Source organism: Elgaria multicarinata, chromosome 1 (assembly GCF_023053635.1).
Source record: "Elgaria multicarinata webbii isolate HBS135686 ecotype San Diego chromosome 1, rElgMul1.1.pri, whole genome shotgun sequence".
Taxonomy (NCBI): domain Eukaryota; kingdom Metazoa; phylum Chordata; class Lepidosauria; order Squamata; family Anguidae; genus Elgaria; species Elgaria multicarinata.
Window position 1 is genome coordinate 123,057,329 of NC_086171.1, and position 60,065 is coordinate 123,117,393.

At 43.7% G+C, this 60,065-nt stretch overlaps 1 protein-coding gene across 1 annotated transcript; it reads right to left on the reverse strand.

Annotated features, from left to right (window-relative positions):
* Positions 1-484: 484 nt before the first annotated feature.
* On the reverse strand, positions 485-35,717 carry ALG14 (ALG14 UDP-N-acetylglucosaminyltransferase subunit). Its single transcript, XM_063136128.1, has 4 exons — positions 35,576-35,717; positions 33,045-33,196; positions 27,142-27,264; positions 485-5,638 (listed from the first exon to the last, which is right to left on the reverse strand). The coding sequence occupies exons 1-4, from the start codon at positions 35,715-35,717 to the stop codon at positions 5,408-5,410; spliced, it is 648 nt and encodes a 215-aa protein (XP_062992198.1). The 3' UTR covers positions 485-5,407.
* Between the last annotated feature and the right edge of the window lie 24,348 nt (positions 35,718-60,065).

The window sequence follows — 60,065 nt, forward strand, 5'->3', positions numbered from 1 at the left end:
TTCGATCTTCTATGTGCTCCATCACTGAGTTATGGGAATCCTTGTGCATGTAAGCAAATGGGGTGGGAGGCATCTTTTAAGCTGCAAAATAAATTAAGTGACACAAGTCCTAAAAGGAACACATAATGAATGTTCCCAAGGAACTAAAGGAGTCTTAGTCATAACAGACAGTATACCATCTTCCCTTATTTATCAAAACAATATGCAGCTCTGCACAAAAGTACTGATAACATAACCCCCGTTCGAGTTACTAGGCCAAAAGCTAGCACACATAAGTAGTTGCAAGGGTCAGATTATTCTCAAGGATATTAAGTGCTCACCCACACACATTGCACGGAATTCCTCCCAAGAAAGAACTTTTAGCTGTCATGCAGAGTTCACTGAATGTAGAGTCTCATTAAATATGTTTCTGAGACATATTGTAAAAGAAACAGCTTTGCTGCTGCTAAACCAGCACAAACAGTTCTTTTGCAGTTACTTCGGATTATCTGAAATAGAATAAACTTTATTGCATATTAGCCGCATGGGCCATTCGCAAACAGATGAGACAATAACATACCCGCCGCGTCCAACAGATACCACAAAGTAATCAGAAAATAGTGGTAGCCGAAATCAATATTCCAGCGATTCCAGTGTCAGAACCCCAACAAAAGGAAAATCCAATACAAAAAGTACACTTTTCTTCAAATGGCTCTGTACAAATGGACCCTTTGATAGAGAGGATAACACCTGATTGTCCCTACTGACAAAATAAAGCTGGCCGAACCCCAATAAATTGTGCCTCTTGGAATATCTCAGGATGGGCCAACAAAAAAAAACGATCCCACCTTCAGTAGCTACCTCAGATCCTTTGATATAATACTCCAACAAGAGACTTGGTGTGTTGGGGATATTTGCCTGAGCAATTATAAAACTTATCTGATATTTATTTCCCAGCGAATACAGGGACAAAGATTTACTGGAAACGAAAAGAAAAGAAAAATGAACCAGACAAACCCTCACAATGAGGCAAACTGAGGTCTATTAGCTCAACTTGGTTGGGAATATTTTATTGATGAGACGAGTCTTACAGATTCTGTTTGCACAGAATTTTGTTGTTTTGTTTAATCCAGGAAAAATATTGAGAGATGATATTCTACATTTTAGGATCAGACTTAGACCAGGAGAGATCTTATTTCAAATCTGAGATTTTAATACTCAGCCATTAGGATCAGTGGGTGTCTTTGGGATAGTTACTCTGTCTCAGGCTAACCTACCTCACAGGGTTGTTGTGAAGTTAAATGGCAATGGGTGGGGGAGCAGAACCATGCCCGCTAGTTTGAGAATCTTGGAGGAAGGGTGGGATAAACATTTGGTATTATCTTAAAATTGTTGGTATATAGTAAGGTGCCTATCATTCTGCACTAAATCCAAAAATTCTTTGACCTGTTACCAGAATAACATTGAGTTTGTTCACACTTTCTTGGGAATCATTTCCATTTAATCCCCCAAATGCTTACTTCTATATAGACACAGGATTGGGCAGCGTGTTACATAAATTAGATTCTGTGCACTCTCTTGTTGGTTATTGCTGCCTTACTCAAAACATAAAATCACACCCTAAATCAAGGCTGCAGAACCTGAGACTTAGGGTCAAACTGGCCCTACTGAGGTTTCAAGACAGCTCTCTGGGGTTCCGCAGGAGGACCCACCACTCCCCCATTCCCACCTCTTTCCCCTATTCTAAAAAACAGAAATGGGATTTTTCCCCCATTCCAAAAAAACTGAAATTAAACTCCTATGGCTTAGTTACTGGCAATAAGAGCTTTCAGCTAAAAGATGCTGTTTTGGGGTATTGTGGTTCCAGCCCTTTTGCATTTGGCTGGAATAATACCCCCTCCTCAAGAGCTTCTTTGAAATGGAATTCAGCGGTCAGGCTGAGAGATGTTCAATGCGTGCCCTGCCCTAAATCTAAGCATCTTAATTTGGAAGCAAGCCCCATTGATTCAAATTGCACGTGCTTGCAAGTAAGTGTGTTTAGGATTACAGCTTGTTTGTTATGGACTGGATGGCTGGCATAATCCGGAGAAAAGGGAATAAGAATCACAGGATACTGGTAAACAATGAATGATGCTTAGCATGTAAAACACCCATTTCTTACATGCTCTAAGTATTTCACATTCATTATCTTAGTAATCCTTACAACCACCCAATAAGGTAGGACATTACACCTAGATTACAGGTGCTGGGGCCGAGCAAGTGGCTTGTCTAACAATACTGAATTATTTTATGGCTGAAGTGACATTTGAGTCAAAGACTTTCTAGTGTATGGATTTCTCTCCTAGCACTACACGCTACATTAGGAACGCTTGGAAAGATGACACAATTGGCTCCTAGAGGATTTTTAGCTGTTCATCGAAACTGCCTCGCTCCTTCTCTATGTGGCCCAGAAATGTATTATTATTATTATTATTATTATTATTATTATTATTATTATTATTATTATTAGCCCAAGTCCTCAGAAGTCTGTGCCAAGCCAAATGCTGTGATTTATGGCGTCATCACAGCTATGCCGATTTCCAGTTTCTCTGCTGAAATGAAAACTGAGCTGTTCAGAAAATCTGAACCAGATCCTCATGGGATATTAAACATACTTTTCAACCAAAGAAAGGATTGCCTTCTGCTAATGTTCCTTCCCTTGGCAACCTTGTACCAAAATTCAGCAACATCTCTTCTAGAAAAGCAAAAACCCAAACCAAATTTATTTGCCCCATTCAGCAAACTGTGGGCACTGCCAGCTCTAGGAAACTCTACGCCCTCTAAAACAAATGATTGAAACTTTCACAATTGTGATAGAAAGTAAAAGCTATCAGTCTCTTGTAGCTTAACTTCCTTGTGTTAGATTTATGCATCACATACATAGACCATTGACACTTTTCTATTCCTTTCTCCGATGTGTGTATTTCTCCAGCCAAAATGTGTTCATCAATATAACTGTGCATGCAGATGGCAGATGTGTTTATACTGCTTTATACACTGAACAATGTATAGGATTAGGATTTGCCAGATGAACTCAAAGGGCTACAACAGATGTGTGAAATTCAGTCTCCCACCTAATCTATTTGCTAATAGGGTTTGATATTAAATGCCATTTCCCATTTAAGGGGAGAGGGAGCTTCAAGATTAACTAAACATGTCTTGAACTTTTAAACACAAAAAACCTAAATACACAAAACCCAAGTTCACTAAGAAAAGTGTATTTTTTGGTCTCATTTCTTCCCACTTTACTTTTGGCATTGTTAATGTTCATTTAAGCGTTCACACATGGGATTGCAAAGTGTGCTAGAGGATCTCACCACTTTCTAATGACAGTTTGTTCTCTGAAACGGAATACAGTTTAAAAAAAGATTTAATGCTCAACATGGAAAAATCTGTCTCTCTCGTGTACAAATGCTGCATCTGTTTGTGACATCCGCTACCTCTCTATTTATCTTAACAATTAAACACAAAGCTTTGGAAAGTGAACTCTAGTTCACAGGGCCAGCTCTGACAGGCCAAACGGAAAAAGGATACTGGATGTAATGCTTTGGGGTTTTGGAAAGGCTGCAGAGTGAAAACTGTCATAAAGCCAAGTTAGTATGGCGGTTTACTAACTTAAAATGCTTAAAATGTTCACCAGGGATTTCACTGCTTGCATACAGGAAACAGGGATTGTTGTATCAGAGCAAAAACTTGTTTCTTACAATATAGGGGCATGACTAAGCATCCTCTCTGGGCTGCTATGGCACCCTAGTGGCCTTTCAAGTGAGACTGCAGGACCCCAACATGCAACGTAGCCCTTCTATGGAAGAGGGGCGATGGGTCAGGGAGAGCCTGTGTACAAGTAAATACAGCCCAGAGTACTGGTTATTTGGTCCACACAGCAGAAGGGCAGAAGTGGCTGTGGAAGGTAACATCTGACAAAGGCCAGCATCTTCCCAGTGGAATTTCTCCATGTATTTACTTATTACACTTCGGGTGGGCAGAAGGTAGATCTCCAGACGTTTTAGACTTCAACTCCCAGAAACCCCTCCTAACATGGCCAATTGTCAGGGATGCTGGGCATTGAAATCCAAACCATCAAAAGATCTACTTTGTGCCCACTCAATTTCCCTGTCCTTAGCTGTTAGAGAGACGGGTGAACAATTTGTATCATTAGGAAAGGGGCTGTGGGAAGGCGCAAGCTCTAATTCCCTGATTCCAGGGTGGTACTTTAGGTATAGGTCCACATCAAATATGTAAGCCTCATTTCCGTCTTTGAACTGAATGTTACCTTTGAACAGAGAGAGAGAGAGAGAGAGAGAGAGAGAGAGAGAGAGAGAGAGAGAGAGAGAGAGAGAGAGAGAGAGAGATAAGGCACGTGTGAGAAAGAGAGCACAGGAAGGAAAAAGGAAAGCCAAAATAATAAAAGAAAAAAAGAAAAGAAATAACTGCTGATGGCTCAGATCAGACATGTCAACACAGTGTGAAAACTCCACAACAGTTGAGTTTTCAAGAGGTACTCCCCACACAACATATTCTAACTCCACTGTTGTGTGACTGTGGGCTACTGTGGAGTTGAGTAAAATTCACTGTGACGTTTGATTGACAGTTCCTCCATCCTCTCTCTTCCCCTGGTCCTCCTGATGGTGTCCTATCAGCCGTTGCTGGAAAAACAAATCCCGGCAGTTCTCCTAGAGGCTCTCTCGCTCCTTTCGCTGCTCTTGCTAGGGAACTCTGTAGCCAGTGGGAAAAGTCAACACAACACAACGAAAAACTCTATGGAGCCCTCCACACAATATGTAACACAACAGTTGTGCAGGAACTCTCCTCTGTGCAGCATGGATATTCAGTGTGGGGTGGAGTTTTCCCGCCAGACATCACATTTCTCAACGGTGGTGTAAAAACTCCATTGTGGAGTTCTAAAACCACCTTTGAGAAACATGTTGTCTGAACTGAGCCAGTGTCTCATAGAAGCTTGGCAGAGGGACATGTCTTTTGATGATTTTACTTATGCTCGTCTGTACTGCGTCATGTACTTTGATGGAGTAATAACGATCCGATTTCACACTCACTGATATTCCTTTCCCCATGCCATATTTCTCAGTTTACTTATTCCCTGTCCCATTAGAAAAGGTCTCTACTCATGGGAAGAGGATCAAGGGGAAGGGTCTAGGGAAGCAAAACGAGACAAGGGAGGTATGGCAGGTTCCTGATGGAATGGGGAACGGAACACAAGCTTTGCAATCTTGGGTGGGACAAAGGTACATCCCATTTTATTTAGGAATCCCCTACTGAGTCTTGCTCAATTTGTGCAAACTTGTGAACCAGGAACTGCTGCTGGAAAGAAATTCAAAGACCTTCAAAGTTTGGAGGCGGTTCTAGCACCAGTTGACTTTGTCCTCTGTTGTCACACTATTCGTCCAAGATAAAGAGACTTGGGATATTTTTCTTTCAGAGCAGGCCACTGAACGATGAAGTAATCTGAAAAGCGGTAAAGAATCTTCCCAGACAGGGACAGGTTTTCCACTCGGCAGATGCTCTCGACATACACAATAGTTACTCTCTTTAGTCCCAACATCCTGAGTAGAAGGGAAGATACACATATGGGTACACATGTGCCTGGGCCATTACACAGCACCTAGAGAGAGAGAGAGAGAGAGAGAGAGAGAGAGAGAGAGAGAGAAAGTTGAATGGGAAATTATTTTTAAGAATAAAAGTAACCATTAATAGTGAGTATATAGATAAGCACCATTAGTTATATAGGACAATGAAAACAACAGTGTAAGGCTTTCTCCATCTGCTGCAGCTCCATGAAGCAGGGAGTGGACCCCTGCTCCTCCCAACTGCCCCATGATCAGGGAAGGAAAAAGGAAGTAAACTTTCACCATCACCATCTCTTCAAATAGTGGGTTTTTTAAAGGTTTTAAATTATATATATCTCCCCTCCCTATTCCTTGTTTCTTGTGTGTGATGTCTTCAATTTAGATTGTAAGCCACAGGGCAGGGACTGCCAAGCTCCTTATCTTTGTAAGCCACTCTGGGAGCCTTTTTGGCTAAAGGGCGGGGTAGAAATGCTAAAATAAATAAATAATGCAGATCTGATTGATAACAAAATTAAGCGTGTATTGAAAAGTCAAAAGCTTTCCTCCCTTTCCGCCTCTCCCTTTATTGACTCTGTTGCTGTCAACATTTGGATTGAGGAGTCTTTGGTGCAAGGAATGTTTTTTGATGATTTCATTCTGTAAAGTGATGAAGGTATGAAGTTGTCTTATAGCGAGTCAGATCATAGGTTAGACAGTGACTGACAGCAGATATCCAGGAGGAGTTCTTTCCAACCCCTGCTATCAGAAATCTATTTATTTATTTATTGCATTTCTATACCGCCCAATAGCTGAAGCTCTCTGGGTGGTTTACAAAATTAAGACAATTCAAGTATAAAACAACAGTATAAAACCATAATATAAAATACAATATAAAAGCTCAACCAGATAAAAACAGCAGCAACGCAAAAATACAAATTTAAAATACAAATTTAAAACACCAAGTTAAAATTAATTTATAGACTGTTAAAATACTGAGAAAATAAAAAGGTCTTCACCTGGCGTCTAAAAGAATATAATGTAGGTGCCAAGAGAACCTCCTTAGGGAGCTCATTCCACAGCTGGGGTGCCACAGCAGAGAAGGCCCTCCTCCTGGTAGCCACCTGCCTCACTTCCTTTGGCAGGGGCTCATGGAGAAGGACCCCTGAGGATGACCTCAGAGGATGACCCCTGAGGCAGGTACATATGGGAGGAGGCATTCCTTCAGATAGCGTGGCCCCAAGCCGTTTAGGGAATTTATCTAGGGAAGAGGGGATTGAATCTGAGAATAACTGAGCTATGGTCTCTATAGAATGGCACTATGTGTAAGTGTGCATACACACATGCATGTGGATACTCTTGGAGAATTTGTAGGGGGCAGGATGAATTGGGGAAGGAAGGGGGGGACAATGGGTTCTCGATTCCTTTTCCACTGATCCCGTTTCCTCACCCTGGCAACAATCTCAATTCCACCTCCCCTTGTGATCCCCCATTCAGCAGCAAAGCGGCAAACACATCTCGTGGCTGAAATGATCAGGGGACAGAACTGGGCAGTTCAAAGCCAAATTACTCTTGCAAGCCTTGTGAGATAACGGGGTAGTCCATGGCCCTTTCTACACCTAAGGATTATCCCAGGAAAATGGAGGGATTGTCCCTGCCCGCTCCTGGGATCCCCTGTGTGTCATTTGCACGCAGACGGATGATCCCTGGAAAAAAAGCAGGTGTAGGAATGGCCCAACTCTCCAGGAAAAGGATCTGAAGGGAGAGGATTGACTTAAAGATTGGCTTGGAGATGCATACTACAGGATTAGGACTTTTAACCTATTAAGCGGCATAGAAGCATTCTAATAAATAATGCATAAAGGAAGGCATAGTGGTCAAAAGTACCGTCCTCCTTCTTTGCTGAAAGGTTCACAAGGAGAGGTGAAATTGGAAATTCAGAATGGGGAAAGAGACAGAGGCAAGTAATTCTTTTCCTCATATATGAAAAAGTAGCTGGTGGGGGGAGGCTGTGGAACTGGTGCCCGGGGGCGGTGGGGGGGGCGGGGGCGGTAGGAGAATACACTGTTACTAATCAATGACTAGATGCATGTTTAGACTGAAAAAAGTGGCTGGCTGAGGAATGCTGGGAGTTGTAGATTTTTTCTGTCTAAAACTATTAAGCATTTTAGAAAGTAAAAAATCAACATGGCCGTGTCTGCAGGCTTACAATCTATTTGCAAAAAATCATGATGTCATGACGGATGGCAAGTGTTACCAAACACAATGGGGGTAGGGGTGGGGGTTGTGTGACAAGGGAAATGCAGGAATGTCATTTCCACTGGTTGCCCCATTTCCCCTAACATGTAGTTCTGTCCTACGTGTTGGATATTTGATGATGTTTCATGCTGTTTTTTTTTAAAAAAAATATTATTGCTATAGAAATAGGAAATGAAATGTGTGACTTCATAGGAGCCTAGCAAGCTTGAGGTTCTGAGAAAATTGTCAGGCAAGAGCAGAGAAAAGGGATAATGTGCTCTGGGACTATCCAAGATTTCTGTGGGGAGAAAAGGAATTGAGATTGTGGTTAGCATGAGTCATCCATGAATTTATTATAATTGGACTTCAGAGAACTATTTTCGTAGGCCATGATGGAGATGAAGAGCTAATAAGAAAAAGAAACAGTGGTAGTTTCTTTTTATGAGCACCCCTCCCCCTACCTCCATCTTGACTTGCCCATTGAAATAAATGGGAACTGGTTTCTCCTTAAGGACAGAAAACTACTTTGAAATTTCCAGTACTAATTAAAGAGAGAATTATCTCAAAAATGATGCATTGGCAGAACGTAACGTGCCTTTTACCCTTCCCACATCACGTTTTCATTTGGGTACAACTTACCACTGAATGACTTTCCATGTGGGTAATTCACAAGGTTTGGAGCTGACAATCTATTCCAGGAAGCGTAACTGGCAGCCTGTGGGCCAAATCCGGCCCTGTGAAGCATAACCAGTATTCCCCGCCCACTGCTGCCAGCCAAAAGGAAAAACAATGTATGGAAGAAGCAGTCGCTGTAGCTATTAGTTTTGCCAGAAAATCACTAGCTTTTTCAAAACATTCCTCCAATAAATACTAGGGGCTGACCAGAGCACTAGTCTTTTAATTAGGTCTGCCACCTTTAATCGATTAGCCTTTTTAAAAAACACACTTTAAAAATCAACTGAAAATTGGGCAAAACATTTTAAATATATAAACTCATAAAAATTGCAGATAGCCAAGAGAAAAGACGTTCCCTCTTCACTCTCATGTAGAAGGGAATGTCTCTCCTAAGATGGCACCTGTTGTGACAATTTCCATCAACTAAGGGAAATGCATTTTGATCTTCAAAATACTGTTTTGAAAGTTTATACAGACTTAAACTCATTTGATAAATTGATCAAGATTTCTTTAGTTGGGGGATAGACCTGCTTTTACCGAAACTTTGTAACTCAGGGTTCACATGGCACAAGCTCCCCCAACTTGGCATCCTCTAGCTTTTTTGGACTACAACTCCTTTCACCCCTACCAGTAGGGCTAATGACCATGAATGATGGGAACTACAGTCCAAAACATCTGGAGGGTGCCAGATTGGGAAGGCTGACAAAGCAGAAGGTTACACTGTGGCAAAAAAGCTTTTCTCTAGATTTTGCCTGTGTCATTTTCTTCCCCAGTCCATTGCTGAGGTTTCACTTGCTTTTTATTTTCACTGGGCGGAGAGGCACATTCCAAACAGCAAGGGGCTGCTGCTGAAAAGGGCAGCCATGTGTTGCATTCCTCTACCCCACATCACTCTGTAATGGCTAGTTTAACTTATCCTGCTTCCAGACATCATTTCAATGCGCACTTCATAGGCTGCTACTGGTTTGGGAGCACAGATCACACAGGGAAGTTGAACTAAGCATTACCAAATGGAAGAACCTGACACAGGGATACCGCTTTTCTGCAGCAGCCCTATGTTCTTTGCAATGACGACCCTAGAACTGAACATATAAGGCTGTAATACTAAACATTAGGGCAGGGATGGGCAACCTGTGGCCCTCCAGATGCTTTTGAACTACAATTCTCATTGTTCATCACCACTGGCCAGGCTGAAAGAGGCTGATGGGAACTGGAGTCCAACAACTGCTGGAGTTTCCCCAGCCCTGGATTAGGGAGCAAGCCTCATTGAACACAATGGGATTTACTTCAGAGTAATCAAGCATACGGATTGTGCTACATAAAAACTCAAAGAATAATTAACTGCATGAACCAACATCTATCTACCAATCGCGCCCCCCAACCCCCAATGACCAGAAGAGAAAACAAGTCCGACTGATGTATATTCATCCGTGCTAGGCAGACTTAGCAGAAGTCATTCCCTCCCCGTCCCAGTCCCAGATTTTGCACACAATGAACTTTGACACTTTGCAGATGAAAGCCGGTTCAGTCAATTGAATGTGGCAATGTATTCGAATGACATTTACTAGTTCCACTGCAGAAACCAGAGCTCCCAGCCTTGCAAGGCTTAAATGTCAGCCAAACTGGCTAAAGAAGGGGTGCAGGGGAGCCAAATTTTGGACACTTGTTGAAACGAATAAACTCCTATGTGTGTTTTAATTACCCTCTGGAGCTCTCTAGATGTTCCCAAGCTAAACGAAACGAAATGAAACAAAAAGGGGACAGTGACCCCAGGTCCTTAGTGCCAATACTTGTTTTTAACATGAAGCCATTTCGCGGAAGGAAGCTTTACGGATTTTATCAGAGCAGAAAACCACTGTGCACTCTGGTCTTTGTGAGTCTAAAACAGCGGCAGTGCAACACACTGTATTTCCATGTTCCCTGCCAAGGCCTCTACTTCGTAGCCAAATAATTGGTTGAATTTTGGCAGTGATTCATGAAGGCACCTAACAAACGTCTTTGTATTCCCTTATTGCCAGAGTCCTACAAAGCACAGAGAAGTTACAAGGGCCTTTCTAACAAGGAGTCGGCATGGCAAAATAACTACAACGTCAGATTTGTTATGTGGGAGTCTCTGGTTCAAATCCTCACTTGGTTGCTTAAGATGCAATCCTGCCATTAGTTATGCATGCATGGTTTTAATGGGACTTATATATGAGTAAGCCGTTGATAGAATTCCAGCAAAACTTTCCTGGGAAACATGAGGCAAGCCGCTACTTATTTATATAAAAGAGGAATGTTTTTTAAATCCCCCCTTTTACCACCAATGATAGCTGTATTGTGTTTAACACATTACATGCAAAGCATTATAAATGAGATTGATAAAATATTACAACAATAAAAGCAAAATCAGTTTCCCCCCTTGATTCCTGGACAGTGAAAGCACGCCTAAGCAACAACATCTAGCCAGACTCAGGCTCAAGTTGGTATCCACAGAGATGGTGTTTCATAATTTGGGGGTTTCCATTAAGAGCACTTCCTTATATGCTTTTGATGCCTTGATGGGCACATAGGTGTCAACTCTATGACAGTATCCTCACTAGTTGTCAAGTAGTCAACCATCCTGGGGGAGATGGTTCTTCAGTTATGTAGACCTCAAGTCATTTAAGTGTTTATTATAAATTAGTGAATGCACCAGGCTTCGCACGGGTTGGAATGGCCCTTAGTTTGATACAGGGAAGCCTTCAAGCAAACTTACACAGATCTGGATACATTATGCTGAGCCCTTCAGAGTGAAGCCACGCCTGCTCCTACTTCTTGGCATGGGCCCTGCCATGGCGCAAGGAAGTGGGCTGTCCACTCCATTCCTCTAAGAGAGGGACCATCCCATAGCAGGGACAGGGGGGCAGGTGTATAACTCAGTCTCTCGGCCTACTAATCTCCTGTTGCTTCAAACTGTATGGAGTGCAAAGCTATGTGCAGGTCAAGGACGCCCGCCTCTAGTAGTTGAAGATGTTATTGTGGACTTCAACCACATGGACACATTAGAATTAATGTGTTTTTAAAACAAAATAACTCTGAGGTTCAACACCCCTAGGGTACACTTAATATGCATGACATGTTTCCGGTGTCATGGTTTCATGCTCTTGGCTCTATGGTGTGGATAAACAGATACACATCCTCTTTTATTATGGCTTTCCACTGGTTGCTTTCCACTGAACGTCTAGTGTGGCTAGGCAACAGGAAGATGAAGGTCCTGGGGAGCTAGACCTTGCAGCCTCTCCTATAGTAGTCTGCATGGAACTGGAAAGTGGGCATAAGGCAGCTCAGTTGGGTCCCCTTCACACAACATGCTAACCTACAGTCAGTTGAACTGTGGGTTCTTTGTTGAACTGTGGGTTAGCGTGTTGTCTGAACACTGGACATTTTCCAAAGGGTGGCTTGTTAATTGTGCAGGGTGGTTTCTTAACCACCCAGAAAAACCCAACAACAAACCATGGGTTGTCAAGGTGGCTTGTTTGAAATAAAATAAAATAAACCACAATGCATGGTAAACAAGCCATCCTGCAGAAAATATTCTGGGTTCAGACAACATGTTAACCTTCGGTTCAACAACAGCTCACACTCAATCACTGAGTATGGGTTACTGTGTTGTGCGAACCCAGTCCTTCTCTTTCTCCACCAGCTAAAGCTGCAGCTTCTGAGAGCTATGGCAGCTCTCTTGAAAAAGGTGAGAGAGATGATGGGTTGCTCCCACTGCCTAGAGCTACAGGGCTGGAATAGATGCAGCACAGAGACAGTAGATTTATAATGACAAGCAGTGCTATAGCAACTGTGGGGAAGCCAAAGATAAGGAAGCCTCACCCCATTCTCCACTTAAAATGCCCCAACACTCTTTGCTAGGAGGGGCATGGAGGCGTAGCAGGTTTAAGCAGCAGAAGAACTTGTTTTTCCAGCTGCATGATACAAAGATGTCCCCAACCACACCACAAACAGGTTTGTTTTCCTCTTTAAGGATTCATGATGGGAAATGAATGAGGGCCAAGGCCTGTATTGTGGTGTTATGCCTATTTAAAAGGTCAAACAAGTTCAATACATTTAATTAATTAATGCTTACTTGGTGACTTTGGGTCAGTCACTCACTCTCAGCCTAATCTATCTAACAGGGTTGTCACTGGAGGAGGTGGAGAACCATGGGGTCCTTGGAGGGAAATGCAGGATATAAACATAACAAATAAAATAAAATACTTATAAGGAATGGTGCTTGCAGATAGTCACAGCACAGCCTCAGTTATTGGCTGTGCTAGGGTCCACTGGAGAGTGCTCCCATGTTGCATGTCCACTTGTTTTATGGACTCCTGTGAGCCCATGACAGGCACATGGAGATCCAAAGGCCCCACACTGCATTGAAACTCTGAGGCAAGAATGGTGACAGGAAAGATGGGGGGGAAGCAAAGCAGCTTTCTGCCACTGCATGAAATCCTAGAGCTTCACACATAAAAGAGTTGTGGGTCAGAAGAACACTGCAAGAGAGACTCCAGCTCAGTGCCATAGTAAATCTTTCATGCTATCTCCTGGTTTCATCACACATGTTAGTGCCTCATTCATAAATTGTATCCCCAAAAGGAATATGGGGAACATGTTGGAGCCAGTGTGGTGTAGTGGCTAAGGTGTTGGACTGGGAGTCAGGAGATCCGGGATCTAATCCCCACTCGGCCATGGAAACCCACTGAGTGACTTTGGGCCAGTCACAGACTCTCAGCCCAGCCTACCTCATAGGGTTGTTGTTGTGAGGATAACATGGAGAGGAGGAGGATTATGTACGCCTTGGGTTCCCTGGAGGAAAAAAGGTGGGATATAAATGTAATAAATAAATAAATAATAAATAATGTGCACCAGCCCTGCCACCTCCACCTGACCTTCCCTGCATTGAGCTGAACACCCTTTCAGTCCTCTCTGTGAGGGGGAAAACCCAACATGAACGAATGCCCTGACAACAACAATAATAATAATAATAATTAATAATAATAATAATAATGATAATTAATAATAACAATATATTTATTTGTTACCCGCCTCTCCCTCTGGATCGGGAAGGGCTAGTGGTGGACAGGGTGCCCACCACGTGCATCTCTGCATCTCCTCTATGAATACAGTTTATGAACACCTGCAAAGGGCTCTTGATTGTTCAGGATTCTGTGTGCTGAGGAATGCCACAAGTTGCAGGACTTTTTTTCTGTCTAAATAGCATAGGATTCTGCTCTTAATCAATTAATGGTTGGGGAAAGTCATGGTAAAAAACCCAGCTTTTAATAAATGTTGAACAAGTCTAATGTTTGGTGCCTGGCACATTGTACAAGGAAGGTTATTTCAGTGGCAAGGTGACGCCATAAAGATGGCCCATTCCCATGTTGCTGCCGGATGGAACTCTGCAGGATGTGGCATGGAGGAAGAGGAGGATTCCTCTGAAGATTGTAGCAGTCTAACAAGTCTATATAGGGAGCAGACAACCTTGTCCTGAGTTGTTTTTATATATCAATAATACCTTGAAACTGGCTACGTAGCAGACTGGCAGCCAATGAAGCTCTTTCAGTGAAGGTATTATATGTACAGGGGGCAAAACATCCCACTCAACAGCCCAAGATTAATGGGCTGGCACGGGTGACAAATGAGCAAAATACCAAAGGTAAAAAATAGAGGTGGAGCTGATCTAAAAAAAGTCTAAAGTGCAGGTCCTTCTGTCCCAAAGCAGGATGACCACCAGAGTCCCACCTCTCAGGAACGGGAACAATGATGAGAAGCAAAAATGTTTGCTATATCATCGCTGCATGGCCCCTGAACTGGCCTTTTAATCCTCCCACACACCGCCACTTATTCCAATGAGGAGGAATCTGGCGGAACGGTCTGGGGGAATTAGGATTGTTGTGCTCGTCTGAATAACTTATTCCACAAATATATGAGTCACTTCTCAGATAGAGCAGCTCTGAAAGAGACTTATGAAGAAGAAAATGCACAATCATTATTCTGACTATAATTAACGTGAATGCTAGTTAACCGTTCCACTCTCCTGTAGCCTCCGGTGGACGGGATGGGCTATTAAAACAGTCCGGAAGGCCATGCCCTTCCGGCTCCTCTGGAAGATGGTAGAATTTAGGGAGCCGGCTGCATTCTCTTCAGCAGCCTGAGGTAGAATGGCTGCCTGTTAAATAGCACGGAGGCCGCACCCTTCGGACTTGGCCGGAAGATGGTGGAACAACCATTTGTCACCCGCGCCAGTCAGCAGCTCAGGCTTTTTACTAGCCAGCTTGCCTTCACACATGTGGACTTCTTTAATTTTAATACAAAGAAACTGAAAACCACCCCTACAAATTAAAACAAGTCCTTTAATTTCATATCCTTAGAAGTCATGGGCAAACGAACAATTGCTCTGGGACTGGGAAAGAAAGAAAGAAAGAAAGATAGATTTGGCATTTCTGCCTTGAGATAACATCAAAGAAGAAACTCTCCCTTTCTTTCTTTAAAAGAACAAAGATTAAACAATCAAAAATCTTCTTTCCCCTCCCCCTCAAACAGACATCTACAACTCAATCTTAAACTGTTTTCATTGAGGCTTATCCCAAGTAAGAACAATCTTTCGTTTACAACGGAGTAAGCTCTACTGAACACAGTGGGATGAGTTTCAGAGCAGACACACCCAGAAATAATATAGGAATTCTGAACATACTTAGGGCACAATCTTATGCATGTTTAGACAAAAAAAAAGTCCTACAACTCCAAGCATTCTCCCGCCACTTATAAATAAGCACCACTGAACTCTGTGAGACTTAACTTCCACATAAACATGCTTAGGGCTGGGCTGCACTTTATATTTTACTTCCAAGAGTTGTTCACAGCCGTGCTGTGCAGTTGAAAGTAGTCCTCTGCATTCCTTCTTAATTTAGTAAAGCTGGCTCAACTCTCTCCCATAAGCTATTTTCAATAACTGGGAGTAACTATAACCAATCACAACACACTTAGGAACCTAGAACTTCAGAACACCCTCCAAAGCATTTTTCGAAGTCTGCTTCTGCTTAAGAGATAAATAACAAATGAGTGACCTTCCAGATTCCAAACGACACTGTCTCATGGCATGCAGGAGAAGGTAATCAAAAGAAAACAAAACTAACATGTTGTCTTACAAAATTAGTGTGTATGTGTGTGTGTGTGTGTGTGTGTGTAGGGGGTTGGGGAGTTGTCTGAGGTACAAAACAGAATATAAAAGCAGCCTCTGCATGTATGGAAGTTTCAGTTACGCAAGTGAATGTACTAACTGAATGGAGGGGCGGCCAGTTATGAATAGGCAAAAAAGAGATCACATCACTAAAAAAGAGGACACAAAAACGGTGTGAAATTTGCATATGCTAATTTATATGTATAGATGCAAATTTAGAAATAATGATTACAATTTAAATAGAAATACAGTACACTTCACCACAGTGCAGAAAACTGTGACCAGTGTGTCTGCCTAGTCAGTCTGCTATCCAGATACTAACCGTTAATGGGCAAAGCAGGGCCATTCCACAAGCCCTGCTGGAAGACTACAGTGGGCTGCATGTACCGCACGTGTTGCCCTCCCCTCGTGTCCATGTTTGAATGCTCTCTCGGTAGGAAAAAACCCTCCGTGGTTTGTTTAATGTTATGTCTAAAATGTGACCCCTGACTTATTGCTGTCCTAAACAGCCAGAAGCTGAATCCGAGAACAAACACTAGCGTTAGATTCTGGCAGGTTAGGAGAGAAACAAGCCAGGGATCTTGGTATAGATGTAATGCTTGTCAAACCATGGACAGAAGTTTCCTGGTTCCATTGGCAGGATGAGCCAAACGGAAGCCAGCAGGCAGCATGTACCTTGCCCATTCCCAATAAGCAGAATTATTCAGAATTCTGTAGTTTGTTGAGTGTTACATGCGAAACGGGAGCCAAGTGCCTGATTTGCCCCTTGCTGGGTGCTTGGCAGAACGCGGGGGGGGGGGGGGCGATAGGAGGGTACCTGAGAGTATTCTGCACACAGGGAATAGAAGAACTGCAACCATGGAGTGCTCCTATGGCCATGCTAAATTCTCTAGCCAAAGAGAGACCTAACAGCTTCGATATTTCCAAAGCAAACATCCAAATAAAATAAAATAAAATGCAATCTCTGTTATTGACAAAACAAAGGACATTCAGATCTCCCTTATATTATCAGATATGATTGCGTAGGTAATTATCAGCCACACTGTGTTCTTTCTAAACTCTGGAGATCGTATCATCGTGTCCTTCCCCTCCCCTCTACCTCAGGAGGGCACTGTATAAAACTAGTTGAAACTGCATGTTCCAACGCAGTGAGAAGGTAATGATCTGAAACCAAACACAGAACTGCAGAAAGCCAAATTTATTCCTGATGTGTTTGGCAGTGGGGAGGAAATAAACTGGTTTCTGAAGAGCTTCCACCATAAACGCAAAAGCAAAAGCAACCATGACTCAGTCCCTTTCCCTGAAATATTAACACTGAGCAACAACATTAACAACACCACAGGGAGTGGCCCAAAATCCAGAGAAAGTTGGTTATACTTAAGCCCCATTTACATAAGAACATCAGAAGTGCCATGCTGGATCAGACCAAGGGTCCATCTAGTCCAGCGCTCTGTTCACACAGTGGCCAACCAGCCATCGGCCATTTAAATCAATGGGACAACTACGAGTTGCAGTAAGTCCCAGAAAAATGAATGGGTTTTAAGATGACCATCCCTAGATTGGGGATTGTATTTGTCTATACCCAATATTGGAGTTTTGTCATAGATATGGGTGACTGGTATTTATATATTTTCATACTAGCTGTTATATTTTTGAATTAGGCTTTTGAGTGGCTTGTTGTGCTATACTTGATTTTTTTAAATCTAGACTGAAATTAATTTGCACTCTATAACTGATTTTGTTGAATAGTCTAGCAAGCTAATTGTGTATGAGACTCATTCAGAACAATGTGTACAATCCAGTCAAAGTTAAGCATGTTGGTTTCATTGATTGCAGTGGAAAAGTTAATCTTGTGTTTAACTCTCTCCTACTGAAATCAGAAAGATTTTAAACCCTGCTCATTTTAGGCACAGTTAATATAGGGCCTGTTCAGACAACACACTGAGCCATGGTTAGGCTGCTAACCCTTTTGTAGCAAATGGTTAGTGAGCCTGTTTAAACCATGGTTATGAAGCCACCATAGTTAGAAATGATTCACACAACATGCTAAGTCATGGTTCACACAACACACTAAGCTACAATGTTTAGCTCAAAACGCTTAACCACCATGGCTTAGCGTGTCATCTGAATAGGGTCATATTAATATTAATTAAATGAACACTACACAGATTATTTCCTATGGAAACATTCCATAAGTATGTTTCACGTTACCAATTCACAGTTTTTATTATTGCCACAAATATACTTCTAGTCTATTTGAGGACTATGAAACATTACATGTGAAGGACAAGAGACTGATCTCTTCAAACTGGGTTGATAGTCTTGCTTGAAACAACATGTTTTACCAGCTCTTACCAGGTTTCTGAACTGGCCAGCGACTAGCAGATTCACCTAGAATCCTCTAACGTTGCAGAGTATTCTGGGAAGTGCTTTGGGTGCACTCCCCATTCTCAGTAATTGCCCTGTTTAGGCCAGGCCTTGCACATCATATCTAGCTGTACTCATCTCATGTCAGGTCTTCAGGAAATGACCTGTCCACAGCAGCGAAATGTTTGAACTGTACACATGAAATATTTGTTCTCCAACATAACAATAACAAAACAATAACCTGAAAGAGCAGTATTATGCCACACAATTTATGGGAGATGGCACAATCCCATAAAATAAGTTATCATATTCCCTCTAATACAACAGGTCTACTTTTATTTTTTAAAATCATTATCAGCATATTTAAGCGAAAACCCCCAAAGATCTGGGCATAAGAAACCAAGAATATATGGGAAAGCAATTCAGTTTTTTAAACTTACCCCACCAATTAAAAAAAAGTGGGATCCTTAACAGCAATCACAATATAAAGGAACAATACATTATTATCTGTTCTAGCATTCTACTGAAGTGGTATGAACTTAAGACATTTTGAGAACTGGAGAGAATGGAAAGTCTTAGCTAAGTGCAATAAAGATCGCCTTTCATATAGTTCCACTCTGTGAGTGTTTCTATAACAAATGTATCTGTTTGTCATGGTGAATTTAACAAGCTCATGAATCTGGCGTCTTACAATGCTTCCTCCACTCCAAAATAGGACAGAAACACGTGGGAGGGGGCATATCCCCCCTTCTTTGACTTTAAGGTGTCTAACCTGGCATCTTTAAGAAATACAGTAGGCAAATGGCATGAAATACTTGGCTATATTTCTGAACAATGTATTGCATTCAGCCTCAAGCAAGATGGCTGCCTTCAGCCTATCCAGCTGTAAACAAGTATGAAATCCATTAAGGTTAGGGAAGCCAGATGTGATCCTGGCTATATCACTCTTAGGTCTCTCAGCAGAATCAAGGGGCAAAGCAAGGATGTTGCCAGGCACTTAAAAGATTTGGGGCACAGCCCCATAAGACACAAACCGTCATAAGAGTTGCATTTGCTAATTTATATCTGTGGGCCTGTTCAGACAACACGATAAGCCACGGTTAGGCCACTAACCTTTTTGCAGCAAGTGGTTAGTGAGCGTACTTAAATCGTAGTTATGTAGCCACTATGGTTAGGAACAGTTCACACAATATGCTAAACCATAGGATTTAAACCATGGCTTAGCCATCATGATTTAGCACGTTGTCTGAACAGGGCCTATATATGCAAATTTAGACCTAATTACAAGGGTTTATTGAAATTTAACAGAAGGCAAAGCCAGCTAATTAATTTCCCACCCAAATCACCCCAAGTAAAATAAAATCTTTAATTAATTTGCTCCCCACGCCAGATCATGATCCATCTTTGCCTTCACACAATTCTCCCTGAAAACCACTCCCTCCACCCACCACCATCCAATTAAGTGCAGAAAAAGCTTTCCATTGGCATCAATGGACACTCAGGGCTCCAGGAAATAGATCTGGGGCTTGGGCCCCATAGGCCCTAACAATGCTCCTAGGCAAACCTTTTCCTGGACTCTTATCATTCAGATTCGTGCCTGTGGGCACGAGGTATGTATGAACATCAGGAGTAGACAACTTCAGAGGGTCTGAGGGGCAATTTCCAACCCCCAGGACCCATCGTGGGCTGTACCCTTCTCACCAGAATTGGTGGCAGTGGCAGCAACATGTGGGGTGTGTGTGTTGAAAACCGCAACAATGGTGGGCTGCATGTACCGTGCATGTTGCCCTCCCCTCGTATCCATGTTTGAATGCTCTCTCAGTAGGAAAAAACCCTCCATACATATAGAAAAACACCCTGTCAGAGTGAAGTGCTTTTCTAAGTGGAGCAAAGTTGTTATTTTTTTAAACCCTCTCAGGAACATTTAAGTACATGAAGAGTGAGAACCAGTAAGCCCCCAGTTCAAATCTTAACTGAGCCATGAACTTACAGAGTGGCCTTAGCCAAGCTACTTTTCCTCACACAATAACAATGACCTCACCTCTCTCCACTGCAATATGGGGTCAATGATCTTGGGCTCAGAGCTGTTGTAAGGATTACTGAGCTGAAGTATATGAAGGACCACGAACATGTGAAATATGCTCAACGGTAAATATAAGGATGACTGTTGTCGTGTCTTCTGGGACATTTTTGTCTTCCCCCGTGTCTGCCTGCTGCTCCTCATGCATGGCACGGAGTGGGAAGCATCAGAGAGAATGGGAAGGAAAGGAAGAAGGGGAGCCAATTTTTGGTCTGCTTACATGCTTGACAGAAAGACGAAAAGTTACCAAAGAGTTACTGTGGAACAAATATTTCAAGCATGGAATCTTTCTGTGTGGTTAGATTAAGGGATCACAGTGTTGGTTCCTCCCCTTCCTGCCCCGTTCCCTGGAGCCTCACGCCGTCTCCAGAGGTTTTTTGTAAAGGATCATCTGCCTGGGTGCCTGTGGAGGTTAAGAATAACCTCTAGCAAGCAGGCAGTGAAGTCATCCTATAGAAGTTCTCTCTCTTCCTTTTAGAATGGTATGAATGGTATGTTGGGGAAGCACAGGTTAATAAAATCTTTCTGTGGACTTCTAACTTCAGTGAACATTATCGGCCATATTGCTTTGCTGGCACAGGGAAGGAGAGCTAACATCTAATACAACAGCTTACACCAGTATGGGGGAGTGGTTAGAATGTCAGACTGGGAAGACTCAGCCATGAAGCTCACCTTGGACAAATCACTGGCTGCGTTCAGACAACACGCTAACCCATGCTGCTTAACCACAAAATGGTTAAGCAGCATTCCATTAACCATTTTGTGGTGAAGCAGCATGGTTTAGCGTGTTGTCTGAACAGGGCCTGTGTCTCTCAGCTGAACCTGCCTCACAGGGGTGTTCTGAGGGGGAATTGCAGCTTGGGGAGTGGGCGGGGGGAGAGGAGAAAATAGGAACCATGTATGCTACCTGGACCTCCCTGGACAAAAGGCAAGATATAAGTAAAATATATTCATACTTTTGTACGCTGATGCACTCAGAATGCTAAATTTAAGAGTTTACTGAAGTAGCGGTGTACATACATACAGTGCAACAGCCTACTGTTGTAGTGGTGTAATGCAGGGGACAGGAACCTGGCACTCACAGGTGCTCTGGTGCCCACCAGGACCCCATTGCCCCCCCCCCACTCACTCCCATTACCTGGCCCCTGCTCTCCCAGTCACCCCTACCACCACTTCTGCCTCCTGCCCCACTCAGCAGCTAGGAAATGGGATGTTGGCAGATCATGATTTGCTGACTTCCTGCTTCCTTGTTGCTGAGGTAAGTGTGGTGAGAGCAGAAATAGCAACGGGGGCGCCCAAAGGAAGGTAGTGGGGTCAGAAGAAGTAGGGGTGAAGACAAAGAAGAATAAGAAAGGAGAAGCGGTGGGGGAAGGCAACCCTGAATGGGAAGAGCAGAGAGAGGAGGATGTGGGAGCAAGAAAAGAGGGAATCCAGGAAGGGGAGGCAACAAAATGTGCCCACAGCCCAGAAAAAGTGTTATCACATGAGCCTGCAGGCCCGAATAGCTTCCTTACCCCAAGAGCTGTGTGCATACATGCTTGTGCAATAGCCAGTCGACATAGCTGATGGTTACCAGCAAAGTCCAAACTGGTGGGCTAAACTGTTTGACTGCCTCCTATTTCCACAAGGTGAACGTGGGGCACTACTTACTTAATATTTGCTTAATCTTGCATTCCTTAAGATCCTCAGATTTCTCACTGTAGTCGAAAGGAGTTTGGGAGGGCACAAGAATTTGCATGATCAGTTGTTCACGAACACAAGTGACTTTTTAAAAGCATTCCAAAATCCTACTACCTCCCCATTAACAGTCCAGTAGAAACACAAGAAGGGGGAAAACCTGCCCACACTGATTAATGTCTAGATTCTCCGTAAATTCCAGCATAGCAACTATGTAATTTTGGCTTCATTTAATGCTTTTCTTGGTCTCTCCTATTTTTAACTCTTAGATGTTGAGTTCCAGGGCAGATGTCTTTGACAAACACTGTCAACTTAGAACCAACTTTTCGTCCCACCCCTCCAAAGGCTCATAAACCTACTGGCCCTGGTGGCCTGCCAAGAATGTGGTCCTCAATGGTTCAGTAAACACACTCTCACCCAAAGGCAGTTAAATATATGATGTTATTGAGGCAGCTTTCAAGCTCAAAACAGCACTCTCTGATTCTGATAAATGTCCATGCAGTATATAACTCAAACTGTATGATAACGGTGTAGAAAGAAAGAAAGAAAAGATATAATACAGCAAATGTTTTGGGGAAACCCGGATCAAATGCTACATAACTCATCCATTCAAGGGTTATCAGTTCTGTCTCCTGAGGCACTTTGTAAAAGGAGACAGTTAAATTTCTAACGTCAGTTTTACAACAGAAATCAATTGATTAGACATGGAGTTTCCCTTTCAAATTGATTAATTTCCCCCCAAACTATTTACATAAGATCTATAGCAGACGGATAATGCTTTCTGTATCAACTTAGTACTGAAAGGGAAAAAGAGCATGAGGCAGAGGCAGGTTTTATTTCTTAATCTAAGGGCAGAATGGGCAGTCCTCTCGCTGGCAAAGGGAATGAGGGAGATTGGGCTCAGAAGTCACAAAGCACATTCTGTATATCAGGGGTGGCCAACTTGAAGCTCTCGGCCTAATTTCAAAATCCACCGTGAGTAATCCATTCTGAGCTCTGAAAAGAGTGATCTGTCCCTCCCACTGGGCAGAAAAGAAGGGCAGGAGGGAGGGAGGGAGGGGGGGAGAGAGAGAGAGAGAGAGAGAGAAAGAGAAGAGGAACGCCCTGCCCAGATTTGTGTCTGGCCCCACCAACTGCTGGCTTCAGCCCCCTGCAACAGATTATCTCTTAGAGGATGAGGTCCCTCGAGAGAAAAAGGGTTCTTCACCCTTGCTGGTAGCCCAGATCTCTCCCTGTGCCTTTCAAACCAAGGATCAGCTCATCTTCTATCAACAATTCTCTCTATCTACGAAAGCAAGCCACCTGATAGCAAAGATCAGATAACAATTCCATGGAACAATTATGCAGCATATGATTAGTTTTTTCCACAAAACACGACAGCCTCCCACATACCCAGTCAAGGGTGGGTGCTATCTGATGATAGCACTCTTCAAATACTTGAAAGGTTGTCACACAGAGGAGGGCCAGGATCTCTTCTCGATCATCCCAGAGTGCAAGACACGGAATAACGGGATCAAGTTACAGGAAGTCAGATTCCGGCTGGACATCTGACTGTTAGAGCAGTACAACAATGGAACCAATTACCTAGGAAGGTCATAGGCTTTTCCACACTAGAGGCCTTCAAGAGGCAGCTGGACAGCCATCTCTCAGGTATGCTTTAGGGTGGATTCCTGCATTGAGCAGGGGGTTGGACTCGATGGCCTTATAGGCCCCTTCTAACTCTACTATTCTATGATTCTATGATGCCAAGGATGAACACACCACACACACAATGCCCCTGGTTGATTCCCTCAATATTTATTCCGAGGATACTGAAGGACTGAAACAAATATACATATATTTCTCCTGTGTGTCCTCTCCTCTCCCCACCTGCCTTTGCAACGTAGGTTTCCGTGCATATTTGCATGGGTCACATCCACTTAAAAAAAGAAAGAATTCTATTTAGGGAAGTGATGTGAAGATTTATGGACAGAATTAATTATGTAGACAACTAATACGTTCATTGAAAAAAAATATGTTGGGCTATCTGTTAAATGATTTAGTTTTGAAAAAATATATTATGCAAAATATGCAGCTAATATTATATATGATATATGGCAGTATCATATGCTGCATAGCTAGAACCTTGTTTAGTGACCAAAGACATTTTGATCTCCAGAGCATTTTTTCATTCCGATGAGCAGTTGCTGGCATCTAGTTAGCTGTTATCGATGCCACAACCCTGCAGGCATAACTTTAACGTGTCAGTCAGATTATCAGCCCGTAAACCAGTTATTAAGATAGAATGCTTGGATTTTTTTGGTGCTGCAGCTGCTGCTAATAAACAACAACAACAACAACAACAACAATAATAATAATAACGCATAGCATTTATATTGTGGCTTTTGAACAGAGTAGCCACAGCAAATGGTAGAGCACCCGCTTAGTACCCCATAGGCTCCAGGTTCAATCCGTGACATCTCTATGATTCTAGACAACTGGACTGGGAAAGTCCTCAACTTGAGCCTATGGAAGCTGTTGCTAGTCAATGGTTAGATGGGCTCATGATCTGACTTGATATAAGACAGTTTTGTGTTCAAAACACTTCATATACATTGGCCATGTTTGCATACAATGGTAGGTTAGAATCCCGGAGAATCCTGGCTTATCGTGAACAAGTTGTGGTGCATGCAGCCTATTTGATTCCACTTCACTCTTCCAGCCAACAGGAGCAGCTAATCTAGCCGCCAAGAAAGGAAAACTTAGCATGTTGTCCAAACTGGGGCTCCTGGCTTGTTGTGCCCCTTAGAAGCTAGGGCTGCAAATCAGGGTTTGATCGTAGTTTACAAATCCTATCTTGCTTTGGAGCAATAAACCAGAAGCCTGGTTCAGATGACATGCTCAGCTTTCTTTTAGCCCAGGTGTGGGGAAGGTTTTTCAGCCTGAGGTTTGCATTCCCAAATGGAAAACCTTCCAGGGTCCGGCAATGCCAATGCCACCACACACCCACTCACACAAACATTCATTCAAACACACATCCACACTCCCCATCCATCCATCTATTCATCCAATTCTCTCTGCCACTCTTCTCTCTCTCTGTCTCTCTCATTTCCTTCTCTCCCTAGTGAAACCAAACTTCACTCCAGAGGAGGAGCAGCAGGGAGCCACGTGGCTCAGCTACGCCTCCCTCACTTCCTTCACCCATTGTGGCAAGGATGCAGGGCGGGTGAAGCCAGGGCAGAGCCGACCCACTCTTCAGTGCTACTCCATTGGAGGAGTGACAGGGCCTCTGCCGGCTTGTCTTTGCTATGCCAGGGGCGTCCCTCACCAGGGAAGTCTACGCGGAGCAAAGCAGGGTCCCACTGCAGATCTAGCCAGCACTTGGACCAGGGAGCAAATGATGTCAGGTGGGCATGGCCACACCCAGTGATGTAAAGAGGTATGGCCATGACCACCTGAAATCATATGGCCCATGAAGGACTGGGTGGAATATAATCTGGCACCCGGTCCCTCATCCAATTTGTCACCTCCGGCCTAGAGAGTCCATAGCTGAGAACAGATTGAACTGGGGATTTCTGATTCACAGTTTGCACTCTTTATCCATCACACATGCCAGTTCACAGGCCACCTTAGAACCCACCGTAAGCCAAAGTAGCGAACTGCTGTTGCTGTTCCTACTACGCATAGCATGTATGTTGTTTCACTACCCATCGGCACAAACACTGTCCACAAACCACAAACCGCAGTCACAGGTTTACAGAATTCAATCACACCACTTAATAAATAAATTCATCACAAAGTAGACTTCAGTGCAAAGTCCACGTGGCCTTTTGGCAAGAGCTCTGTATTTTTTGGCACTACTATTTCAAGCTAAAAACCTACGCGCAAGTTAAACTATCACTAGATGAGCAAACATGGTCGCTGCTGTTCCCTAAACAAAGGATCGGTTGATTTACGCAACAGTTACAGTTACTCCATGGTACCTTTTCTCCTTTGACTTTTCCGCATCGTCTCCTTCGGTAATGCACTGTTCTGCTTGATTTTCTAGGCAATTTCCCTTTCGATGGAAACGCAATTGATTCTAATTAAATGAAACCACTACTGTAACAAGGCAATGTCCTAATGTACTCATCTCATAAAGACTGTCTGTTTAATTTGAATCAAGGCATTTTACTTCCTCTTTAATGAAAAGAGAAAATCAATGTAAAGGGAGGAAGGTGGCGAGGGGGGACTACTTTTGTTTAGAGACCTGGTCAGCAATTAGTTCCCTGGGAAAGCCACACTGAATAGCTGTGGAAAGTGTGGGCTCCACCCATCTCCAAAACAGCCCCCACTCTCTCCACACAAGTCTCTGGGTTGACGTCACCCCAGAGACGTATGTGGTACTCCTCCACAGGAAGCCAGATTGGTCCCTGGAACCTCCAGTTACTGATCAGAAGTTTAGAGACATGAACAAATTGAAGATACCAAAATCTACTTCTAACGGTTCAGTCATATGACAGCTTTCGCTATAGCAAGCTCGGCGTCTTCGAATTAAACTGGGATGGGGTGGGGATACTGAAGAAAAGAGGCACAAAGCAGCTCAAGGATTTCATGCAACAGTCACTCTTTTTGACTATGCCGTGCATCTCAAGTGATCCTGCTTAGACTAAGAGAATAAGGCTTAGAGAATAAGACATACTAGAGGCATTCAAGAGGCAGCTGGGCAGCCATCGGTCAGGTATGCTTTAAGGTAGATTCCTGCAATGAGCAGGGGGTTGGACTCAGTGGCCTTGTAGGTCCCTTCCAACTCTACTATTCTATGATTCTATGGACCGTAGGGTTGTGCCAATGGGTAGTGAAACAATGTACATACTATGCATAGTAGTAACAGCACCAGCAGTTCACTACTTTGGCTTACGGTGGGTTCTAAGATGGTGTATGAGCTGGTACGTGTGATGGCTAAGCGTGGGCAAAATGCAGATCTCCAGAAGTTTTGGACTTCAACTCCCAAAAGCTCCTGCCACATGGCTAGTGGAATGCTGGGATAGTCCAAACATCTGAAGGGCACCAGGTTGGGGGATGGCTGGTTAAGATGAACCAGTTTGTCAGGTTCGGACAATGCAACAAGCTATGGTTAAGTAAAAATGGAAATGATAGGAGGGGGCAGTGCACCAGCACAAGGCTCTGTGGTTTGTTCTAGTTTAGTGTGACATGTGAACTGGGCTAATCAAGAGAAATAACCTCTGCAGGAACCAGCCCTAAATGTGTGTGTGTGTGTGTATATGTTCTAAAAGCTTGTTACCTCCAAATAGCTATTTCCTTTTGGAACAGACTAGCATTTCTTCATTACTGCTCTACAGTATCGTTTTACATACCAAATCTGGCTTGAGTCTGAAGGCCAAAGGCAAAGAATAAAACATGGACCGCAGGGTTGTTAGCACTGAAGAGCTCCATGACTGACGGACCTCTCGACTTCTGGGAATGCGGTGGAGGGTGAACTTGGAAAATGAGAAGAGAAACGGACAAATTTACACAGAAGAATCCATTTCGGACATACTATTGCAAAGTTACTTTTTTCTGTTGCTGTAGTTCGACAGAACTCTGATTCGCACAAACAGGAACTTGCCAGAGTAGAAGTTCCAACTGGGTTGGGCTTGTTGTTTTAAACAAGCTCCAGGTTGCATCGTGTTGCAATCTTCCATAGGAGAAACTTCTATGTATGCGAGAGGGAGCACATGTGCACTCTGAGCTTCCATACGGCGTTTCCTCCCCCTCCAAAGCAGAACCCAGCATCAACCGCGTTAATCCCACCCTCAACCCTGAACTAAACAGTGGTCTGGTGATTCAGTTACAGCACCCAAAATTAAGCCCAAGACCCTGGTAAACACACAGTAAGAGATTGTAACAACACAGATCAGCCTTGTATTGAACAGCTTGCCAAGTAGCCATACGTCACAAAAAGTTGCAGGCAAGTACGTAAGCCAAATGAGGGGAGGCAGGTGGCTCCTTAGGGGAGAGAGCCTTTCTAGTGGTGGCACCCCAGTTCTGAAATGCAGGAGAAGCTCGTCTGGCACCTACATTGGAGTCTTTGGGGTGCATAGTGAAGACATAGCCCAGAGAGCTTGAGTATTGGGTGGTATAGAAATGTAATAAATAAATAAATGGGCTGGCAGAGGCCCATTCTCAGCCTGCTGGGAAGCCTAGTTCTCAGCTCTGTTGCTCCTCCACCAGACTGCTTGGTAGATAGCAATGTTATTGTTATTTTACTGCCCGGCTAAGAAGCTAATCTCCTGTGTTTCTATGCTGGCTTCTCCTCTTCTGTGGCTAAGAATGTACAGATCTTGTTAAATTCTTTCTGTCTGTGTTTCGCGGATTCTCAGATGCCTTTTATTCCATCATCATTGACGGGATTGGGTTTTTTAAACCAGATTTTTGTTCTACTTGTGCTAATTCATTATGCTGGCTTGCTGTGTAATATGCTAATTGGATTCATAGAAATCTGAACACATTTGAGTCCACTGCGGATTTTGTTGTTGTTGACATCCCTACCTGTGGCTAGCATGGAAATGCAGATCAGTAGTAACTTTTGTGAGCACAGATGCATATTGGAAAATGCAAATAGGTGCCCTCTGCCTTTTAAAACTCTGCTCAAATATGCAGCTTACACAGAACAAAAACTGACTATTATCTCAGTGCCCCATCTAGTGGACAATAGCAAGTATTGCTAGCAACAGATTAAACAAGGGGCAGGCTGACTTCAGGTTTGGCAGGCCAGGTCAAAAAGCATAGAATTCAAGAGCAGGGTGCCTCTGAGCATGTGTTGAGTCTTGGAATTCATATTCAGTACTGGAACTGAACTGAGCTCATAGTCCTTTCACACAAAAGTCCTGCTCTTGGTTACCTCAAGCTTTCTTCAGTTCAGCAGCCTAATTAAGAGTGGAAAAGTAATTTGTTCTTGCTACTGTCAATTAACTGGAAGTTGGAAACTCTTGCTGTTGTACTGCAAATCACTCAGAGTTCTACCAATATATCCCGTTTTTCCATCCACCCACCCTTGGATTAAATTAAGGGTGGGCAACTCGTGCCCCTCCAGATGGTTTGGCCTAAAGCGTCCATCACCACTGACTATGCTGGCTAAGGTAGGGTGACCTTGATTTGATTTATTACATTTATATATGTCCCATAGCCGAAGCTCTCTGGGCGGTTTAGAAAAGTTAAAAACAGTGAACATTAAAAAGTATACAAGATTTAAAACCATCAAAAACATAAACAGCATAAAAACAATGGTACCCATTTAAAAACAATAGTTCTGGGGCCCGTTAAAAAACAAACAAACTCAGCGTTGTTAAATGCTGTTAAATGCCTGGGAAAAGAGAAAAGTCTTGACCTGGTGCCGAAAAGATAACAATGTTGGCGCCAGTCGAGCCTCATTGGGGAGATCATTCCATAATTGGGGGGCCACCACTGAAAAGGCCCTCTCCCTTGTTTCCATTCTCCGAGCTTCCCTCGGAGTAGGGACTCGGAGGACCTTAGATGTTGAGCGCAGCGTACGGGGTAGGTTCATGTGGAAAGGAGGACAGGGCTCCTATATCTTTAACAGTTGTATAGAAAAGGGAATTTCAGCAGGTATCACTTGTATGCATGCAGCACTTGGTGAAATTCCCTCTTCATCACAACAGTTAAAGAGGTTGACCAGATACAAAAGAGGGCAGGGTCTTGCAGCTTTAACTGTTGTGACAAAGAGGGAATTTTACCATTCTAAACAACATTCTAAAATCTACTTTTTGCTCCCTTTCATGCTATTGAGATAATATTCTTTGTTCTACATGGGGGTGGGCAGTGGAGGTGGGAAAGATTTCCTTTTTCTTGTATTTCCATACAGGAGAATACAAATCTTTAAACAAGAAAAAAAAAGTATGCTCTCCACTGGGAATTTTTTATTATTATTATTATTATTATTATTATTATTATTATTATTTATATAGCACCATCAATGTACATGGTGCTGTACAGAGTAAAACAGTAAATAGTGAACTGCGATGGGAATCAATTACTTGAGCTCTCACTGGAGTTGCAACCCTTAGAATTTGACAAGAACTAGATCAGACAACTAACCCTGTCCCCCCACCCACCCGTGCTGCCCAAAAGCAATCTTATACTGTAATAAATGTTGCAAAGTAAAGGAGCCTTTGGTGGAGATAAGCACAAGCCTGAAAGCTCAACAGGAGAAAACAACAAAACAAACAGAACATAGCAGCATGTAACCATAGCAAAATGGGAAACCTTCAGAAGCCGGTCCAAGCGAAACACAGCTTTCATATTCCTGAGTTTTGGTTACACAGAACTTGATAGATACTTAAAACAAAACAGATGTATGTTAATATACACTTATAAAAGATCCTATCAATGTGAACTCCACCCTTCTTTCTGATAGTTTGCTATAATTACATGAAGCAAGGAATTAAAGAGAAAGATTTCTTTGTGTGGTTCCCCCGACCCCATTTGTCTTCATTGTACAAACTGAATTGGGAATCGGATATATCCCATACTGAACTGATTAAAGCAGAGATTCTGGCAACGCTGCAGTAAAGGAAAATTTACCCATATTCTGGATGTTTGTATACTGAAGTCGAAACAAAGCTAGGGGTGTGTGTGTGTGTCTGTGTGTGTGTGCAACACCCTAATCCTAGGGTGTCCCAAACAAGACTCAAGTGTTTAGGATGTGGCTATTTACACCAGCACAAAAGCACCACACTGGCACTGCAGCAACATTATGCTGGGGCTACTGGCAGATTGTTCAAATGTCACTAGCAGACTGACATGCTTGTCCAGATGTCCTTGGCAGATGCATACAGTTTTTCACTGTGCCCTATTATAAAAAAAGAAAAGAAAGGAAGCCGGTCCCATTGATTTCAATTGGCCTTATTCCAAAGTGAGCCTGTCTAGATATTCAAGTGACACAGTGCGATCCTTTGCATCTCTACGCAGAAGTAGGACCCACTGAGTTCAACAGGCTTTACTCCAAGATAAGCAAGTTTGCAGCTTTAAGGTATTATGCTTACTTCTGCTCATTCACTTCGTTTTTCAATGTATAGTGAAATACCACTGGTGGGAAAACTGCAACATATAAAGGTCTACGCTTACCATCCAGCAGAGTTAAGTACATTTAAGCACATGGTTTCAATGAATTGAAGCATGCTCCCATTTGTATTTGGTCTACGAGTTTTAAAAGCTATTTTACTTATCTGAACATTAGTCTGGACACGCAGACTAATTAATACCAATTGGTTTTCATGGGAATTACTCATGAGACAGTTCTGTGACCCAAAATGTCACAGGACCCCTGTGCTAAAGGATTTTCACTGGCTCCTCCATTTTCTTTAATGCTAGAGCAGGTTTCAATCTTGTGAGGTCTACTTAATAATAGTAATAGTAATAGTAATAATAATAATATGAGATCCAACAACTAAAACCTGGTACAAAAGACAGACACTTAGAACGAAAGAATTCTGAACCCAGGAATTTGCTTTTGAGTATTAGAATTAAATGGAACTCAGTCCTTCCACCCGAAAAGCCACTTCTAGAACACCAAACTTTCCAGATTTCAGCAGTGTAAGTTAGGGCAGGTGTATATGTGTGCGTGTGTGAGTGTGCGTACAGTGGTGGTAAAGTAGTATTTTGTTACTACTACTATTAAACAATTGGGAGTCATAAGTCTTTGCCAATCCATTGCAAATCACCCAGAGATCTATCAGTAGGCCCAGATCTGCTGCACACCCCTGTGCTAGAGAATGTTCTATTTACACAGACTATGTGCCTTAGAACTGCAAGCCAGGGGCTACCACTTTACAACAGAAGGCTAAACATTCTTGAAATACAACCACACCATATTATATTGGATCCTGATTTTTTTTAAAATCTCAATAGCTGTTTTTATGTTTTAAGCTATCCATGTTTTACATTTTTGTTTATTGGTCTTAATTTTAAAACTGTTACCTTAGCATGCAAGTTGTTGCAAATGGACATGGAATGAAGAACCTGCACATATTTACAAGAAAACATGAAGGACATGCACACAGTAGGTCACACACTGCCGGGCAAACATGCATAGTGTTGGAAAACAGGCATGAGTGAAACAATGTCAGTTAGGAAATTATGTATATTTGTCAGTGAGTGTGTATGAAATATCTGCAATCAATTTGCATTGTCCAACATCAGCTGCTGATTATTCATATTGAACAGGCAATTGTTGGCAATGTCAATTCATGCATCTGCTTCACGCCTTTATATGAATGTGCACAATTACCACTGCTCATTCATCATTCAACTCACATTAATCCCAAAGTATACTTTTGCTAAGTTTCTTTCGGGAGAAAGGAATAGACTGTTTACTTGGGCGGGTGGGAAAGAAACAGGTTGGCCTATTCGGCTGTGTGACTTCGGAGTAAAAGATAATATTCAGTAAATGAAACTCTTGGAACTGACAGATGTATTGTGTACTGGGGATTCTATTGATATTTTGATAATTATAAAATCATACAACAGTAGAGATGGAAGGGGCCTATAAGGCCATCGAGTCCAACCCCCTGCTCAATGCAGGAATCCACCTTAAAGCATACCTGTCCAGCTGCCTCTTGAATGCCTCTAGTGTGGGAGATCCTACAACCTCCATAGGTAATTAGTTCCATTGTCGTACTGCTCTAACAGCCAAGAAGTTTTTCCTGATGTCCAGCCGGAATCTGGCTTCCTGTAACTTCTGCCCATTATTCCATGTCCTGCACTCTGGGATTACTGAGAAGAGATCCTGGCCCTCCTCTGCGTGACAACCTTTCAAGTACTTGAAGAGTGCTATCGTGTCTTCCCTCAGTCTTCTCTTCTCAAGGCTAATCATGTCCAGTTCTTTCAGTCTCTTCTCATAGGGCTTTGTTTCCAAACCCCTGATCACTCTCGTTGCCCTCCTCTGAACCCCCTCCAGCTTGTCTGCATCCTTCTTGAAGTGTGGTGCCCAGAACTGGACGCAATACCCAATATTATATTGCTATTTCACATTCAAAAGATAAACAAATTGTTACCTATAGAGATGTGAAGGCCTGGGGGAGGGGGAATGGGGTAGGGGAAGGAAAAAAATAGGGAAAAGAACATTTTCTCCCAAGGGATTTTGAGGGGAGGGAGTGGGGGGAAAGAGATGTTTCTTTTTTTAAAAAAAACTAGTTCCCCACACATTTCCCCCTGCCCAGGCCTTCCCATTTCAATTTCCAAGAAAAATGTAATAACTTACCAAGGAATTGGAGAACACTTCAGCTCTTTTTTGTTCAAAAGAACGGATTTTTTCTTCACTCATCTTATCTGAATCAGCCAAAACATAATGTCTAGGAGAGTATGTCTGGGAGAGGCTACTAAGTAACCTCAAGATTTCTGTTGTGTGCCCTCCTGAAAAATATAGAAACAAAAATAGTTCATTAAAGATTCACCAATCATAGGATTTGGCCTGGTTGCCTTCCTCACTGGATTAGTTCACAGAAGTATGTTCATTGCTTCATGACTGTAGCATCAAGCTGAGCAGTTACAGAGCAAACCCACAGATAGAACTTTCGCATCATCTCAAACACAATGTTTTGCTGTTCAGTCATTCATATATTCTTCTCAGAGACAACAAATGTTTGAATTAGGAAATGCTTGGGGAATATTTCATATTTATACACTTTAAGGTGCAATCCTATGCATGTTTGGACAGAACAAAAGTCCTACAACTCCCAGCAGGCCTCAGCCAGCTATGGAGAGCACAGCGACTCTCTATTTCTGTAAAAGAAATCTTGTGGAAATGGCGGCTGTAAAGCAGCCATGTATGCTACAACGTTACACTTGTATGGGTTGCCTGTATATTTCCAAGCCCAATACAAGCTGCTGAATTTGATCTATAAAGGCCCTGTTCAGAAGACCCTTTAAACCATGGCCTTAACAATGGTGATTAAGCCAGAAAGTCGGGCTGTGTTCAGAAGACACCTTAAACCATGGCTTTAACCACAGTGAATAAGGCTTTCCCCCCCTTTATTCACTATGGTTAAAGCTGTGGTTTAAGGTGCCTTCTGAACATGGCCTGGCTTTCTGGCTTAACCACCATGGTTAAAGCCATGGTTTAAGGTGTCTTCTGAATGGGGTCATAGACTTACACAGCCTTACACAGCTCAGGACCTCAATACCTCCTACTGTCGAGTGCCTCTCCCAGCATGAACCTACCCATATATTACGCTCGTCATCTAAAGCCCTCCTCCAGGTGCCTCTTTGAATGGGGTATTGGTGTCAAAATTGTTATAGAGGTACCTCCCGTATCACAGGCAGCCTATATATAACAGTTGGTGGGGAACATGGGTGGGACGGGGCTATTGCACCACGTCCTGCTTGTGGGTCCCTGGTTGACAGCTGGTTGCCACTGTGTAAACGTTGTGTTGATCTAGATGGACCCTTGGTCTGATCCAGCATGGCTGTTCTTACGTTCAACACCAGATTAAAACCTTCCACCACTCTCAGGTGTTTTGCAGTTTATGATAAAGTTTTTCACTGAGTCCTGTGTGTGTGTGTGTGTGTGTGTGTGTGTGCATGCGCACATGTGTGTGTGTACTCCTGTGTTTTGTTTATATGTTAATGTAAACCATTTTTATATTATGTACAATATAGTATTTTAAAGGTTTTTAAAATTTTTGTAAACCACTCAGCTTTGGTTACTGGGCAATATAGAAATGTAATAAACAAAATGATTAACTACCTTTGTGGTTTCAGAAAGGCATTACAGAGATATCTTTCGATAAATCAGTAACAATAAATAACTAACTAAAAGGCAGTAAGTTGTCAATTATTTCAATGCATTTTGTTTTCCACTATGATGGGTGGGACGTTTGGATTATCCCCTTAACAAGTAACATCATTTCCTTTTAAAAAAACTGTGCATTATCATCACCACAGCCCCATAGAAAACAAGTCCTATTTTAGAACACAGGGAGTGTGACAGTACTGACAGTGAGAAACTTGCGTTTCACCTACAACAGTAGCTGGGTGCAACACATACACAGCAAAAGCACCTTGCAAAAATGGTGCAAGAAGGCTCCAGGGTACTTGTATTATAATACACAGGGCCTCATGGTACATCTGCATTCATAATATACAGTTTTCAAAGCCCACAAATTTGCTCTACATTGCAAATGCAGCCACCATCACTATACCCTCACTGCACAGGCAGTATATATGCACACCAATAGCAAGAATAGCTCAGTAGGAGGAATTCTTTCTGACTCTGCATCCTCCAGTTATAACAACTTTATAAGCAACTCTTTAAAGCAATCTCCCCCAACCTGGTGCCCTCCAGATGTTTTGGACTACATCTCCCAGCATTCTTGGTCATTAGCTGTGTTGGCGGGGGCTGATGGGAAGGTACCAGGTTGGGGGAAGGCTGGTATACAGTGATTTGATGCCCCCTGGCTTACTTTGGCCTCTCTAGACCACAGGTGCAGTCCTCTCTATCAGGGAATGGTCAGGAATGCTGGGAGTTGAGTTCCAAACCAATTTCTGTCCACCCTTGCCCTAGATCACCCCCTATTCCAAAAAAAAGACTACAAATCTCAGTCGATGACAATCTCTACAATTGAACTACAACTCCCAGCATGCCTCGCAAAAGCAGCGATCAACGGCAAGCACGCCTCGCTTCCGCGTACACACCAGTAGCCGCTTTGCTTGCTGGGTAGTGTAGTCCGGACGGCCTAGCCCGCGCTTGCTGGCCATCCGGTGGGTCCGCGTTTCCCGCTGTCTCTGTCTTACCAGAACCGGCCACCACCAAGAGGCTGACGGCCGCGTTAGGTGGGACGCGCGCTCGCCTCGTCTGGAAGAGGCGCGCGGCAAAGAGCAGCAGCAAGAGGGAAAGGAGGGCAGCGGTGCCCAGCATTGCCCACAAGGGTTCCATGGGCGGGCCATCACTCAGGAACTGCCTACGGGAGCCGAGGCAGCCCAAAAAACCTCCCGAGTTCTTCAGCTCACCACCCCTCCCCCCGCTAAACGGCTTCAGCAATACATCCTTCCCCCCCATTCCCGCCGCCCCTGCCGTGATTTGTTTCCCAAAGAGGGCAATTATTTGGAATCAATTCATTTCTGTATCTCCCCATAACCGAAGCTCTCTGGCCGGTTTACAAAGATTAAAAACATTAAAAATACAATATGCAAAATCTTTAATATCACAAGAAAACACACACACAATATACACAGAGACAACATATAGCTAAATACAAGTTGAACAATCAGCTAATCAGCAAATAATTCCAGGATCAGTTGTCATATACTGCATAAAAACCTTGTACCCATTCCTTAACGTAATGGAAAAGTTTTATTCCAGCAAGGGGACATAAGAATCTACCAACGTTTGCTCTCTGATTGCTCCTGTGGCTGGTATCCTTCAAGTTGCTGTCTTACATCCCTAAATTTTTTCTTTTCTACTTGTTATTTTATAGTGCACCGAGAGATATGAAGGCCGGCGTTCAGGAAACCAGAAAAAAATCGGGGAGAGGCCAGGATTTTTGGAAAAATTGTAAAAAAAACAATTTCTCCCTGAATTTTTTTGGGGACGGTGTAAAAGCCGGAACAGAACGGAACAGAAAAGGCCGGAACGACCCCATTATATTAAAAAATCATACCAAAAACAGTGGCATGTGTTAGCAACACTTGGGAACAATAATTTAGGACTAAAACCATTGCAATATTATATCACTATTAACCCCAGAACTCCCAAAACAACATCCGGAACAGAATGGGATGGCCGGAACGGCCACTTCTGAATGAGCAATATCAACCAAACTCACCAGTTATACATAACTCCATGGCAGGGATGCAAGAAGCCACAAAAAGTGCAAAGAAACTGCGTTCCGATACCCGTTCCGCGCATAGTGCATATTGAACAAACTCACCAGACACACATTACTAGGTGAGCCCAGTGTAATAAGCTCCAAAAATTGCCCCCAAACCACGTTCAGATACCCGTTCCGGGCAAAAGAGCGTATTGCGCAAAACGGGCCGTAATGGTAGCTTCCCGATGAGATAAGTCAACCAAACTCAACAGATGCACATGACTAGGTGGGACACATATAGAAAGCTCCAAAAGTTGCCCTGAAACCACGTTCAGATACTCGTTCCGGGCAAAAGCCCATATTGCGCAAAACGAGCCGTAATGGCAGCTTCCCGATGAGATAAGTCAACCAAACTCAACAGATGCACATGACTAGGTGGGACAAATATAAAAAGCTCAAAAAGTTTCCCCGAAAACGTGTTCCGGTACCCGTTCCGGTCAAAAGCCCGTATTGTGCAAAACGAGCCATAACGGCAGCTTCCAAGTGAGGTAAGCCAACCAAACTCACCAGACGCATATGACAAAGTGGGACAAATATAGAAAGCTCCAAAAGTTGCCACGAAACCACGTTCCGATCCCCGTTCTGGGCAGAAGTCCGTATTGTGCAAAATGGGCCGTAACGACAGCTTCCCAATGAGTTAAGTCAACCAAACTCACTAGATGCATATGACAAGGTGGGACAAATATAGAAAGCTCCAAAAGTTGCCACGAAACCACGTTCCGATCCCCGTTCTGGGCAAAAGTCCGTATTGTGCAAAACCGGCTGGGACAGCAGCTTCCAAGTGAGGTATGTTAACCAAACTCACATTACTAGGTGAACCCGATATAATAAGCTCCAAAAATTGCCCCCAAACCACGTTCAGATACAGATGTAAAAAGCTCCAAAAGTTGTCCCGAAATCATGTTCCAGTACCTGTTCCGGGCAAAAGTCTGTATTGTGCAAAACGGGCCGTAACGGCAGCTTCCAAGTGAGGTAAGTCAACCAAACCCACCAAACACATATAACACTCACCAAAAGGTATTGGAACATGGTTTTGGGGCAACTTTTGTAGCTTTCTATATTTGTCCCACCTTGTCATGTGCGTCTGGTGAGTTTGGTTGACTTACCTCGTTGGGAAGCTGCCGTTACGGCCCATTTTGCACAATACGGGCTTTTGCCCGGAACGTGGTTTCGGGGCAACTTTTGGAGCTTTTTATATTTGTCCTACCTAGTCATGTGCATCTGTTGAGTTTGGTTGACTTATCTCATCGGGAAGCTGCCGTTACGGCCCGTTTTGTGCAATATGCTCTTTTGCCCAGAACGGGTATCTGAACGTGGTTTGGGGGCAATTTTTGGAGCTTATTATATCGGGCTCACCTAGTAATGTGTGTCTGGTGAGTTTGGTTAACATACCTTACTTGGAAGCTGCTGTCCTGGCCCATTTTGCGCAATATGCACTATGCGCGGAACGGGTATCGGAACACAGTTTCTTTGCACTTTTTGTGGCTTCTTTCATCCCTGCCATGGAGTTATGCATAACTGGTGAGTTTTGTTGATATCGCTCATTCAGAAGTGGCCGTTCCGGCCATCTCGTTCTGTTCCGGATGTTTTGGGAGTTCTGGGGTTAATAGTGCTATAATATTGGTATGGTTTTAGTCCTTAAATATTGTTCCCAAGTGTTGCTAACACATGCCACTGTTTTTGGTATGATTTTTTTTTAATATAATGGGGTCGTTCCGGCCTGTTCTGTTCCGTTCCAGCTTTTACACCGTCCCTCTGCTCATGCTCGTAATTTGAATTACCAGTAGCGGGGAATTTTAGGGACCGAAAACTCTCAGCTATGCGTTACTGCTGGCTTAGAAACAAACAAGCAATCCTTGCCGCACTTCCTTGTGCCCGCCTCGCAGGGTTGGTTTGCAATGCGTTATTGCTGGTTAGAAACAAACAAACAGTCCTTGGCTCACTTCCTTGTGCCCCCAGAAATGTCTGCTGCCTGCCTGCCTTCCCTCCCTCCTCCCCCTGTGAGCTGTACTACATGATGGGCTTTGTGGTTCGTGCCCACAAGCCTCCGGCACGCTTGCTCCCAGTCCTCCTCCTCTGTGCCCGCCTCACAGGGATGGTTTGTATGTGTCTTGCTTTGACTCAGGGGATAAGTCCTTCCTGCGCTCACTTAGACTTTTTGAAGTTCCAAATCAATTTTTCAAGTGTGGAAGAAGATTCATATAGGTTTATCTACTCCCCAATTCATGGCATGTTGGGATTTCCTTTGAAATGGCCATGAATAAAGCCCATTGAGCTGTCTGCAGCTTTAAATCCCTGAGATACTGGGGTATCTGATTTTCAAAAATTCCCCAAAAATCAGGGGAGGCTTGGATTTGCTTGAGGGTTGGCATGCATGTGTATACGTGCATCAGGTGTCATGGTGCCTAATTTGACATTTCTAATGTGAAAATTGACGGAGATATAGAAAGGGGTGTGAATTGGGGTGAGTTAAAAGGTTAAAGCCCCGCCAAAAATCAGGGGATGATGGGATTTGCTTGAAACTTGCCATGAAATGTGGATATAGATGGCATCTGTGAGGGTGCCTGCTTCCAAGTTTTTATCTGTCAAAATGTCGGAGAAAATCCCATGTCTGAAAATGGGGTGTCCGAATTTCAAAAATTCCTCCCAAATCAGGGGAGGCTTGGATTTGCTTGAGGCTTGGCATGCATGTGTATACATGCATGAGGTGTCATGGTGCCTAATTTGACATTTCTAACGTGAAAATTGACGGAGATATCGAAAGGGGTGTGAATTGGGGTTGGGGTGATGCGTTAGAGGTTAAAGCCCCGGCAAAAATCAGGGGATGATGGGATTTGCTTGAGTCTTGGCATGCATGTGTATACATGCATCAGGTGTCATGGTGCCTAATTTGATGTTTCTAACGTTTATTAATATATAGACTCTGGGCAATACAAACCTGACATTCATGCCCCCTCCATCAAACAACAATAATCACTGAGGAGGATAGGATCGACTACTGCAGTCATCCAGGAGGCAAAACGCTCAGTAGAAAGGTTACTAAAGGCGGGTAGCAGAAGTGGAAATGCCCCCAGGGTAGCAATTGGCTGATCACTCAATTCAACATTTTCGGAGAAGAATCGTTAGAACAGGGCACATGATTTCTAAATAAGCGCTAGTACTGAGCAACAACGAACAGAGACAACGTAATCAAGGAGGTAAGTACAACTCATTTCCAATTGAAGATACAGAGGGTCATGTGATGCTTTGCGTCACAGTTGCTGATTCATAACATTATAATAACAATAGTGTAGATTCCCACTGGGTCTACATTCAAAATGATTAGGTCTAGATCCAACTCTGTGGTTCTTACCAGAAAAATAAGCCTTCCTAATGAGTTGAAGTAGAAATCATCATCTGCTTCTCAACTTGGAGTTTGCATTTACAATAATTCTTCAAGCCCTTTGGAGGGGCTGAGGCACTGCTTTTCTAAAGCCACCTTGGAGCGGAATTAAAACGATGGCTCCTCGTGGTATTTAATATGGTGTGATATTATCCATGGAAACCCCCATTCCTATAGCCAAGTTTCTTATATAAAGTTTACTCAGAAGGAAACTCCCACAAAACATAAAAGAAGAGAACCTGTTCAGCCTGGCAGCATTATTCATCTTCTTAGTTCATAGATCAATTATGGAATGATCTCCCTGATGAGGCTCGCCTGGTGCCAACGTTGTTATCTTTTCGGCTCCAGGTCAAGACTTTTCTCTTCTCCCAGGCATTTAACAGCAAATGCTGAGTTTTTTAAACTGACCCCAGAATAGTTGTTTTTAAATGGATATTGTCTGTTTTTGTATGTATTTCATGCTTTTATGGTTTTAAATTTAGTATATTTCTTTTTAATGTTCACTGTTTTTAACTTTTGTAAACCGCCCAGAGAGCTTTGGCTATGGGGCGGTAAATAAATGCAAATAATAGCAGGTAATGAGGAGTAAGCAGTTGGAAGATAGCCAGCAAAGGACAAAAATGTGAGCTTTGGACCTGGCTTGCAAGAGGAAGACTGGAAGATCTGCAAAGGCTTCATGCTGTTTGCTTTCCAGGCAAAGTGACAATGTTTTAAAGACTACCATTCTTTGGAGTGGGTACCAGACCAGACTGCTTCTTCATGCTCCAATTGTACATCTGTAAACAAACAGACGTTACAAAAGATATAACAATTTAAAATAATTATTGCCCTGCACTTTGCCAGTAAGCAAACTTTAGGCCTTGCTAGACGAGGCCCTAGCACGCTTTGAGGCCCGGTTTCCCTGCTGTGTGTCCAGATGACGCACAGGGGAATCCGGGGTCAAGCCGTGCTCAGACCTCCCTTAACGCGCCATAAGCGAATTTGCTTATGGCGCGCCTTTTCCGCAGCCCCGGCCTGAGGCTAGCAAGGTCCGTGGCTACTCGCTTACTCATGAGTAGCCGGGAAAAGCCACGGACTGGGCACAGCGCTCATACGAGCACTGTGCCCTTCGGGCCAGGGGGATCCCGGGGGGGGAGATGGGGGGGAAGGTCGGACCGGCAGGAGAGGGGGAGGGCCGAGGGTGGCACAGACCGGGGATGGGAGGGAGGGCCGAGGGTGGCACAGATCGGGGACAGGACGGAGGGCCGAGGGTGGCACAGTTCGGGGACGGGACGGAGGGACGAGGGTGGCACAGATCGGGGACGGAGGGCTGAGGGTGGCACAGATCGGGGATAGGACGGAGGGCGGGGAAAGAGTGGGCAGGAGGCATGGGAGGGGATCAGGAGCGGATGGGGGGGCTTAAGTAAAAAACCCTGCTTACCTTGTCCGGAGTCTTCGGGGCGCACGTGGCCCCTTTAACAACAACAACAAAAATGGCCGACGCTGCAGGGCTTCCGTAGTCCCTGTGCGTCGTGCGTCCAGGAGGCGGGGCGGCATGCGCTAAAGTTAGCGCGCCGTCGCCCCGCCTCCCTACTGGCTTATCCGGCATCGTCTAGCGAGGCCCTTTGTAGCAGCTGACCCTGGAGCTTCCTTCTGTCAGGGGAAGTGGGAGCTGTAAAATACGGTTTTGTGGAACTAGGCAATATTTAAAGTCACCGTATTTTCTGGAAATCTTGGTGCCTACGCGTCAAAGGAGTGAACCCACCTCCCTCCGCCCCAAAAGCTGGTGAGAACCCTTTGGTCATGAAACTTTCCAGAACTCAGTGTGCCAGCTTAGCATGGGTGGGTCTTTATTTGAAACCTCAAAGCTACAATTGAGTTTGTAAATAACTACGAGCATTAGCACACTGGATACTATGAGCATGATAGCACCATCAAAATCTGCAGCTTGATTTTAACACTTCTGTTCCATTTTGAACTCTAAAAAAGATTGTAGCAATAACTCCTCCACTTTTTCTATTTTCTATAATTTCATAAAAATGGTTAGTTAAGTCTAGTATCTTTTAAAATGCATTAAAACTCTAAGGGCACAACCTTATGCACGTGTAGACGGAAGAACCGTTCCACAACTCTCAACATTTTCCAGCCAGCCATGCTAGGAGGTGCGAGCCTTTTGTTCTGTCTAAACACGCAAAGGATTGTGCTTTAAAGCTTTATGGAGCTTTGGGACCCAGGTGAAAACCTTCTTATTTTCCCAGGCATTTTATTTGTTCAATGAGATGATGATGATGATGATGATGATGATGATGATGATGATGATGATGATGATGATTAAAAACAGATTGTAAAAGTTGAAGTGCATATGGATTCGGAATTGGTTCTATTGAACATATTTGTTGAAGTAAATATTAATTTGAAGCACAAGGAGCTAATTTCATATCTTTTTTTTTTTTGCTGCCAGGAAATTAATAGCATTGCATTGGAAGGATTTCAAATTTACAGAGTTGAATGAGTGATATAAATCGGTGTGGAAGACAGCAATAATGGAGAAATTGACATATAAAAAATTACAGGTCATGAGAGGTCAGTGAAAGTATGACCCTTTGCGGCTGTTTGGTTACTGTTTATCGAATACACTAATGTGGCAGAACATGGCCGGATGGTACCTGCATGTTATAAATCATTATGGTTGTAAATTATTTGATATTGTTTATTTTCAAAAGTTGAATATGCTTCCTGAGGGACTGTGTATTTTTGTATTGCTAAGCACTGTAGGGGCAACACAGTGTCTAGCAAGGGGGTCATTTTTTGGGGGGACACCCCTGATTTCCTAATGTTTTTTGTTTTGTTGTTTTTCTCAAAATCCCATTTGCTCTAATGGGATTATAAGAACAAAAACAAAAAGTGAGAAATCGGGGGTGGGGTGGGCAAAACTGATCCCCTTGCCAAGCCCCGTGTTGCCTCCATAGTTCTTGGTCAGGGGGTCATTTTGCACCCCAGATTTTCCTGAAGGGAAGATTCATGGACCGCCAAGCCTCTCCGCTGCCATTAAGAGGCTTGGCCTTCCGCTGCCTTCTCCCTTCTCCCACAAGGCATTGTGGGATCTTTCACGATACCTTGTCAGACGTGCAGGTGCCGCGCGGCTCCTGAAAGGGGAAGAAAGCCATTACAGGCAGTGCGTGGGCCCGGATCTAGAGGAGCAGCATGGGGGGACGGGACGGGCTCATGGTCACTCTAACGTTGGCTCAAATTCCAAACAGCCAGGAAATGGGAAGCTGATGCCCTAACAGATGTGCCCCATGATCAGTGATGATGCGGTGCAGTGTCACAATTTGTGCATGCTTACAACTTACACCCACACTTTCCCTTGGCCTTTCAGGCCCAAATCCAGAATCCAGATGGGAAGGATGGCAGGCCTGGGAACAGCCAAGGTAGCCCATGCCTTGTTCAGCATTCTTACTGCCAGGAAGGGGAAAGAGGCCCTTGTAGGATTTTCTGCTTCAGGTGCCAAAATAATGTTTGTTGTTTTTGTGTACCGTGGCTTTTGTAAGGGCAGGTGGGACCATTTACTGTTCTGGCTCAGGCAGCAAACTGCCTTGGCGGACCCTTTTGGAGGCCACCACCAGCCCGGCATCAAGCTAGCTGAAATTATGTACTGTCTCATCCTGTGGTTTTGAATCCAGGTTTGTATGCTGCCCTGCCCTGCAGGCAGGCTGCTTCCGTTGGGGATGTGCGATATAGCTTTAAGAGGAAGAAATGCACAAGACCTCTGAGGCCACAATGCTCTGGGTTCCAAGTGATGTCATCACCTCAGTGATGTCATTCCGTATCTAACTGCTGTTAGGACAGTTGAGGAGCCTCAACAGAGGGATGGGTCTAGGATCTGCCTGCTGCTCATGGAAAGTCCCTCTGCCAATTTGGGGGGGATCTCCACCCCCAGATCGCAGATCACCTCCTTGAGCAGGGGCTTCTGTGCCTCTGTGTAGTATTTCCAGGGGCCTGGAGGACTGTTGTGGGAAGAAGGGGCCATGGAAACCTACTTCCCTCAGCGCAGTTGCTCCAGTGTGAATCTGGATCCAACCCAGAGATGGTCACTTTTGAAAAATTTCAGTACTGCTTTAATTTGGTTATATATTTGAATACGTTAGCTGCTGAGGTTCATAGTTAGTTTAGTTAAGCGTTACATTGACAGATAGGATTTGCTTTATGTTTCATTGAGATATTGATAATGCTATGTAAGTATTAGAAATTTGGGTAGAAAGGTTAGGTAGGTTAATATTGTACATTTGACGGTGTTCCTTCATGCAGGCAAAACCATTTGCCAAGTAGGAGGCCTACTTGTAATGATGCTTGTATTGTAGCTTTTCTGTCAAGATGAGGCCTAAAAGCTTTTGGGAGGCTTGGATCCTCAGACCGCACATCCCAGCTCACGTGGACTGTTCATTTCCCTTGATGTTCGTCAGGGAAGGCTTATTTGATCTGTGTAGCAATGTCTTTTCCACCACCGCCCCAGCCACCCCTGAGACCCTGGCATAACCAGCCCTTTCCACTGGCCCTGTTTTTCTTGGGGTCCACATCTGGGCTTGCAACTGGTGGTTCTTGCTCCTTGCCTTCTTTCTCCGTTGCTGATGGACTTCTGAACCACAAGTTTGGTTTGCCCCCATCCCTTCATTTTTGGTTTCAGTAAGGAGTGTGTCTGCCTTCCTGAGTTCCTCTTCCCGCTTGAGAAGTCTTCTTGGTCTATGCGTTCAATTTAATTTCCTGGGCCTTTGTGACAGTGCAGAGATTTGTCATGAGGTCCTGCGCCCACTTCCTTTGCTTTTGAGCTCTCCGTGGCACATCTGTTATGCTGTATCTCCTCCCTTTGAGGTCTTGGAAGAAGTGCAATGCAACATTCATAGAGGAGGGGGCCCTGGACCAGAGAGGGCTCTGGGTGCCTTCCTGTCTTGAAGAACACGTGCATCGCCTTGAAGCCTTAAGATTTCATCCTCAAGGAACCATAGCTCCATTCCTTTTCTTTTTGGGTTTCATTTCGCATGGCAGCTTTGTTACAGACAACACATAATTTTTTTTGAACCATGCAAATGGAATTTGGGCAAACCTGTTCAGCTATGGCAAATTACAGTTGCCCCCAGGTCATCAGAGAAGAAAACTCTCTATTTCACTACCGTTCTTTACTCTCTCATTCTATTCTAACGTTTAACTTCTCTTCCCTGATGCTCCAAACTGCCACAAAAAGCCTTGAATTGCTCCTTGCGGACACATGCTGCACCTGGCCAGCAGTCTAGAAGGGCTGGACTTTACACCTCTCCCCAAATGGGAGAGAACTTCATGGGACTTACTTTTGAATAAGCAAGTGTAGGTTGCACTGCTGGTTATAATTCGGCTATAAATTCTATTTGCAGATAGAATTCACTTTTATAAATTTTCTAATTCCATGTAGCAAGCAGGGTCATTGCACAATAGAAGCCTTTTCTGGATGCCCCCGGGGCCAGCTACAGGCCTCCCGGTCCCAAGAATTTCTCTCTCTGGACATGAGAGAGATTGAAGCCAGGCGGACAGGTGAGAGTTGGAGACCTGCTGGGAGATCGCCAGGTGATTTGCGGCTCATGCTTAAACACTACTGACACAAACAGATCTTTTCCCCTCTGAAATCAGGCTTCCGAAATCTCAATGCTTGGGGGAAAACAGGAGGAGATTTGGGTGTGAAACGATTTGGGTGTGAGCTCCAGTTCTGTTCCTGAAAACCAATTCCTGGCCGGAGCATCTGCTCAGAGGCACGTTGTCCCGCAATTCTGTGTCTGTCTTCTTGAGCCACTGTCTTTCACTTTGCTCTGAGGAGAGGGCCTTGGGCTCCGAGCGAAATGCGACGTAGATCCCGCAGGCCCAAAGTCTGCCTGGCGGAAAGGAATTTGCTTTTGAGAGGTTCCCCTTCAAGGGTCCATCTGTGCAGTTTGATGGCAGGCTTAGGGGGCGGGTTCATATGTTGCATTTAACCCTAACCCTTCATTATACAGGCCAAGACATTGACCAGGTAAGAGACCAAAACTAATCATGTCTTTATTACAGGTTTTCTGAAAAATGTGAAGTTGCACTCTCAGCCCACCCCCTTCCCACCCAGCCCCACCCCATCCTGCCCCACCCCGCTCCGTACCACCCCGCCCCACGGTGCTCTGCCCCAGCTCAGCCTACTTACCTCTTTGTGACTCCCAAAGAGAAGAACAAGAACAAAGAATGCTACAGCGTTCTTTGTGGCCCTTAGAGACTCTCACCCGTCCCACAGAATTACCAACACCAGCAAAGAGGAAAATGCTGTTCCCTTAATCAGTAGTCTAGAGCACCCACACCAGGTCCCATACATTGGGAGAGAGAGACGGTGCAAATGCCACTCTCTGAGTGCAGAATTTCAGAGCCAAACCTAAACTGAACAGAAGATGTGTCTGAAATTTCGTCCCTTGGGGGCTCCAGGCATGGACAACTAATGGGTGGCCCCCACATTTTGATCCCTATGGAGTCCCCATGTGGGGTTGCACCAAGAAGCACAAACTCCAAGCCTTTGCCAGCTCCTAGTACCACTCCGACATTGTCTTGCTGATGAGGTCGCCCCCCCCAAACTACCCAGCCCCCTAACCTTCCTTGCTGTGGCATTGGAGGTCGTCCCCGGTGCAGTGGCCAGCCGGCTGTAAAGAGTTTTCTACTGAAACTCTGAAGCTGCTATTTACATCTTTCCGTTTGTTAGTTAGTTAGGCTTAGAGAACAGCGACCCATTATATTTGCTGATATGACTTGCTTTCTGTTTCATGTATAGAATCATATATCTTTATATTTATATCTATGCATCGGTATCTATACATCTATATCTATATTTATATCTATATCTATATCTATATTTATATATATTCAGCTATATATATATTTATATAGAGATATATGAATTTTTATTTTTATTTATTTAATTAATCAATGTTAAATGTCTTAGGCTGCAATCCAATACATGCTACCCGGGAGTAAGTCCTGTTTAAATTAATTGGAGTTACTTCTGACTAGACATGTGTAGGACTGCACTGTTAGGTATAGTTTAGCTACAACTTATATTTGCAGATATGACTTGTTTTATTCCTTATGTTCATATATAGCTATATTTATATCTATGCATCGATACCTATGTATTTATATCTACATATAGTAATAGCTATATATTTATATATCTATATATATATTTCTATATATATATTTCTATAGCTATATATCAATGTATACGGAATATATCTATGCTGATATTTATTTAACTGGTTGAAGTTAAACGTCTGAGGCTCCAATCCTACACACGCTACCTCGGAGTAAGGTCCGCTGAATTGAAGGAGCCTTTCTTCTGAGCAGACATGTATAGGATTGCACTGTTACAGTTTAGCTGCAAATTATATCTGCGGATATGACTTGCTTTTTATTTTATTTATAAATTCATATACATCTATATTTATATCTATGTACCAATATCTATGGATCTATATCTATAACCAGATCTATATATACATTTCTATATATATTTCTATATATATATTTCTATAGATATATATGAATAGTTTTGTTAGTGGCCAGGTTAGGTAGTCAGGTATGTTACACTTAACCATGTTCCTTCAAGCAGGCAAAAGCATCAACCAGATAAGAGACCATTTTTTTCCTCTCGTATTGCAAGGCGACGCATGCCGTCTGGGGCAGATTAACCCCCTTTTAGAGAGCGCCCCTCCATGCCCCCCGCCCAGCTAACATGCCCTTCGCCCCTCCCAGGCCATGTGAGAAGGGAACCGGAGAAAGCAAATTCCTTGAAGCTCTCTCATGTCCAAGCTGTTCTCCTTGCACTGTTTAACCATTGATTGACTTCCTTCATGCAGGCCAAGGCACCCATCAGGTAAGAGATCAAACAAGGGCTGGACTTTACACCTCTCCCCAGGTGGGAGAGAACTTCATGGGACTTGCCTTGGAGTAGACGTGTATTAGTTATAATTCGGCTACAACTTCTATTTACAGATAGGACTTCCTCTATATTCCACTTTCATAAATTGACGCCTGTGTACCTATTTCTATATTTCTAATTCCATGCAGGAGGCGTGGCGATTGTACAATAGAGGCCTAGCCTGGAGGCCCCCGGGGCCAGCTACAGGCCTCCCGGTCCCAAGAATTTCTCTCTCTGGACATGAGAGAGATTGAAGCCAGGCGGACAGGTGAGAGTTGGAGACCTGCTGGGAGATCGCCAGGTGATTTGCGGCTCATGCTTAAACACTACTGACACAAACAGATCTTTTCCCCTGTGAAATCAGGCTTCCGAAATCTCAATGCTTGGGGGAAAACAGGAGGAGATTTGGGTGTGAGCTCCAGTTCTGTTCCTGAAAACCAATTCCTGGCCGGAGCATCTGCTCAGAGGCACGTTGTCCCGCAATTCTGTGTCTGTCTTCTTGAGCCACTGTCTTTCACTTTGCTCTGAGGAGAGGGCCTTGGGCTCCGAGTGAAATGCGACGTAGATCCCGCAGGCCCAAAGTCTGCCTGGGGGAAAGGAATTTGCTTTTGAGAGGTTCCCCTTCAAGGGTCCATCTGTGCAGTTTGATGGCAGGCTTAGGGGGCGGGTTCATATGTTGCATTTAACCCTAACCCTTCATTATACAGGCCAAGACATTGACCAGGTAAGAGACCAAAACTAATCATGTCTTTATTACAGGTTTTCTGAAAAATGTGAAGTTGCACTCTCAGCCCACCCCCTTCCCACCCAGCCCCGCCCCATCCTGCCCCACCCCGCTCCGTACCACCCCGCCCCACGGTGCTCTGCCCCAGCTCAGCCTACTTACCTCTTTGTGACTCCCAAAGAGAAGAACAAAAACAAAGAATGCTACAGCGTTCTTTGTGGCCCTTAGAGACTCTCACCCGTCCCACAGAATTACCAACACCAGCAAAGAGGAAAATGCTGTTCCCTTAATCAGTAGTCTAGAGCACCCACACCAGGTCCCATACATTGGGAGAGAGAGACGGTGCAAAACGCCACTCTGGGTGCAGAATTTCAGAGCCAAACCTAAACTGAACAGAAGATGTGTCTGAAATTCTCGTCCCTTGGGGGCTCCAGGCATGGACAACTAATGGGTGGCCCCCACATTTTGATCCCTATGGAGTCCCCATGTGGGGTTGCACCAAGAAGCACAAACTCCAAGCCTTTGCCAGCTCCTTGTACCACTCCGACATTGTCTTGCTGATGAGGTCGCCCCCCCCCAAACTACCCAGCCCCCTAAACTTCCTTGCTGTGGCATTGGAGGTCGTCCCCGGTGCAGTGGCCAGCCGGCTGTAAAGAGTTTTCTACTGAAACTCTGAAGCTGCTATTTACATCTTTCCGTTTGTTAGTTAGTTAGGCTTAGAGAACAGCGACCCATTATATTTGCTGATATGACTTGCTTTCTGTTTCATGTATAGAATCATATATCTTTATATTTATATCTATGCATTGGTATCTATACATCTATATCTATATTTATACCTATATCTATATATATATTTATATATATACAGCTATATATATATTTATATAGAGATATATGAATTTTTATTTTTATTTATTTAATTAATCAATGTTAAATGTCTTAGGCTGCAATCCAGTACATGCTACCCGGGAGTAAGTCCTGTTTAAATTAATTGGAGTTACTTCTGACTAGACATGTGTAGGACTGCACTGTTAGGTATAGTTTAGCTACAACTTATATTTGCAGATATGACTTGTTTTATTCCTTATGTTCATATATAGCTATATTTATATCTATGCATCGATACCTATGTATTTATATCTACATATAGTAATAGCTATATATTTATATATCTATATATATATTTCTATATATATATTTCTATAGCTATATATCAATGTATACGGAATATATCTATGCTGATATTTATTTAACTGGTTGAAGTTAAACGTCTGAGGCTCCAATCCTACACACGCTACCTCGGAGTAAGGTCCGCTGAATTGAAGGAGCCTTTCTTCTGAGCAGACGTGTATAGGATTGCACTGTTACAGTTTAGCTGCAAATTATATCTGCGGATATGACTTGCTTTTTATTTTATTTATAAATTCATATACATCTATATTTATATCTATGTACCAATATCTATGGATCTATATCTATAACCAGATCTATATATACATTTCTATATATATTTCTATATATATATTTCTATAGATATATATGAATAGTTTTGTTAGTGGCCAGGTTAGGTAGTCAGGTATGTTACACTTAACCATGTTCCTTCAAGCAGGCAAAAGCATCAACCAGGTAAGAGACCATTTTTTTCCTCTCGTATTGCAAGGCGACGCATGCCGTCTGGGGCAGATTAACCCCCTTTTAGAGAGCGCCCCTCCATGCCCCCCGCCCAGCTAACATGCCCTTCGCCCCTCCCAGGCCATGTGAGAAGGGAACCGGAGAAAGCAAATTCCTTGAAGCTCTCTCATGTCCAAGCTGTTCTCCTTGCACTGTTTAACCATTGATTGACTTCCTTCATGCAGGCCAAGGCACCCATCAGGTAAGAGATCAAACAAGGGCTGGACTTTACACCTCTCCCCAGGTGGGAGAGAACTTCATGGGACTTGCCTTGGAGTAGACGTGTATTAGTTATAATTCGGCTACAACTTCTATTTACAGATAGGACTTCCTCTATATTCCACTTTCATAAATTGACGCCTGTGTACCTATTTCTATATTTCTAATTCCATGCAGGAGGCGTGGCGATTGTACAATAGAAGCCTAGCGTGGAGGCCCCCGGGGCCAGCTACAGGCCTCCCGGTCCCAAGAATTTCTCTCTCTGGACATGAGAGAGATTGAAGCCAGGCGGACAGGTGAGAGTTGGAGACCTGCTGGGAGATCGCCAGGTGATTTGCGGCTCATGCTTAAACACTACTGACACAAACAGATCTTTTCCCCTGTGAAATCAGGCTTCCGAAATCTCAGTGCTTGGGGGGAAACAGGAGGAGATTTGGGTGTGAAACGATTTGGGTGTGAGCTCCAGTTCTGTTTCTGAAAACCAATTCCTGGCCTGAGCATCTGCTCAGAGGCACGTTGTCCCGCAATTCTGTGTCTGTGTTCTTGAGCCACTGTCTTTCACTTTGCTCTGAGGAGAGGGCCTTGGGCTCCGAGCGAAATGCGACGTAGATCCCGCAGGCCCAAAGTCTGCCTGGCGGAAAGAAATTTGCTTTTGAGAGGTTCCCCTTCAAGGGTCCATCTGTGCAGTTTGATGGCAGGCTTAGGGGGCGGGTTCATATGTTGCATTTAACCCTAACCCTTCATTATACAGGCCAAGACATTGACCAGGTAAGAGACCAAAACTAATCATGTCTTTATTACAGGTTTTCTGAAAAATGTGAAGTTGCACTCTCAGCCCACCCCCTTCCCACCCAGCCCCACCCCATCCTGCCCCACCCCGCTCCGTACCACCCCGCCCCACGGTGCTCTGCCCCAGCTCAGCCTACTTACCTCTTTGTGACTCCCAAAGAGAAGAAAAAGAACAAAGAATGCTACAGCGTTCTTTGTGGCCTTTAGAGACTCTCACCCGTCCCACAGAATTACCAACACCAGCAAAGAGGAAAATGCTGTTCCCTTAATCAGTAGTCTAGAGCACCCACACCAGGTCCCATACATTGGGAGAGAGAGACGGTGCAAATGCCACTCTCTGAGTGCAGAATTTCAGAGCCAAACCTAAACTGAACAGAAGATGTGTCTGAAATTTCGTCCCTTGGGGGCTCCAGGCATGGACAACTAATGGGTGGCCCCCACATTTTGATCCCTATGGAGTCCCCATGTGGGGTTGCACCAAGAAGCACAAACTCCAAGCCTTTGCCAGCTCCTAGTACCACTCCGACATTGTCTTGCTGATGAGGTCGCCCCCCCCAAACTACCCAGCCCCCTAACCTTCCTTGCTGTGGCATTGGAGGTCGTCCCTGGTGCAGTGGCCAGCCGGCTGTAAAGAGTTTTCTACTGAAACTCTGAAGCTGCTATTTACATCTTTCCGTTTGTTAGTTAGTTAGGCTTAGAGAACAGCGACCCATTATATTTGCTGATATGACTTGCTTTCTGTTTCATGTATAGAATCATATATCTTTATATTTATATCTATGCATCGGTATCTATACATCTATATCTATATTTATATCTATATCTATATCTATATTTATATATATACAGCTATATATATATTTATATAGAGATATATGAATTTTTATTTTTATTTATTTAATTAATCAATGTTAAATGTCTTAGGCTGCAATCCAATACATGCTACCCGGGAGTAAGTCCTGTTTAAATTAATTGGAGTTACTTCTGACTAGACATGTGTAGGACTGCACTGTTAGGTATAGTTTAGCTACAACTTATATTTGCAGATATGACTTGTTTTATTCCTTATGTTCATATATAGCTATATTTATATCTATGCATCGATACCTATGTATTTATATCTACATATAGTAATAGCTATATATTTATATATCTATATATATATTTCTATATATATATTTCTATAGCTATATATCAATGTATACGGAATATATCTATGCTGATATTTATTTAACTGGTTGAAGTTAAACGTCTGAGGCTGCAATCCTACACACGCTACCTCGGAGTAAGGTCCGCTGAATTGAAGGAGCCTTTCTTCTGAGCAGACGTGTATAGGATTGCACTGTTACAGTTTAGCTGCAAATTATATCTGCGGATATGACTTGCTTTTTATTTTATTTATAAATTCATATACATCTATATTTATATCTATGTACCAATATCTATGGATCTATATCTATAACCAGATCTATATATACATTTCTATATATATTTCTATATATATATTTCTATAGATATATATGAATAGTTTTGTTAGTGGCCAGGTTAGGTAGTCAGGTATGTTACACTTAACCATGTTCCTTCAAGCAGGCAAAAGCATCAACCAGGTAAGAGACCATTTTTTTCCTCTCGTATTGCAAGGCGACGCATGCCGTCTGGGGCAGATTAACCCCCTTTTAGAGAGCGCCCCTCCATGCCCCCCGCCCAGCTAACATGCCCTTCGCCCCTCCCAGGCCATGTGAGAAGGGAACCGGAGAAAGCAAATTCCTTGAAGCTCTCTCATGTCCAAGCTGTTCTCCTTGCACTGTTTAACCATTGATTGACTTCCTTCATGCAGGCCAAGGCACCCATCAGGTAAGAGATCAAACAAGGGCTGGACTTTACACCTCTCCCCAGGTGGGAGAGAACTTCATGGGACTTGCCTTGGAGTAGACGTGTATTAGTTATAATTCGGCTACAACTTCTATTTACAGACAGGACTTCCTCTATATTCCACTTTCATAAATTGACGCCTGTGTACCTATTTCTATATTTCTAATTCCATGCAGGAGGCGTGGCGATTGTACAATAGAAGCCTAGCCTGGAGGCCCCCTGGGCCAGCTACAGGCCTCCCGGTCCCAAGAATTTCTCTCTCTGGACATGAGAGAGATTGAAGCCAGGCGGACAGGTGAGAGTTGGAGACCTGCTGGGAGATCGCCAGGTGATTTGCGGCTCATGCTTAAACACTACTGACACAAACAGATCTTTTCCCCTGTGAAATCAGGCTTCCGAAATCTCAATGCTTGGGGGGAAACAGGAGGAGATTTGGGTGTGAAACGATTTGGGTGTGAGCTCCAGTTCTGTTTCTGAAAACCAATTCCTGGCCTGAGCATCTGCTCAGAGGCACGTTGTCCCGCAATTCTGTGTCTGTGTTCTTGAGCCACTGTCTTTCACTTTGCTCTGAGGAGAGGGCCTTGGGCTCCGAGCGAAATGCGACGTAGATCCCGCAGGCCCAAAGTCTGCCTGGCGGAAAGGAATTTGCTTTTGAGAGGTTCCCCTTCAAGGGTCCATCTGTGCAGTTTGATGGCAGGCTTAGGGGGCGGGTTCATATGTTGCATTTAACCCTAACCCTTCATTATACAGGCCAAGACATTGACCAGGTAAGAGACCAAAACTAATCATGTCTTTATTACAGGTTTTCTGAAAAATGTGAAGTTGCACTCTCAGCCCACCCCCTTCCCACCCAGCCCCACCCCATCCTGCCCCACCCCGCTCCGTACCATCCTGCCCCACGGTGCTCTGCCCCAGCTCAGCCTACTTACCTCTTTGTGACTCCCAAAGAGAAGAAAAAGAACAAAGAATGCTACAGCGTTCTTTGTGGCCTTTAGAGACTCTCACCCGTCCCACAGAATTACCAACACCAGCAAAGAGGAAAATGCTGTTCCCTTAATCAGTAGTCTAGAGCACCCACACCAGGTCCCATACATTGGGAGAGAGAGATGGTGCAAAACGCCCCTCTCTGAGTGCAGAATTTCAGAGCCAAACCTAAACTGAACAGAAGATGTGTCTGAAATTTCGTCCCTTGGGGGCTCCAGGCATGGACAACTAATGGGTGGCCCCCACATTTTGATCCCTATGGAGTCCCCATGTGGGGTTGCACCAAGAAGCACAAACTCCAAGCCTTTGCCAGCTCCTAGTACCACTCCGACATTGTCTTGCTGATGAGGTCGCCCCCCCCAAACTACCCAGCCCCCTAACCTTCCTTGCTGTGGCATTGGAGGTCGTCCCCGGTGCAGTGGCCAGCCGGCTGTAAAGAGTTTTCTACTGAAACTCTGAAGCTGCTATTTACATCTTTCCGTTTGTTAGTTAGTTAGGCTTAGAGAACAGCGACCCATTATATTTGCTGATATGACTTGCTTTCTGTTTCATGTATAGAATCATATATCTTTATATTTATATCTATGCATCGGTATCTATACATCTATATCTATATTTATATCTATATCTATATCTATATTTATATATATTCAGCTATATATATATTTATATAGAGATATATGAATTTTTATTTTTATTTATTTAATTAATCAATGTTAAATGTCTTAGGCTGCAATCCAATACATGCTACCCGGGAGTAAGTCCTGTTTAAATTAATTGGAGTTACTTCTGACTAGACATGTGTAGGACTGCACTGTTAGGTATAGTTTAGCTACAACTTATATTTGCAGATATGACTTGTTTTATTCCTTATGTTCATATATAGCTATATTTATATCTATGCATCGATACCTATGTATTTATATCTACATATAGTAATAGCTATATATTTATATATCTATATATATATTTCTATATATATATTTCTATAGCTATATATCAATGTATACGGAATATATCTATGCTGATATTTATTTAACTGGTTGAAGTTAAACGTCTGAGGCTCCAATCCTACACACGCTACCTCGGAGTAAGGTCCGCTGAATTGAAGGAGCCTTTCTTCTGAGCAGACATGTATAGGATTGCACTGTTACAGTTTAGCTGCAAATTATATCTGCGGATATGACTTGCTTTTTATTTTATTTATAAATTCATATACATCTATATTTATATCTATGTACCAATATCTATGGATCTATATCTATAACCAGATCTATATATACATTTCTATATATATTTCTATATATATATTTCTATAGATATATATGAATAGTTTTGTTAGTGGCCAGGTTAGGTAGTCAGGTATGTTACACTTAACCATGTTCCTTCAAGCAGGCAAAAGCATCAACCAGGTAAGAGACCATTTTTTTCCTCTCGTATTGCAAGGCGACGCATGCCGTCTGGGGCAGATTAACCCCCTTTTAGAAAGCGCCCCTCCATGCCCCCCGCCCAGCTAACATGCCCTTCGCCCCTCCCAGGCCATGTGAGAAGGGAACCGGAGAAAGCAAATTCCTTGAAGCTCTCTCATGTCCAAGCTGTTCTCCTTGCACTGTTTAACCATTGATTGACTTCCTTCATGCAGGCCAAGGCACCCATCAGGTAAGAGATCAAACAAGGGCTGGACTTTACACCTCTCCCCAGGTGGGAGAGAACTTCATGGGACTTGCCTTGGAGTAGACGTGTATTAGTTATAATTCGGCTACAACTTCTATTTACAGATAGGACTTCCTCTATATTCCACTTTCATAAATTGACGCCTGTGTACCTATTTCTATATTTCTAATTCCATGCAGGAGGCGTGGCGATTGCACAATAGAGGCCTAGCCTGGAGGCCCCCGGGGCCAGCTACAGGCCTCCCGGTCCCAAGAATTTCTCTCTCTGGACATGAGAGAGATTGAAGCCAGGCGGATAGGTGAGAGTTGGAGACCTGCTGGGAGATCGCCAGGTGATTTGTGGCTCATGTTTAAACACTACTGACACAAACAGATCTTTTCCCCTGTGAAATCAGGCTTCCGAAATCTCAATGCTTGGGGGAAAACAGGAGGAGATTTGGGTGTGAAACGATTTGGGTGTGAGCTTCAGTTCTGTTCCTGAAAACCAATTCCTGGCCTGAGCATCTGCTCAGAGGCACGTTGTCCCGCAATTCTGTGTCTGTCTTCTTGAGCCACTGTCTTTCACTTTGCTCTGAGGAGAGGGCCTTGGGCTCCGAGCGAAATGCGACGTAGATCCCGCAGGCCCAAAGTCTGCCTGGCGGAAAGGAATTTGCTTTTGAGAGGTTCCCCTTCAAGGGTCCATCTGTGCAGTTTGATGGCAGGCTTAGGGGGCGGGTTCATATGTTGCATTTAACCCTAACCCTTCATTATACAGGCCAAGACATTGACCAGGTAAGAGACCAAAACTAATCATGTCTTTATTACAGGTTTTCTGAAAAATGTGAAGTTGCACTCTCAGCCCACCCCCTTCCCACCCAGCCCCGCCCCATCCTGCCCCACCCCACTCCGTACCACCCCGCCCCACGGTGCTCTGCCCCAGCTCAGCCTACTTACCTCTTTGTGACTCCCAAAGAGAAGAACAAGAACAAAGAATGCTACAGCGTTCTTTGTGGCCCTTAGAGACTCTCACCCGTCCCACAGAATTACCAACACCAGCAAAGAGGAAAATGCTGTTCCCTTAATCAGTAGTCTAGAGCACCCACACCAGGTCCCATACATTGGGAGAGAGAGACGGTGCAAAACGCCCCTCTCTGAGTGCAGAATTTCAGAGCCAAACCTAAACTGAACAGAAGATGTGTCTGAAATTTCGTCCCTTGGGGGCTCCAGGCATGGACAACTAATGGGTGGCCCCCACATTTTGATCCCTATGGAGTCCCCATGTGGGGTTGCACCAAGAAGCACAAACTCCAAGCCTTTGCCAGCTCCTAGTACCACTCCGACATTGTCTTGCTGATGAGGTCGCCCACCCCCCCCAAACTACCCAGCCCCCTAACCTTCCTTGCTGTGGCATTGGAGGTCGTCCCCGGTGCAGTGGCCAGCCGGCTGTAAAGAGTTTTCTACTGAAACTCTGAAGCTGCTATTTACATCTTTCCGTTTGTTAGTTAGTTAGGCTTAGAGAACAGTGACCCATTATATTTGCTGATATGACTTGCTTTCTGTTTCATGTATAGAATCATATATCTTTATATTTATATCTATGCATCGGTATCTATACATCTATATCTATATTTATATCTATATCTATATATATATTTATATATATACAGCTATATATATATTTATATAGAGATATATGAATTTTTATTTTTATTTATTTAATTAATCAATGTTAAATGTCTTAGGCTGCAATCCAGTACATGCTACCCGGGAGTAAGTCCTGTTTAAATTAATTGGAGTTACTTCTGACTAGACATGTGTAGGACTGCACTGTTAGGTATAGTTTAGCTACAACTTATATTTGCAGATATGACTTGTTTTATTCCTTATGTTCATATATAGCTATATTTATATCTATGCATCGATACCTATGTATTTATATCTACATATAGTAATAGCTATATATTTATATATCTATATATATATTTCTATATATATATTTCTATAGCTATATATCAATGTATACGGAATATATCTATGCTGATATTTATTTAACTGGTTGAAGTTAAACGTCTGAGGCTCCAATCCTACACACGCTACCTAGGAGTAAGGTCCGCTGAATTGAAGGAGCCTTTCTTCTGAGCAGACATGTATAGGATTGCACTGTTACAGTTTAGCTGCAAATTATATCTGCGGATATGACTTGCTTTTTATTTTATTTATAAATTCATATACATCTATATTTATATCTATGTACCAATATCTATGGATCTATATCTATAACCAGATCTATATATACATTTCTATATATATTTCTATATATATATTTCTATAGATATATATGAATAGTTTTGTTAGTGGCCAGGTTAGGTAGTCAGGTATGTTACACTTAACCATGTTCCTTCAAGCAGGCAAAAGCATCAACCAGGTAAGAGACCATTTTTTTCCTCTCGTATTGCAAGGCGATGCATGCCGTCTGGGGCAGATTAACCCCCTTTTAGAGAGCGCCCCTCCATGCCCCCCGCCCAGCTAACATGCCCTTCGCCCCTCCCAGGCCATGTGAGAAGGGAACCGGAGAAAGCAAATTCCTTGAAGCTCTCTCATGTCCAAGCTGTTCTCCTTGCACTGTTTAACCATTGATTGACTTCCTTCATGCAGGCCAAGCCACCCATCAGGTAAGAAATAAAAAATAGTTATGTTTTGATTTTAGATTTTTAGCTTGAAAAGTCAGTAAATGTATTTTGGGCTAATGGGATTTGTTCCTAGTATTCAAGCGCCGCCCTCCTATTCAGCTTTGCCAATCCAGTGTTGCCTCATGGCCATAAGGGAAGAGAATCCTGGCTGTCTTCACCCTCTTCTCTCTCAGCCTGTGCTCCCACCTCTTCCCTGACTCTCCTGACTGACTCCCAGGGGCCTTGCATTGTTCCTGTCTGTCACATGCGGCTCCTGAGGCTGGTTCTAGAAGGGCTGGACCTCACGCCTCTGCCCAGAACGCATCTTGCAGCCTTGCGCCCTCCTTGTCACATGGATGTCTGCATCCGTGAGTTCTGCTTTCCACGTGAGAAGTCTTTTTGTCTCTACATTCTGTTGAAACTGCAGGACTTTTGTAACATTGCAGAGATTCCCACAAGTCTATCTCTGTCATGAGGTCACGCACCAATTTCCTTTGGTTTGGAGCTATCTTTGGGCCTCTGCTATCATGCTCTAACTGTTCCTTGGAGCTCTTGGAAGAATCGCCATGGAACGTTCGTCTCGGAAATAGTCCCAGATATGGGACATCAGTTCATGCCTTGAAACCTTGAGATTTCATGCTCTAGCAGATCCACCCTGGATCCATTCTGTTTCTTCTCAGGTTTCACTGTCCCATTGGCAGCTTTATTGCAGACCACACTTCATTTTACATGGTGTGCCATGCCTGGTTGTCTGAGATGCCACCTCCTTCAGCTGCTCTTCATTTGTGCCCTCTCTGGTTCTGCCTCCATTTCTTGTACTGATCCCAAGAAACTCCTTTTGCAGATCTTCCCTAAAATATCCTTAAGGTTATGGTGTCTGATTTCTTCCCGGGTCCAGATATCTCAATAATCCCAGCTGCCCACCCATGATACGGTTCATGTGCTCTGCTCTACGTCAGAAGTTCTCCTGTGGGCCACCCTGCCACCACACATCCTTCACACGATCTCTCTTTTGCTTCCTTTCACTCTGTCTCTCACTCCCTCACCCCATCTGCAACCTCTGGGGATAGCGATTGCTGGGCACCCAGGAGTGGTGCTGGGGCATTCCTGGAAGTCCAATCTCATAAGATGTGAAACGGAACGGGCTTGGCAAGGAAGATGGTATTATTAACGATACGGATGTTGTAGTTACAAATTTCTTCTGCAGGTGCCAGCAGGAGGGGAGATCCCATGTGGATCTTTCTGGGGTCACCGTCTCATGTTTGGGGTGTTATGGAGGGCCCCTGCCTCCAGCAGTGAAATGCAGATTGCCTTTCCTGGATGGGCAGAAGTGGCACGGAGGTGCGGTCTGTGTGGGAGCAAGCGTCTCCCGGTTCTCTTGCGTAGGCTGCACTTCAGCTCGCAGCCTCTGGTTCTTCTTCGTGGTCTCTATGCATCACACATATGGGCTTTGCGCCTGCGCAGAGACCAGACCAGAACCTTCTATAGCTGAGTGGAACGTTTTTGGCGGGAACCC

Coding starts and splice junctions, on each gene's coding strand:
- ALG14 (XM_063136128.1), bottom strand. CDS start 35,717: ATGGAACCCTTGTGGGCAATGCTGGGCACCGCTGCCCTCCTTTCCCTC. Junction 27,265..33,044: donor AAGTGTTCTCCAATTCCTTG/GTAAGTTATTAC, acceptor TCATTTTCCAAG/TTCACCCTCCACCGCATTCC. Junction 5,639..27,141: donor TCAGACTCAAGCCAGATTTG/GTATGTAAAACG, acceptor CTCTCTCTCTAG/GTGCTGTGTAATGGCCCAGG.